Source organism: Zosterops lateralis (genome assembly GCF_965231275.1).
Source record: "Zosterops lateralis genome assembly, chromosome: 1".
In the NCBI taxonomy this organism is placed as follows: Eukaryota; Metazoa; Chordata; class Aves; order Passeriformes; family Zosteropidae; genus Zosterops; species Zosterops lateralis.
The window spans coordinates 147,075,655-147,147,743 of record NC_139762.1 but is presented as its reverse complement, the minus strand read 5'-3'; the positions used below and the strand labels follow the sequence as shown (position 1 = coordinate 147,147,743).

The following is a 72,089-nucleotide window of genomic DNA, read 5'->3' as shown; positions in this document are numbered from 1 at the left end:
TAACTGGAAGATGTGTCATCTCTATATTACTACTTCAAGTAAGTGAAAATACAAGTACCCTGTTCTAATAGCTACTTACCATTGTTTTCTAACCTGCTGGATCTTCTGAAATGCATATTTAGTAAAGTATCCTCAATACATTTACCTGTTTAAATAAACAATTATATTTGAAGAATTTATAACTTTCTATCAATTATAGGCCCAAATGCCATCCAGTTCTATATCCTTTTTCCCAAAAGCTGATTTATCTCATTATGTACTATAGTTAGAGAGGAGCTTTCTTCCTGTAGTGTAACACTTACCAGTGAGGTTTTCCAGCCTACAGCCCACAGCAATGCTTGGTCTGCTTCCATTAGGTAATAGTTCCAAGGCCCACTGATTAAACTTGCTGCAGAATATAGTGTTCTTGAACTCACAAGTCTCAGACTCCAAAGCTATTTAAGTTAGAGCCTTGTCTTATCTCTGTCTTTCATTTAGAGAGGTGGCTGAGATATTGTTCTTATCAACATAGGGTTGATAATATAGATGTTTTTGTTATTGCTGAGCAGGGCTTACACAGAGCCTTTTCTGCCTTTCATGTGGCTACAGTGGCAAGGAAATCTGGGATGCCTTGCTTTCCTAGTGACCTTGGTTGCTCTCACATGATGCTCCATTTTGTCTCCCTTGAAAAAAAAGGGAATCTCAAACCGGGACAGAGGTAAGATATTTGCAAATATCTTTATCTGAGGTTCAAACCTCAACATTTTGCCTAAATAACCTTCTAGATGACACTGACAATTTGCGTGATAAAGGGAAGCGTCATCCCCCATTATGCAGGGGGAGACAATTTAGTTTGCAGATCAACCAGTGCAGTGGTTACAGAGAGAGCTAAGATGATCCTGTGAGTCAGTCTACATCCAGCAAAGCTGAGAAGTTTTGGCACAATGCCACAGTACTGCTTATGCAGTTGTTCCCAAGAACAGCTCAGAAGTTGTGTCTGTATTTTTCCTTTGGCTTTCTCTCATAACTCCAGAGTGGAAAGTTGATTCTATTAGATTCCCACAAAGCATTTGACTTAGTCCTGTATGTGGGGGAAACAAATTTCAGAATAAGAAAGCCAGGTAGCTTTTTAGACACACCTTGTTATACCTGATAGGCGTGTGACAAGGTTTGGGAAGGATACATGATGCAAATGGAAAAGACATGAGAGCAACAGAGAATATCCCTATTTTTCTTTTTTTTTTTTTTTTTTTGTGGAAGGAAGAAACAGGGTAAAGAGAAAAAATAAAGGGAACCTACGGAACTGGAATGAGATTCTTCAGCATGTCTTTCAGTACAAATGAATTAAAAACTCCCATTAACTTCCCTGAGTTTCGTACCAAATCCTTTGTGAATATAGAATGGAAAAAGGAGTGTTTAGATATGAAGACCCCACTCCACCTCTTCATCATCAAGTTCATTTCAATAGAATGATGTAAATTCACAATGGGAACAGGTATATGTAGAAGAACATAAGAATGGACATATCAAAGGTCCTTCCATTAAAAAAGACTGTTTTTCACTTACTTTGGAAAGTAGAAAAATTGCAGGGTGGAATCACATGGCAAATGATATAATCAAGATAATGAGGCTTATGCAGAAAGGTGTCTCTGAAGACAATTTTGCACTTTTGCCCAGCAGTACAATGTTTTGTCCATAACAGCTTTTGTTTTAGCATGGCTTAGCAGTCTTGTTTTCTTAAAAAGTTTCAGATGTTTCCAGCAAGGAGAAATCACAAAGAAGAGTTGTTACATTTAGTGCAGATGAACAGCGTATCTATTGTCATCATCCCCATGAGGAAGCAAGGTATAGTTTATTTCGCCTCTACTGGAGCACGGCAACATATTGGCATATTGGATTATGCAGTGAATCATGCTGGAGGGCAGTAAAATGGGCCAACATTCTCAGTATTTAGTCAAGTTCACTGAATTTTTCTAATTTGACTTGATTTTTTTCTTTTTTTTTTCTTTTTTTTTTTTAATAAAATCCAATAAAAAATAAAACAGTCTAAATGTCAGATCTCAACTACAGAATATTTCTGAATGTCAGAAGACAGAAATTTGGTACTGTTTCTTCAATTAAAAGGTTTATTTGTTCTTTTTTATAGTCATAGATGTATTTGCTGACCATCAGGGCTTTTCAGCTCTGATGGAAAATTCCTGACTACCTAACTAAAATTATTACAGTTGATATCTGCCAGAGAATGTGACAAATGCTACCTATAATTCAAAGAATCACCTAAAATCAATTGTTGATATGACCTTATGGATACAAATTTGACAAATTAATAGCTTCTAAGCAGTTTCCATTTGCTTCCTGAGAAACTCTGCTATCATCTGCATCAGAGACTGAAACTGCATGCTCTTGGTAGTCACTTGGGAATTATTAGCATAACCTCTGTTTTTCTGTCCTTTTTTTTGTAATGCTCACTGACTGGAAAAAGGAATAAACATGTAACTGAAAACGGCCCTTTGGAAAATCCAGAACTTTCACAGAAGTGTCATGTGGACAATCACTTGTTCCCCATGTCTCAGCTTTGTGGTGGTCTGGGAGGCAAAAAAGATTTTCTTCTGGCAACCCCCAAAGATAAATAAGTTAGAAAAATAGTTGTACTTGTGTGTTTTGTTTCCTGACATCAAAGCATTTTGAGAGAGACATGAGCTGTTATGTGACGTTATTCTTTCTTTCTTCCTGTAATAGTCGTGGCAGATACTCAGTGTTTATTTCGCTAATATTAAAATTCAGATTCAGTCAGGAAGACCAGACAAGAAACCTGCTGAGGAGTCCTCTCACCCTGTTGACAGTGATAGCACTTTTATTGGGATAATCTGGACCAGTAACTCATACCCATCTCTGGGAACGGTGATACATGGGAATTGTTTCTCCATCCTGTGGCAGGCTGCAGCTTACAATTACTTTAATCACCAGGATGGCAGTTGTTCTATCTGCACACCTGGGAGCCCTGACCTATTTCCGCATAAAATGTTCTTGTTACTTCATCCTGAGAAGTTTTAACATCTTTGGCAACTCCAGCAGGGCTTTGAAATGTGGTTGAGGAGTGTGCACATATGTATGTAGCAGGACAAAAAGGATGAGCTCTTATTGCAAAAAGAAACATATAACTTTTGTCTTGCAAAATTGTTTTTCCAGAGATGTTTCTGCCTCTCCCTATCTGAGCTCAGGGAAGCTATGGCAGGTTGCCAGCACCACAAGATAATACTGGTGTAGCTTCACTGCAGCCTGCACAGCAGAAGAGGTTACAGAGATGCTGGAGCTGCTCTCTGGGGAGTGGGGCTGGGCTCATTTGCCACAGTTTAGGAGCCTTCTCCACCCCATTTTCCACCAGTTCTCTCCATTGGAAATACCAGTTTGTGGCTGGTAGCTAAGCATATAATGACTGCTCAGAGAGCTGGCTTATGTGCACCTATCACAAGCGTCAGTGTCCCACTGGTGATGGGGATGTGATTTCATGTGAACAGAGTGGACTTTCTTAAACAAAATAAATTAGCAACAATGTGAAACTCACACTTTTTTTTAGGTGTAAAATCAAGTTCTCTGAAGCTGAGAATTGCCAGATATTTGCCTATCTGGCCAATCCCAATTCAGCCAGGTAGTTTTGTGCCCTCCTATAATATTCTGTTGCCTTTTTCATGGGCTCTTTCTTCCCTTGGTTCCTTATTCACACGAAGTTAGATCTGGTTACAAAATCAACACTTTGAAATAAGGAAGTACCAAACTTGGGGTTTCCCAGTAATCCTTCATTCTGCAATGTTTCATGCCTGCCATTCCCCATTTAGTCATGCCCAGACTGAACGCAAACTGTCATAGTGTAGAAAAACTCCCATTGTATCCAATAACCTGAAAGGATCAATGATGTGCATGGACTATGATTATCAATACAGCATTCCTGCACTTAATGGATCCATTCATATGTACCAGTCATTTTTTGAGACCCTAAACCAAAGGCAAGTATAAGCTCCAAGGCATGGGAAGGAGAAAAACAAATAAGAGGTAGGCTGTAAGCAGAAATTGAGCCTTTGTACTGAGCAATAGAGCAGAAATATAGGAAAACAGGCAGATACTTTAAAATCAATAGGAAGATAACTCATTCAGACTCCAAATCAAATTATGAAGAAGCTTTTAAAAACAGCTTTAGCCATAAAGAAGACTAAGTATTATAGGCAATTCTTTATTTTGAGTCTTGGACGAGGCTTCTAAGCTGAGGCTTAGCAAACCTACTCCTTGATTTTGGATTTCATAGGAAGTCGAGTTTAGAAGTGACCTTGAAGATCATCCAGTCCAACTGTGAACCCAGCCCTGTGAACTCTGTAACCCCTAAACCCTAAATCACACCACCTAGTGCCAGATTCAGACACCTCCAGGATGTCATTTGTCACTGGCTTGCAGCCTAACAAAAGCAGAGGCAGACATTTAGTGTTTTGCTTAATTAATCCAAGTAGGTATTTTTGGCAAATTGTCCCTTTCCTATGACTTCATGTGGATATCTACCTCTAAGGCAAATTTAATAATAATAGTAATAATAATAATAATAACAATAATAGTACATTTTTTATTTTTCAGCCCTGATTAATTTTCCTTTTTTACAAAGAATGATTTTTTGATGTTTTGCATATTGTAGTGCCAGTGGAGGTGAACAGATGCAGTTGAACTGTTAAGGCAAATATCCTTCCACGAAATTTGGTTGAACTGTAAAGAGAGAGCCCTTCCCAGATGGGTTTTCTTCATTGTAAAATACTGACTAAACATGACAAAATATCAGCAGTGCTTTGCTGGGTGTGAATGTGTCGACCCTTTCTCAGTAAAAGCTTTTTGATGCAAGTGCCCAAAGGCATGTGAGTTACAGTTGTTTGTAACTTTAAACTAATGGTTAAAAGTGACTTGATTTTTCAAAATATTTTACTGTAAAACATTTTCTAGTCTCAAGCAGCATGGCACTTGACAAAGCTTTCAGGCCAAAGAACCATTTTGATACATTTGAATTTTAAAGAAACAGCTTAGTACCTCCATGGGGAAAATTGTTAGGAGGGTTGGTTTGGTTTTCTGGCTGTTGGCTTGGTTTTCTTGTTTTTGCTCACCCAATTATCCTCACCTGCTTTACTCATTTCAGCAAAATAAGTGCACCACTCTGTTGTTTTGGGAGTACATCTACCCCTGGGACTTTGTGCAGAATATGTGAAAAAGATGTGACTTTACCCAGATTCTTCCCTTATCCTTCAAAGCAGCCCTTACAAATTGTGTCTTTAATCCCTTCAGCAGGCATGTGTGGTACAAGATGAAAGAATAGAGAAGGAATGCTGGATTAGAGTTCTAGCCTTAGAAGAAGAATCAGTTATCTATAGAAATACCACTTACTTTCTCTTCATCACACAGTAGTCTTCCATCAATAACTGTAACATATACTAATTTTTCTTATTGTATCTATGCAAGATAAATATTATGAGCAGGTAGAAGGAAGATAAAACTCTGCATTATCGAACCTTCAAAATGTAGGAGACAAACCTCTTTTAACAGCTTGAGTTTCTTACAGTTAAATTAAACAAGAGCAGAGGCAAAAAGCACACCTGAGATTCATTATGTGTTTTGATATGTCACTATTTTCAGTATTAAGATGGCAAACTTTGTCCTTTCCTCTATGTGCTTTCTTCTATGTCCTTTCTTCTAGACAAATGTGGCTTTCCTTTGAATGAATGCAAGGCATATTTAAGGTGTCTATTTATTTAATTTGTTTATTACTTGTTTTTAACAACTATTAATTACTCAGATCCCTGTGCTTGCTTATTAACAATGTAAACAAAGCTCTGGAACTCAACAGAATTCCTCAGCTGCTTAAACCGAAGTATTTTGCATTCATTTCAGAATCAAGTTCTTTGTAATTTTCCTTGTATTATCCAATTTTTGACACTTGACACTTGAATTCAACTTCTTTCACCAGAGAATTTGTGTGAGCATATATGTACCATGAGCATGTTTTTATTGCAATGGTAAATCCCCGAAAGAGGAGTTTGTAATACAAACACTGACTAATCTTTAAATTACTACAGAACCAGAAGGCTGGGCAGCACTAAAAAAACACAAGGGCATATTTTAAAATTAGACCTACCATTCTTACCTTTATAAGGCCTAGGGGAAATTAAAAGAAACCTTCAATCTGGAGGCAAAGGCAGCAACACTGACTGTATTGCAGTGGGCACAAACTCAGTCCAAGACCTTAGATATCCTCAGTTTTCCTAAAATCTTACTGTCTACCTAGTATCAGACAGCCAGGGGAATCCTGGAAACAAAACAAAGTGCCACAGGAAGTGGCATCATGATTCAGAAGATGACATTCTTCACCCTGAGTCACTTGTGCCCTACTGGGGTGCTCTCCTGCAGGTGAATCCCAGCACTAAGGCTCTGAGTCCTGACCACTTCAGGCTGTAAAATATTGGATGACACTTGTCACGAGAATAGCAGCCTTTATCCTGGCTTTGGGCTCTATTACAGACTGGGTAATTACCTTAAAATTCTGGTTACTTTAATTGCCTATGGTTCTTTCTTCTGTACTTCCTTCCCCTTTGGTCTGTGCCAAGTTGTTGGCACTGCCATAATAGTTGCTGTGTTTCTAGTGGTGTCTGGCTTTGCTTAATGCTCAAGGGGACCTGGCTGGATTTCATTAATTGCTGAGTTGCTGCTTCAGTCATGCCTGTTTAGCTTGTGACACTGTTGAAACAAAAGCTGAGCTGCCTTTCCTGTTTGGAAAGTGCCCAGTCTACTGCAGTCCATATGCAAGGAAGAATACTGCTAGCCTGAGGAAGACTGGAAATGTGTGCTATGCCAGTAAATAATCTTGGCACAGCATCACAGACACTGAAAAGCACAAAGTACAATAGGCAGAAGATGCCATTCCCACACAGAAGACAATGGACTTAAGTCAGTTCTTATATTTTATTTCTAGTGCATACCTTAACACTAAGATAAAATTGTAAATCACATGTATCTACATCAGGAACACTCAGCACAAAGTCATAAAGAATGAGCAATCTCTCTACTCTTGCAGGTTATTTTTAAAATAAGAAAGCTCTTTCTTACAGTTATGGAATAGTAAGCATTGCAATTAATGTAAAAGACCAAAGGTAACAGAAGTACGAGTAAATTTCATTCTCCTAAATCTCAGCTGAATTGTTATCTAGAATGACAGTTATTATTTCTGATTTGATTTCATTCAGTGGAAACTACTTGATCAAATGCAAACATTAGAATGAATCTGAGACTCAGAAAGCACAAAATATCTGGGTTTAGTAAGTTTTTATGGTGGCTTATAATAGAAATGCTGATAGAACTTTAGCCACTGCCTTGCTATCAAACTCTTCTGTAATTCCAAATTAACATGCTTCATGTTATCTGCCACCTCAGCTGCTTGCTTTGTATTTATTATGACATGAGAAATGCTGGCTCCCTGGTAATTTTAGTAATTTTGACGTCTGAAAGTGGATGCTTTGCTGTTTGTTCTTCTATTCAAAGAATATAGCAGAAAACACTGCTTTACTGATCTGTAAGAAACCTGATCTCAGTAAGTCCTGGGTGTTTCTTGACTTGGTTCTGTCAATTTCCAAGAGCTGAGAGTACACAATGACTCACAAGACACGTCAGCACCTCGCGAAATCATGTCCTAATATATCTGTGTGGTGCTTGGTGGTTTCAGCTGGCAGACTCATGCAGATATTGCCTTTCATTGTGTTACAGATTCCCACCTTAGTGGTTTTGAGAGACTTGAAGTTCCCTTTGAGCACCAGACTCAAGTGTTTCTGAAGCAATGTAGAAGTCCTTCAAGGTACCACATTTCTTGACTTTCATAATGAAAACATGCTAACTGTAAATTTCGTGAAGTTGTGGTGAAGGAAAATAATCAGTGTCATTAAGATTGCATCTCAGAGCAGGTTCAAAAGCTCTGTAAGTCTTAATGGACTTTTTAATACACTTGTTGAGAGTTAGGGTTCTATTTCTAAGCCCTAAACACAATGCATTTAAAGCAGAAACTAAAAGAAACACAGCAGATACTGCCATAATCATCAATTATTTCATTCAGTCATTTAGGAAGCAGCCAGCCTGCCTTTAGCTTTTGCCAAAATTTCCACTAAAGTCAACTGACTGTTTAAATACTCAGCATATCCTTTTTCTTTATTTCCTTGGTTATTTTTGAATATATACAGTCTTCTACTGCATGTATCTGTGCACCTCTATATGTCCTTCTAACACCTTAATCTGAACTGGTTTTATAGTGTCCTTTAGCAACTATAGAACTGTCAAGTTTCTTGTTTTGTGCAGTTACAAAGGAAGCAGATGAAAGCTTTTAAGACAAGAACTTAAGAAAAGTCTTAAGAATGTCTTAAAAAATGCCAAATTTGAAATTTAAACCTGAGTTTCAGTATATTTCAGGTATATCTTTTCTGGAGATGGGGTTTGCCATCATTGCTGAGCTGATTTCAGTTATCCTTTTATAGTTGACTTTAAACCCAAATCTATATATCTCTACATTATGCATGATGGCTCTTTTAACTTGAGATACTGATCTGCCAGAGAGGTTTATCTAAACCTCAACTAAAACAACTTTTCAGTTATTAACAGGATACAAACCACCTCCTCTTCTTTGCTGGAAGTCTGGTACTGTCTGTCCAAAACTTGTCTCTTGCACCAAAAAGGCCACTCAAATCCATACAGGAGTATTTCACACCCACAAAAATCAAGAGCAAGTGCTGTCCAAAGGAGTGCAACATGTCCAGAGAAGGGCAATGGAACTGGTGAAGGGTCTGGAGCAGAAATCTGAGGAGGAACAGCTGAGGGGGCTGGAGGTGTTTAGCCTGGAGAAAAGGAAGCTCAGGGGAGACCTTATTGTTATAACTCACTGAAAGGAGGCTCTAGCCAGGTGGGGATCAATCCCTTCTCCAAAGCAATAAGTGTCAGGACAAGAGAAAATGGCCTCAGGTGGCACTCAGAGAGGTTTAGGTTGGATATTAGGAAAAATTTCATCACTGAAAGGGTGGTCAGGCATTTGAATGGACTGCCTCAGGAAGTGGTGAAATCACAATCCCTGGAAGTGTTCAAAAGGTGCGTGGATGTTGCACTTGGGTATAGGGTTTAGCAATGGACACAGTGAGGTGGGGTCAACAGTTGGGCTCCAAGATTTTAGAGGGCATTTCCAGCCTTAAATATCCTGTGGTTCTGTTGCAGCCCCAAAGGACCTCACAACACACACAAGTGACTTCAGTCCAACCTAAGTAGTTTAGGTGCACTTCACAGTGTGGCCACCTCTATCAGCATGAGGCTAAGTTGAGCTCAGATAATAGAACACTGAAGTAAGTTGTGGTCTCGTATTCTTCAAAGCACCACAGAATGTCAGTCAGACTTACATCCTTTCACACTTTTTAGCAGACCTCAGCTCATTTTCTGTATTCATTTGTGCTGGGTAAAAATTCAGTGTTTTTCAAAAGCAACATCCCAGTGAAGAAGGGGCATGGGAAGATATGTATTCCAGGGTTTCTTCTACAGGTTCCATATTAAACAGTTGCTAAATGAAAAGGTTGTTTGCTGTGCAATAAAATAAAGTCATCTTTCTGCAGACCTACAGCCCACCGGAACAAGGGGACAGGATGAAGTGTGCCTTTTCCAGTATTCCCCACCCACTGACCCAGAGCATGAAACCCACAGAGTTCTTGGAACTGCAAACAGTGTTTGAATTCAGACTAAAAGTGGAAAACAGAAACTGGCCCTTTTTTTTCTTCTTCTTCCTTTTTTTTTTTCTTTTTTTTTTGAGTCACATCAGTCAATGCTATTTACAAAATCGGTTTATGGAGACCACAGGTGGACACTCTGACTCATTACACATGAATACTAAATATATCCAAGACAATCTTGGAAAATCCCATAAAGAAAGAGGGAATAGCCGTCTGATTTTTATATTTATAACACTGGGGTTTGGATGCCAGTAATGGAAATGACATTGTTTTCACAAAAAGCAGGTGAGGGACTGTAAGGGACTGAATGATTGCCAGGATGATGTGGCTGGAAGGAGAAGGCAGCTCGAAGCTGGACACGGAGGTAGGTTCGTCACGCTGCCGTAGGTTGCTGTTTGCACTTGTGGCAGGCTGTGGTGAGGTTAGCAATGCATTCCACAACTGTTGGGAGCTAAGAAAATGTTATGTCCCTTAGCCAGGCTGAAAAGCACACCTGCCCAGGAAGCCAGCATAAAATTCAGTACTGTCTCAGCCCTACTTCATTGCTACATGGAGAATTTGAATAGTACTTACAGCCTCATATCCTGCCACACGTTTTAGTCTCTCTGATCTCGAAAACCAGGGAGGTCCAAGGTCTGTAATATATACAGGAAAGCAGAAAATGGATCCCCTCATGTTTGTCATCACCGAATTCTGTTTTGATGGATGTTTTAGTTCCAAGCCTTCCCTTGTTCTCACTGCTGAAGGAGAACTATTGCTGAACTCCCTGGAGTCTCTTGCTTAGCACTGAGAAATGTAATGGTGTCAAACTGAAATAAGCCATATCAGTTCTAGCATGAAAGCTTGTTTAATATGTAAACTGAGAAACAATGCACTCTGTTAAAGGGAGCTAAATGAGGAAGGAGTTAGTGATTTCAATCTTTACCCTTTCCTGAATGACCAGTAAAGTGAATAAACTTGATGCCAAAAAGCAAATTTTTTCTTGTAGGTCACCCAAACCTGTATGCTGTTTCTCATTGCCAAGATCCTAAGTCACATTCTATCTTGTTAGTGCAAAACAGTTCCTCACTACTCCCCACTTTGAGACATTTCCAAGAACTAGAATGAATTCTGCCACTGCTGTCTTGTTGTAAATAGCAATGTGGTACTGTGAATATAGGCACAATGAGAGTAGTTACAATTGCTCTGGTCAAAGCCGTATAGCAGAAGTGGTATCACATTTTTGTGAAGGATTTTGTATCAAGTGGTTCATTAGCTGAGCTGATATAATGGGAACTTACTTGACTAAAATCTGTTAATTTAGCTTGGCTTGCTGATAGTTTAGCAAAATAGATACACCTTCAAAAAAGTCATTCTTTTGGTAACTTGAATGACTGAAGTTCTGGAGCTGGACATGGAAATACCCAACCAGTCTATCTGCTTGGCTTGCTGCAGTCAGTCTCTAATGAGCTCTCCGTTTGTTCTGTGTGTCTCTCTAATGCTCCTTTTAGCCTACTGCTAGAGTGCTTCTAATGGCAATTTCTGGTTTTTCTCTGCTTTCAAAGGAGTTGATTCTTCAGCATATTACACCGGTTTCCATCCATTCACCTTTAATACTACCTACTTCAGTAGGCTTAAACCAAAATAAAATATTGCTTTAAATTTCAGGATGTTGTTGTTGTTGTCTGTTGAATTTAACTCATCACCAGTACAGAAGACACAAACAGCACAGCACAAACGGAAAAGTTTATTGCAAAAACAGAGGGATGGCAAAGGAGTATCCATTTTTTTTTTCCCCTGTGGAAGAATGAGTGTCTTTGTTTCAACCTTAGGTTTAGCAATTTCTACCAACTTACTGTCTGCAAATCTTGGTTCTGTGTTGGTCATCACAGTCATATGAAATTATTTAAAAGATATTTTGTTGCAAAGGTCACATGAAATCATTTAATAAAAAGTTAAAAGTGAATTTCCCAGCTCATCTCTCATTGAAACACACTTTTGGCTTAAAAGAACCTGCTGAGTTGTAAGAATGAGCAGTACTGGGCATTTTCCCAATAATAAGATGGCAATAACAGGAAGGAATGCTTGGCTATGTTATATGTTCAGGGAACAATGCTTCCATGAATTTTATGTGTTTATATTCATAGACACTTCATGGTGACTTAGTTCTGTGGGTTCTTTGAAATTACCCAGTGCCAGAAAATCACAGGGGTGGTGTACAGCCATCACTAAGACTTTTGTAAGTACCCCCAACAAAAAATAAAAGGAAATGTAAGTCCTTTTTGTGGCAATGAGATGGAAAGAAAACTTTTTCAGGGTAAAGAGTAGTTTTATGAGCCTAACTATGTTTCATTTAAAGCTTTGCAAGGGCTCTTCACTTCAATCCAGTTTCACTCAGTGTGCACTTTGGTCTCTCCTACAAAGAAGCAGCACTACTGAAGATTCTCTCTCTTTCATGAAGTAAAAGGTCAAAAGACAACAAAAGTTTGAGTGTGTTGATAGTGAATACCTGAAATCTAATCCTTGCCTCAGAAGCAGAGATCACACACTGCTGAGCTACCAACTCCAGGTCTGCTCATTGCTGTCTCTCTAAACTCATGGACCTCAAATTCAAGTTACAGAGTGTCCTGATTTCAGCCAGAAAGAATTGTGCACTCCTCATTCCCAACCTGATGGTGAGGCTCTGTCCTGTGAAGGAAAAGCCATGGACTTGGGGTCTGTCATCCTGGAAGCTCCATTTGCCAGCTCTCCTACTTGAGCAAGTACCACAACCTTGCAGTTACTCTGTACCTCTCCTCTTCCCACCATCTTTAAATGAAGGTGGCTGTGGCTCAGGCCTCAGTGCAGCCCACTTGTGTTGTGAGCACATTCAATTTATCAAGCAATTTGTGGCTACATTTCCCTTTTGTATGGATCCCAAACAGCCCTAGGAAGGAGAATGGCTCAGCTAGGACAAAGAGGCTTGTGATCAGAAGTAGTAACTGAATGTGCTGATCCAGTCACAGGTGCATATTTGGATTAGATGGAGTTTTCCTGCATAATTTTGAGTCAAAATCATCCATTAAATTGCATTTTAGGGGTCATTTTCATTGAAAAGGAAGTTTGTCAATGAATGAGTGAATTGTTGCATCATAGAATCATAGCATATGCCCGGTTTGAAGGGACCCATCAGGATCATCAGGTCCAACTCCTGTACAGGACACCCCAAGAGACACACCATGTGTCCGAGAGCATTGTCCAAACACCTCTTGAGCTCTGTCAGGTTGGTGCTGTGACCTCTTCCCTGGGCAGCTGTTCCAGTGCCCAACCACCCTTTGGGTGAGGAACCTTTCCCTGATACTCAACATAAACCTCCCCTAACTCAACTTCAGGCCATTTCCTCAGGTCCTGTCGCTGGTCATGAGGGTGGAGAGATCTCTACCTGCCCCTCCACTTCCCATCCTGAAATATCCATTCACCTTCTTTAGCTATTAAAACACAAAACTATTTACAGGACTCCTGAGGCCCAAAATTAATCTGAGTGAGTAAGAATGTTCTGTATTTCAATGAAAAAGTATGAGGCCTTTCAAGAAAAAAATCAAACCTGTTCTTGTCTTAAAGGAAATTACTCTTTGACTGCTCTGGCTGCTGTGCATCCTTCAAAGGAGGCCACACTGTGTCAGCTAAATGATTGAAAAAATAGATTTTTACCAGACTATGTGGAGTTGGACTCTCTAAATTGTTTTAAACAAAGTTGAGACACCACAAAACTTCAATTCAGTATGAGTTAGTCTTTGTGCTGCTTCCACTAAGGAAAAATGCATAAAGTATTTCCTGGGCTGAACACAAAAATTTTTCTAACTTTTGCTGCAAAGGATTTGTGTTTAGTTCAAAGGCTTTGCTTTTTAAACCATAAAAATTTCCTGCTAGACACTGTGTGTGTGTTTGCTGAGTTTGTACGAGGCGGCAGCTCCTGCTGAGACTGGAATGACATCCTCCTTTTTTTCTCCTCTCTACTTAGAATGCTGGTCTCAATCCACGGATCAAGGAAAGACATACAAAAGAGCAAGGAGAGCATGTACATAACCCATAAGCACTAAATTTGCCTCCATTCAAATCCTAGGTCCACTACTAATGATAAGAAATGAGTACAGCCTAAACTAGCACCTAAGGACCAGGAAATGAGGTGACCAGATCTCTTGTCCCCTGTTGACCTCCTTTGGGCAGCTATTAAATATTGTCAGGTGGAAAATCCCAGGGACAGGGCTTGATTCATTTTTCCCAGAGTATACTGGTATCTCATAAGTGGAATGTAATAGCATAATGCTGCTTGTTCTCACAGAATTTACTGAGCACCAGCTTCCTGAGTGTACTGTACACTGAGCTATTTACTCAGCTTTATCAATTACACTGGAAAAAAATGCAGCATCTTTTTTTTTTTAATCTAATGCAAACCAGTGTGTTTATATGTTTGCATGTGCTGTAGTCAGTAATGATTAACAGCTTACATGTCTCAGCAGTTCCTTTTCTTTTCCTTAAATTTTAAATAAAATGCAGTAGAAATTTAATACTCTGATTTATATTCTTCCTTTTACCCACATCATTTCTCAGAGCTGTCATATCTCATTCACAAGCCCCCTTTCTACTGTCACCAGAAAATTACATCAATATTCCACACCACCTGATGCATCGTCTTGACACTTTATCCAAAGATCAGAGAAAACATGGATAAAGTATGAACCAAAGTGTGAACAGTTATAAGTGTTGATCCTGGAAACAATGCATTTTGCAAAACATATTGTCTTTATTACAACTTACAAGAATTATCTCAAAGTGAAAAGCCTGGGTGTGTGCAGTGATCTCAAACACCAGGTATTGCCTCGAAGATATAAACACTGAAGGAGCTTTGGCAATGTGTTGTTTCCCCTGAGTACTGGAAAGAGCAGAAGAATAATAGTCTGAATCTAAGACCTTAGGGTTTTCCTTTAAGGGATGTGTTATGGAGAACACTGGGAAAGCTGAGAATGAGCATCTGAGCTAATATCTGCCCTGATTAAAAAAAAAAATAGAGAGAGAGAAAAGCAAACTTCTTAAAATAGAGTAGAATGCATTGTTTGTGTTTATTTTTTCTCTCCAGTTCCATAGTTCCATGGAATGCAGCTCAAAGTAGTTGATTCACAATTAAGAGAGTCTTCAACTGGAATGATTGAAGGTCCCTTGAGTTTCTTTACTGGAAAATTCTGTAAGCAGTCAAAAATTTGTCCAGGAAAGGAAAATGCTGTTGTGATTCAAGTGTGAATTCCGCTGTTAAATGAATTTAAATCCACACCAGTGACTAACAAAGTTTAACCTTAGGATATTTTCCTCAATACTTTTCTTGTAGATAATGAATGCCTGAAGAGAAACTTTTTGATATTATGCAGTGTCAATATCTTTAATACCAAATTCACTCTGGTGTGATATATCTGTGGTGAATATAGGAAACCAGAGAAAAGTGGTCCACTTCTTAGTCAAGGGCATTTGGCAAGATCTTGCAATGGCTACAGAGATAGTGCCAACCATTCTTGGAAGAAACACCACCACAGAGGGCAATTAATACAGTTTGTTTATTTTCTGGCAGCCTGCAATTCTTGTTGGGCCACTGAGGAAGAGCCAGAGGCTGCTTTAATCTTCAAGAATTAGCATTAACACACTGTGGCAGAATTTTAGAGATTGGACTAGATCCATGGTAGCTTTATTGCTCTCAATAAACATTGAGACCACATAGAGGGTCATATTTTCCAGTATAGCCATGAATGCCACTCAGATTCTGACACTGAACATTTATTTTATTTTTTTTATTATTTTTATTATTTTTATTTTGCTTCATTAAATTTCATTATTTTGTATTCTATTGTTTCTCTTCTGGAGCTACTCCCTCTTTGCTCAAGCCTGCCCCCTGAATTTCCTGTGACTGAAGAACACATTTCATTTTATCTTCTGCCTCTGACTGTAAGAAACAGCCTCAAAAGATCAAGAAACAGACCAATGGACTGTCCTTGGTGTTTCTCTCAGGAATGAAGGTTTGATTGCCAGCGGTTTTAGTTTCATTGGAAGAGGCAGCTACAGCCAAATGGGAAGATTAAATTATTTGGGGACAGTGAGTTCACCCAAGAGAGAAGGGGTGGAGAAGACAGTATCTTGGCAGACTGAGCTACTTTTGTGATGGGAGAGCAAGTGCCTGGACCAGGCTGTGCTGGAAGGTACAGACTAACCCCAGAAATGACTAAAACAAATGGTCCCTGAAACATTATTTGGAGCAGAGCCTACAGCACATCTGAAGCACACCAGATAAATCCTAGAAATCGTTGGAAAAGACATCAGACTGCAGCAAAGGTTGAGTCTTGCTTTAAAGTGCTTGGAAAAGGCTCACTAGAAAAATCAGCTGGGTATTATGAATGACTGACACTACATGACTTCTGGGAAACTTGGTACCTGATAGTGCCTGTGTGATGGGCAGAGGACATGCCTTGCTTAGATAAAAATACTGTGGTGTATTTAAAAACCTCAGCCATCTTTGAACTTGCTTTCTGATTCCCCAGGAGGGAATGGTGTAGCCAGTGGGAGACTGTACATCTGGGTTTCTCTCAAGGCCTCCCCTGATCAGAGGGTCTTATTAGAAGATTCTCCCCTGCCATTGCAAAGGTCCCAGTGGATTTAAGCACATCCATTTTATGGTGATAAGACTCCAAAAGTGTATTTCCTTGTGTTTCCTCAGCTGTTTGGTGTGCATACCTCCCCCACTTTCTTGAACAGAATAGATCCCAAGCTCTGCCCAGCACTTTAAGCTCCTTGAAAATTTGAGCTTTGCTACTTCCCCTGTACCTAATCAAACATTTCCGACCCATTCTGCACCTACTTGCTTCTTCTTAGACCTGGTAGTTAAGAACCATCAAGGAGGCAAGAAAGGTGGCTCTACTAGGAGATACATTTTTTTTTTCTCTCTTTCCTGAAAAACAACCTCTTGCCAGTATTAGGAAAAAGTCTTTTTCTATCTGTAAGCCTTCTTGTTATTTTTCCTGGCAAAAACAATGGACAGGTTTGGATAGGTCCTGGGCAGATCTTCTTTTTAAACCAACATCCCCAGCTAAAGCTCTCTTGCAAACTGTGTGGCCACCTGATGTGCCCCAAATACACAACACTTGTCACAAGGTCCAAATATAATTTATAGGAGATTTCCAGGACTGCAATCAGAGGAAAAGGCACACAGGTTTATTGGTAGAAAATAGCAATACCTTATGAACAATAAATACAACATTCTTGCCTCATAGCTCTGCCAAGAGTTTGTCAATTTGGTTTCTTGTCTACTCGTGCTAACACCCAACAGAAAATGTCCTCTAAGCATGCAGCTTCATCCCTTCACCTCTGCTAACACTGTCTCTCCATGGTGACAGTGGGTGTGAAATGGGCCTAAAGTCTTCAGGAGTACTTGGAAAGCCTCTCCCTAAACCTTTCAGAAATGTAGCCTGGCTCTTCCCCGAGGTTTCGTAACTTGCAGCTCTTGTTATTTCAGTGTCAGTAAAAGGGGAGCAGAAGCTGAAGAGTTTACTCAGGACTGTGGCTGTTCCTGAGAAGCCAGTGATGACCTTCTGTGGTCTCCAGATAAAATCATTTGTAACTGACAAAGGTTTTTATAACCTCTGTTTATACAATCCTAGTGACACTGAAGCCATGGCTTTTTCACACAGCCTCTCCCATTATTCAAGTCTTCCAACCAGAAGGTATTTCCAGGGTGCAGACTACAGCTCTCTTGCTTGTCTTTTAACTTAATTTCTTTCTCTTCTGTGCTCAATATGGGTAGAAAATGGCTATTTTTTGCTTTTTTAGAAGGCCCCTTTCTTCAGACTAAGTTATCCCAGTTCTTTCAGTTCTTTCTTTGCATAACATTTAATTCCCCTTTCTTTCATTTGTCCATTTGCTTTTGTTTTGGGTAGATAAATATCTACAAAAATGCTCAAAATGGCCCTTGGGGGATTCTGAATAAAACCCTTGCAATCTCTGTCGTCATCAGCTCTTTTATCCATATTAACAAGACAGGATGAAGTATGGGTAAAAAAAAAAAAAAACAACCCCAAGGCATGGCTAATGCAAAACACATATAAAGCAGAAGGTAAGCCTCTGTTTTGTAGGTCTGGAGCAGCTTTTGCTGTACAGCTATTTCAATAAGCAGATTTCCACAGAGACAGGGCAATTCTGCAATACAGTGAGAGCACTTCAATCAGGAAAATTTCTTTGCAGAAAGGGTTCTTAAACATTGGAATGGACTGCCCAGGGAGGTGGTAGAGTCACTATCCCTGGAGGTGTTCAAGAAATGATTGGATGTGGCACTTAATGCCATGGTCTAGTTAACAAGGTGGTGATCAGTCAAAGGTTGAACTCAATAATCTTGGAGGTCATTTCCAACCTAAATGATTCTGTGATTCTGTAATTCTCCCTGGCACTTGACCATGCTCAGCTGTGAGGGAAAATTTGGGCTCAGTGGACCCAAAGACAACTATGAGTAAATGCCATTTCCCATTCTTCATGCCTTTTGTCTCAGATCTTTCATTCATGTCCAGTGGTAGATGGCTCTGCAGCATGTACTCTTCGGTCCCTTCAGGTGGAGCTCTGATTCCTGTGCAGCAACAGACCCAAAACTTTATTGGTCTGTGACAATACAGACTGAAAATACCTTCTGGAGCAAGATCATTTATTCTCCTTATCAGCTTGGGTTATGGTAATGGCTCTCATGCCTGGCTACACCTAATCCTGAAAGCTGGAGAGTCTGTAGTGTTGTCCATAAGCCACTTCTCTAAAGCTTCAGGCTACAGAACTTGCTTATCATTTGCTTGGATTCCACAGCCTTCTGAAGCTGTTTTCTGTAACATTACGTTTAGCCACTGGCTCAATATATGTATTTGGCAAGGTATATTTCGAGTTAAGATTCTGAAGATGTATGATGTAATGAATTAAATGCTTTCCAATCCTGAATATTTTAAATATGCCATGCTGTATTTAGCATAGCTGCAGAGAGGAAGAAAGAACATTTACCAGCAGACTGGGTGAATCAAAAGGCCAGGGTAGTTTTTGACAAACTTTATTTAACTTGCATCATTGCTTATATGGATTTTCAATGGAGTATGATAAATGCAAAGTGGTCATATTTCAATGTAGCCCTCTATTAGGGAAACATTTATGATTTCAGCCCAGAGTGCAAGGGTAACAGGATAGCCTTGTTAGCAAGATGTGTATCTGAATAAGACACAAGCCTCTCACACCATCATACGAATTGGAGAAGACACAAATCTCTGAGTATTTCACTTTGGATCTGTGGATTTGCTACAGGTGCATCTCTGTTTGCCAGCATCAGATCTCTTAGTGGAATGGAAATTTGAGGTTTGTGATAGTCCCCAAAGTGGACCTTATGAGATAAATCTGCCGGACACTTATTCCCCTTGAGTCTTTTCAGAGGAATTGAAAAGGTATGTTTGCTTAGCTGTCTGAATTGTCCTCTTGTGTAAGCATTTACCAAGCAGATATTTACCCTTTTATTTGGTCCATATGGCAATATTAATTGTCATAAGCTTTTATTCTCCTATTTTTTTTTCTGATGCAATTACTTTGGAAAGAGACAGAGGGATATGGTCAAGTGATTTTTAAATACTATCCCATTTGTAAGCTGATTCTTGAAGCTCAGAAATCTGCTACAGAGAAATAAAAACTAATTACAGTATATTTTTATCTTGCCTTTATTCTGACATTTTAAAATTGCTTAGCATGACATGTAACACTAGGACCATGAAGAAACAGAGATGAGTAACTGGGGAAGCCTGCACTGTGACTTTCTCTAGACACTCAAGAGAAGTAAAATCCAGTCTGTGCTCAGAGGGATGTCTGTTTGACTGTGATAGATATGACAGGTTTTCCTCCCTGAGACCAACTGGAAACTGGAATTACTCTCCTGCCATTTACCCTATTACAGCATTACAACCTGACCCAAAACAAAATAATTTGAAATGTGTTGAATATTCACATTTTTATCCAAGTAAGTTTTATAGCCATAGTATGGCCAGACCAAAACCTCCCCAGTCCAATTTTGAAAAAATGAGTAAGCCATTAGTCCCAGGGTGAATTCCCCCTTTCAGTGCAGTAACTTCTGGGTTTACAATACCATGTGAGAACAAAAGTTTATTTTACATCATATTTTCATGACTACACCCAAAATTATTAAAAATACCACTGTGGAGACAAAGCAATTTTTTTTTAAAGTCTCCTTTAAAAAAGGCCTTAGGATAACAACTGTTTGGAAGATCCATCTATTAAATTAAGACGTACTTTGTCAATGAGGGTATAAAATGATGACTGAAAGACAGACAGATATCTTTCAGTGAGAATTGAAGGAGAAATACTCAAACTCCTAAGAATGACAGAGATTTAACCTTCACAAACTGACAAAGGAAGAAAATTATCTTTCTTGACATTTTCACACCAGTGCTTTCCTGGACTATTTCGTTACTGTCAAACATAATGTATTGGCAGTAATTAGGGGAAATTCTTGTTATGCAGGAGACAAGGCTACATGACTTAAAGGTCTGTTCTGGCCTATGATTTGTCTAAATACAACTAGTTATTTTATGCCTTTTTTTTTTTTTTTTTCCAATTCAACATGGTTTAGCAGTTAGTCAAGATGGAATTTGGTAATTCCTAGTATGGAAGTATAAATGTGGGTAATGTTTATTTGAAGATTTCAGTGGTCTGCACATCTTGATGTTTCTTTCATGGCTTTGCACATGAAGGATTCTACAGAATGTGAGATGTGGTTGAGCTCATGGTCTGAGGTTAGACAGTATCATATCCAGTTCTCACAAAAAAATACAAAGCTGCTTTGAACAGCCTGCAGGAGCTCTTTTCTAGGGAAAACACCACATAGGGTCTTTTCATTTAACACCATGTTTTTCATTGTGAATTTTCAACTAGTCATGAAGACAATAAAGGTCATTATCAACTGGGCAGAGAATGTACAGAGGGCACAGAGGACCAACACCAGCTCTGATCCTGCAGTTTGTTCAGCAGCTGCCTGGGTCCTGCACACACTGGGTATGTTGGATGTGCTGGATGTGCTCCATAGAGTTCAATAACTACCAAGGATGTGTAGGAAACCTGATTTGCTCTTGGCCATTTTGTACCTGTTTCTATTCCTTTATGCATGCACGGGCAATTACTCATTTGGAGAGGAAAAAGATCCCAGTAATTTGGAACTGACTTGCTCTTAAACTAGAAAAATACTTTCTGTACCTCCTGCTCAGTGGCACCCAGGACTTCTCCAGCAAGGAAAGCACAGTGTGTGGAACAGTTCATCTGTGGAATGGATGAGCTTAACAAACTAATTGAAAGAAAGTGATACTAAACTTGCATCTTACATCACCCTTTCTCCTTGGACTTCTTTACTTCTATCTACAATTAATGGGCTGTGTTTTCAGTGCTTTTATAGCATTTTTTGGGGTAGGAATGATACCTGTTGCAAGTGTGTCTCTGTTGGTGCAATACATAAAAGGGAACAGATCAGCATGTAGTGACCCAAAGTATTATTTTTGTATCTTTTATATATTATAAGATCATATTTATCCATAAAACCATGAGAGGGCAGCATTCTCTCTATCATCCATATTCTCTTTCTGCAAGAAAATTAAGAGAGACCTTCTTTAACATTCATCTCATAAACCACAGAGAAGTGTTATATATAATTCAGAGCTTGGTTCAATATTCTTTGTAATCAATAGGAATGTTTCCCTTGATTTAAATAGGTGTTGGACTGAGGCTTCAGTTGTTCAAAATGACATCAGGAAGAACAGTCTACATAATTTAAATCAGATGATACGAAAAATAAGCAGCAGAGAAATTATTTTGGTGGTGGTTAACCATGAGGAAAAAATAACAAGAATATTGGTATATTCCCCACTTCTTTGTGCCTTTGAATAAAGACAAAGATGTCTCTCTGGAAAAAGTGGACAAAAGCTGCTGGACTCAACACTGAGGTAGCAGAGTGATGTTCTGTGAATTGTACGGCACAGAAGATAAGCTGATGCTCTGTGTACACAGACAAGATAAACCATACTCTTTTTTTGGTGCTGTTTGTAATTAATGGGTAGATCAGCAATTTAGAGTTTCAGGGAGTGCTCTTACAATCAAAACAGGAGGTATTCAAAATGGACAAGGACCTACAGCCATAAACTAAAGCATAGGAAGTTCCACCTCAGTATGGGGAAGAACTTGTTTACACTGAGGGTGGCAGAGCACTCGAACAGGCTGCCCAGGGAGCTCACGGAGTTTTCCTCTCTGGAGACCTCTTGAAAGAGGTCTTGAGATCTTTTTCCTCTTGAAAACCCACTTGGAAGAGTTCCTATGTCACCTGCTCTAAGTGACCCTGCTTAGGCAGGCTGGACTGAATGATCTCCAATGTTCCCTTCCAACCTTAAGTATTCTCTGATTTCCACATGTGTGGGTAGAACTACATGACCTTTAAAGATCCCTTCTAACACAAACTATTTTGTGATTGTGTGATCTTCTGTAAGTGAGCACAAAGCATTTGCGCCATCTATGCTGTACAAGCCATCAGGTTTGCTAAGCAAAATGATCTCTCCAGCTCTGGAGTGCATTAATGTGGCCAATACCATTAATCTAGCCAATACTTTCAATGCAAAATGTTACAGCTGTCACATGATCCTTTGAGTAACATCAATAGAGTATTGCAACAATAAGTGATTGGAGGTGTTGGAAGCATCAATTGTGCATTTTTTGCAATATTTATTTTGTGAAAAAGAGAACACCTTAAGATGGAGGGAGAGGTTTTGAAAAAGGAAAGGAGAATTTTTTTTTATTTCTAAATAAGTGCTCCAGAAATAAGTTAGGTCACAAGAAGCTACAGTTTTTTAGTCAGATGAGTAATTAGACATCTCACAATGTTGGTCCAATGGAGAGTAGCAAACACTAATTAGCATTCTTGCTAGCAGTTTTAGCAGAGAGGAATACTATTTAATGAACATGGAAACCAAGCTATTCTTTCTATACGGCTTGACATGGTGACCCAACCCCAGCCCCAATGGGTTTATGATGAAATTGAATTTTCTTACTTGTTTACTCCATCTCCTGCTGGTAAGGGAAATTCTTGTATGTCTCTTACCCACAGCATTTCAGTAATTTCAACACCCCTAAAATGATGCACAAAGTTTTCACTGTAAATACCCTTAGGAGGTACTACAAACTGTGGTTTTGCAGAAAATGGAGACAAATGCAATGGTGGGCAAATGTACACAATTCCCAAAGTTTGCCCTGAGCAACTATTCAACATGTGAGAAAGCAAAGGATTTCCACAGGGGTTGGCATTAAAATAAAAATGTTATTTGACCTAGAACTATTTTAATATTGGTGGTATTTGATATCTATCTACTTGCATTTTCTTTCACTGATATGAGTTACATAAAAAGGTAGGCAATTTTTTCAGAGGGAAAGAAGTTGTGCCTATCCATGATTTTTAAATAGGACCATCATAAAGAAAAAAGTTAATTTTTCAGTTATGCTTTGAAGACTACTAAAGGTTGTTAGCATTTGTTAACTTTGAGTATTTTCACATAGTTTCCACCAAAAAGAAAAATATGAGGTATTATTAAATTTCCAATAATTTGTCATATAAAAATGAATTCAATAACAAGTAAGCTCTGCCAATATGGCTGTATATTTTTTTAGAGAAATAACGTAGCTGTTCAGACTAGCCTACATTTTGCATGGGGATTAAATTAGCACTTTTTCAATGGATCTCAAAAGCATTTTCCTCTGCTATTCAACTCCATACTGAAGCTCCAGTTCAGGAAGGTACTTCATAGTGTGAGTAATCCTGTTCAAAGCAGTGGGCCACTGACACATTTAGAGCTGCACATGTACTTACACATCCCAGGAATGAGGCCTTGGCATACAATGAAACCAGCTGGAGTATGGGAGACCCTTTCATGATTTGAGTCTCACCTTGTCTCAGATGGAGTTGTGTGCTTCACTCACAAGGCAGAAGCATTTTGTTAGTATAAGTGAGTTACCACAGCTCAATGGTAAATGTGACAGTGGCTTAATGGCATATATGCTGCATCGGGGACAGTGCCTGGCAAAACTGTCAAGAGACCCCCTCTTGAGTCATGAGGTTCAGAAGGGATCCTCTTGCATTCTAAACTCCTTCCTAGCAGGGATTCTCAGGAGTGGCTGGATTCAGGCTTAGTTCCAGACTTGGTCAATGATTTATGTCTGTATATGGTCATAGATACACAATAAAGCCTTTATATGGCTTAGCTAAGATTTCAAAGTTTCAGTACTCCTATTCCCAATTCACCTACTGGGTATCTGATGTGATAAGGATTCTCTCAGCCCTGAGAGGCATCCCTACTCAAGAGGACATCCTGGCACACACCTCTGCAGCTGTGCAGGAGAGTTAAGTCCTGGGTTGTCCACTAGTTATGGGATAACCTGATTGCCTTATAAGGATATCTGCATACCAAACATATTTTGGCTGTCATATGCTCAACTAGCCCTTGGCTGCTGAGCAAGATTCATAGCCCTTAGCTGTTGTGTGGTTATCTGTCTCTCTAGAGTTCAACAACACAGATGCAGCCATTCTACTACTACTACTACTGATTCTTCTACTACTGCCGCCATTCTTCTACTACTACTACATTCTACTACGACTACTACTGATGACTATTGCTTAAGTAGAAAAAGGGTGAGGGAGTGGCACAGCATCATACACTGGAATTTTGATTTGACATTTGAAGTAGTGCCTGACACTCTACTCTTCATGGGTGGGTTGCCACTGCCTCATGCTTGACCTTACCTACACCTTACTTATTTAGAAAAATTTCAAGAGGTCACAGTTCCATTGTGATGAATGTAAAACAGGGAAGTATGCAATGCAAACATTCAAGACAGGCCCCGAAAGAGATGTCACAACTTGCAAGGAAAGTGAATATGGCAGTAGCAGCAAACACATCATAGCTTTATGCTTAGCTTTATGCGTCTTCCTCTTTGGATAGAAGGTGGAGAAGGTGGGGGAGGGAGGGGTGAAATAAGGGAAAGATGGCAAAGCTGCCTGAACATAAATGGAGATAAGGGGAGGGAAGAAACAGCTCTTTACTGTGGGACAATGATATTCTATTAAAGAGAGCATTAATTGGGTTCTGACCTCCCCCACTGTTGAATCAACTCCAACCATCAGGAGGCAGGGAGAAGGCAGATGGAGAGATAACCATCACTGTCTGGCATTTGCTGTTGCCAGAGTGTCTGGTGAATCTCCTTCACCCTTCTCATCAGCATGTCTGGATTTAATTTGGTTTTCTCTTTTCTGCACAGTGCTGCAGTGGAAGGCCATGGATTTTCACTCGTTTTAACAGTCAGCTGATATATTCAAAAGGGAGCTTATTTTGCTAAATAAGCTACAAAGCAAAACACCAAGAAGCATATTGCAGTGAAATAAAATACAGACTCTAATTGATGCAGTAGTTTTGAATAAATCTTTCCATTGTCACTGTCAGCATGCTAAATGCCAAGGCCTGTCAACACCACTTCTTTGTTACCTACCCAAGGTAATCATACAGCTCTTCTCATTGTAGAATCCAGCTGTTAGTTTATGGGGTTTTACCCGAAAAGAACTTTTAAAAAGGCAAAAAAAATAAATGACAGGCTCCATTTTGAAAGATTGTCAGATCCCATCTCTTCTTGCAGAGCCAAAATAACTTGGAGACCAGTGTGGATGTTTGGCTGGGAGTGCATGAGTGAGGCGACGCCCCAGCAGAGAACTGAAGTCAGCTCATTCAAAAGCCTTACATTGGGCCACCCGGCCCTTTTGTGGAGAAATGGCCTTGGGGAAGTAAACATCTGCAAAAGCCATGCCACACAAAGTTTATAAACAGTAAATTTGCTGTCTTTAGTTACAGAATTGTGATGCTTTTTGTCTGTTTGCAACTTCAAACTCTGCATATAAGCAGGAACAACAGCCACTTTGTCCTTGGAGTTCCTTCAGTCTACATGCAAGACAGGTATCCAATGCACATTTAAGACTGAATTTTCACATTTGTCCTTCTGAGTGGTTACCTAAGTATATTTACACTCTGAACATGTACAGTCATTCTACAGGCAGAATGAGAGGAAAAATGAACGCCCAGTTTATGAGAAATGGGAGGCAGAGGGAACAGAAAAGGGAATGTCACTGATTGTGGTTTTCTGCTATTGCAGGCCAGACATCACATGGCCCCTTTCACAGAATTAATGGCTTAGGGAAAAAAAAAAAATTCTGATACCAGTCTGGCCTCAAACTCTGTGCTGTGCACTTCACTGACTTCAGCGGGCATCTCTGAGTGATATGTCAGATTGTAATTAGGCCTCCGAAATTAGAAGACAAAGAAAGGCCTTTTGTAGCATTTTGTGCTAAAAGGTTTAAATAATTTAAGTATTTAGCCTTCCAGAATTGATAATATATTTTTCCAGAGAAAAGGTGATTTGTTTTATTCTTTCAATTTTCTTCTGTTTTTCACAGGTGGCCCTTTCTCGTTCTCTTACACTGAAGAGTCAAAATTTGTCCTGGTAAATTTACCTGTAAAATCAATTTAGTTCAAGATTCCACTGTTGTGAAAAAAATCACATTTTACTTATCAAGGGGTATTCAAGCAGGTCCTATATAAAAGTATTATTGGCCTGGAAAATCTTCCCTAAAAACATTTTAAAATTCATTCATGATAGTCTGTAGAGGGTGGTTTTCTTCCAAGCTACTATATGGAAAGGATGAAATTTTGCATTAAATTCTAACAGCTCAAAAATTGTAAGAAAAGATAATAATTTAGTATTAAATACTAAAGGACTTTCCTGGATGAGGATATAAGCAAGCTCCACAGGAACTAGTAGTTCTGCCGCAGAAGGATTTTTCAGGCTTAGAGAGCTTGGGGGAGGGTGTTTGAGTGCATTAGTATTCATTCCACATTCTTGCCTGCTGTTCCACATGCACTATTTTGTGCCTCCATAAACTGCTCTGGATGCAGATCAAAATTATTTAAAAGAATTCAGAGGGAAAAAAAAAAAAGACCAGAGCAGCAGTTTCTATGTATTTCCACATTGCCTTCATTTTCATTGACATTTACTGCTAGCCTTTTTATAGCAATATGAAAAAAGATGGCAGAAGCAGAGAAAGGAAAGGCTTTGTCTGATAAGCAAGGCTTTTACATTTTAGGGAGAAGTTCTTGCAACAAATCAGAATGCTGTTAGCTTTCCTTGTACAGTCAGCATCAACAATTTAAAGCAGCAGCACTGAATTCTTCAACTGAAAGGCCACTTTAAAGTTGTTGCTGTTATTATTATTACTATCCTTTCTTGTTTGCAAAATCTGTTTTCACATAGGAAAAAGTATATTGATCTCTTCTGCGTTAATTTTTTTTAATACAGTGAACACTCATTTCCTCTCATTTTGTTTTCCGCTTCTCAAGCCTCCTGAGTCATCAGCCAGTCCAAGAGCAGACTGCCAAGGAGCCATGATTCCATCCCCAAGAGCAGAACTTGCAGCTGCAGGAAAACTTACTGGGAAATTTCACTAAAGATCAATACATGGACCTGCAATACATGGATTTATCAAGCAAGTTCTTCTTTACTCTTGTGAAAAAATAAGCTTCTTACTAAAAGCTTGGGAGGAACCTTTAATTTGTTGTTCACTGAAAGAAGCCTGATTATGGCCCATCACCACTGAATGAATCTAGGCTCCTTAAATATTTATCCTAGTAGTGATATTCTTGGATCATGATTGAAAAGGAGCATGGTAGTGTGCAAACTTGTCTTACAGTATGTAAAGTTCTACTGCCTACTCTCAGAGCAGGCCAGAAGAATCCTTGTAGCTCTAGAAATATGGAAGTGTATGGACATCTCCATGAAAAAAAAAAAAAAAAAGAAAAAGGCAGAGGCTAGAAAGTTAAGGATATGCTTCAAAAGCAAAATCTCACTGGGAGAGGACAAGCTTAGAAGAAAGCTCAGAGGGAAGTTTATACATTTTTGGAGGTATGAATAAAGGTGGATTCAGGGAAGAAGTGCATCTTACACACACATATACACACAGAGAAGTTAAATGTCCAATGTTTAAAACTCACATTGCATGACAAACAGCGAACTCCCAGTGCTAACTGAGGCACAGTATGGTAGATGCAAAACCTTTAAACCAGTATGTTCCCTTGTGGACAATAATCACTGTCTCTGGACAATCTCTTTAAAAGCCCTGGTCCCTGCTGGGTGAAGCACTGGAATCTGTGCTGTTGCTCTCAGGGTGCCACCCTGCTGCATTTATAGAGAAGAAGAATAAATATGCATGAAGTTGACAGTTAGTTTGGCTTCCATCAAAGCTTAATTTAGCTCACTTCTCAGTGCTGAATAAAAGAAAATAAAACAAATAATTAATAGTTCTTTTAACACACTGAATAAAAAGCAGCATATGATAAAAATGCTAAATCTGGGGAAATTTCAGAGCTGGAGGATATAGACTGTGCAATGCATTCCACATTGTCGAGGAGGTACCACATACTTTACAGGGCACTGGTGGACTAAACAAAAGAAAATGTCTGGTCAGAGGAAACAAAGGAATGCACTGCAGCATCCAGGAAGGATGTAGCACAGTCCACACCAGCTGGAATGCCTCTCCTGAGGAGTCTGAAATTCCTTCCATCTCCTGCCCACTCCTGTTTTTGGTTTTCAACCTTCTTTGCCAAGAAAAGGACAAAAGCTTTATTATGCTTGAAGTCTGGCCACAAACAAAATTACCTAAAAGGTGCTTCAGAGCATTTAGTACATGAGCATGTGCTATTTCTGCAAGGACATGGCAAGCTTTCCCAGTGACTTTTGCCATCATCCACAAATTGCATATTACTTCTGTGTTACTTCACAAAGGTCCCTCCTTTATTTTCTTGGCTTGCACCACTGCACTCACTTCCTTTGAAGCCAGAAGCTGCAGAGTTGACATTGTACAAGGAATTTCAAATAAAATAGCCATTTTGGGGAGGAAATATTGGGTGTTCATTAGTGACTTTGTTACTTTATTGTGATTTTTTCTACATATAGTTGTAAATGGGCATTTTTTGTGGTGCTGCACAACCTGCCTGAGGAAGGCAGCATAAGTAAGAAATTGTAGAATGTTTTTAAAAGTACAGCAAGTAGAAGGCAGGGAAGTTTTTGTAATATCTATATACAGGTATATTACACATATATTGCATACACTTATGCCTGCCCATCAAACACTCATTGCTCCCAGCCAGAGAGGGTGGATAGAGTAGTAAGTAAACAGACTTCAATATTCACTGAAGAAGGGGGATCTATGAATGATGAAGACATAAAGGTGGCTGAGGGAAAATGGGCAAGCTGAGGCTGGCCTTAGTGGCATGGAAAATGAAACAGAAGCCACATGAAAAGAGATATAAAGATAAATAGTAAGGGAAAGGACCATGTCACCCTTAAAGGTGTGGACAAAATGCTTTAACTCAGTTCAGTGGGAAAATGAAAGGCTGTTGGAGAAATTCAAAATAGCATGGCATTTATATGACAGAGAGCAAAGCCAGGAACTTCCTATAAATTAGGAGAAAAACAGTGCTCTGTATGTGAAATCACTGTATTTGTAATATCATCTACATATCTATGCAACTCATAGAATTGTCATGCAGATTGCTTGAAATTTGCAGCTGAAAAATATTGCTTTTATACCAAATATTCTTATTTTGTTTGATTCCTTTAAAAGACTGTACTCTCTCACAGTGGCTTTTCTGTCTAATCTCAAAAAAGTCTACACTTGAGGTTCCAGTCTCTAACCTCACCTGAATTTTAGATTGTTCAGCATTGAAAGCTCCTGCTGTACTGTAAGTATTTACTGTTGCAAGAAGCAGCCAAGGTCCTGTGTCCAGGAGCTGCCAGCTTCTTCTCACAGATGACAACTGCCTTTAACTACTTTCCTGGTAGAAAGGGGAGAGGCGAGCAATCCACAGGTGGTGAAAGTGTTTGGATGTAAATTTACAGGCTGTCCATCAAGCTGCACAAGCCAATAGCTGGTTCACAGCTGAATGAACCCAGTGTGTAAGGGATTTGAATTCAGAACATGTAGCAAAACCTCTCAGATCTCCATGCGAAATTCATTGAAGGCTGAAAGTGGCATCATTTCTGGCCTGACAATCCTGTGTATGTGGAAAACCAGAAGGAGGGAAAGTCGGTGCCATGTTAATACTGCCCAAATATACACAGTGAAGTCAGACTAAAAGCAATGAAATTGCAGATGCTCCTCATGAGCTAACACGACCATTTTCCTTAACCAGTGACCTTCAATTACAGAGTAGCAAGCAAATTAGTAGAGACAAAAAAGAAAAACCTGTTAGCCAGAAAATCTTACTGGCTAAAGCTTGTCTTGTTTCAGTTCCAGTTTCCATAGCTTTCGGTAAAATATGTGCTGTCTCTCTTTTGGAGTCCTAGTGTTAACTGGAAATGTCGATTCTGGGAACAATGAATTCTTCTTATCAAAGGGGGTTTTTCAGAAAACTTAAAGGTTTCTGAGTACTTGAAGGATCTGAATTATTGCTTCAAGCTTCCTGATGCCACAAAGATCAAGATAGGAAGATTCAAGGCTAAAAATTGTAAGGGCAGGAATGGCTAAATAAAACTGTCATTTCTCAGTTCACAGCTCTTCAGCATTCCTTAGGCTCATGCTGGTTTGTCTGTAGGCTGGAGTGACTGTGAAGCAGGCTGGGATGTAAATTTACAGTGCAGCAGTTTGGTGGTCCCTAAAGAAACAGGGGGCCTACCCTGAACTACAGTCATCTGAAAGGTAGGAACCTGATCTTACCCAGTTCAAATTTTTCATGCAACATGAAACATTCACAAATCCAGCTGAATTACACGGCACCAATCCACTTTGGAAGGGAACTAGAGAAAATGGCATTGTCTACTAGCAAAGGGCATCCACACAGGGAACAAACACACTTCAAATTCACAAGCTAACTTAATTCCCTAGGTAGACAAGCCCAAACAGCAAAGAATACATTACTTTCTTCACTTTGAGGTTGGGGAAGATGTTTCTATTTAATTTTTTTTCCTTTTTTTTTTTTTTTTTTTTATGGCTGATAATGCTATACATTTTTTGTAACCTAATTTTCCAGTTCCTCCATTACAACCTTCGAATCCTACAATCCAAATCAAGTTCTGTTTTGATAGGAAAAGCTCCATATTTCCTTCTCTGGACACAGTTTGACAAGTGGGATTTCCTTTTTTGTATATTAGCCCCAGGTATATGCCTCAGATTTACAAAACAAGCCAAAGACTTAATTAAAAAAAAAAAAAATGAGGCAAATCCACTTACAAGACAAAACAAGATAAAACAAAGATAATCATGTAGGTAGAAGCTTTCTCTAGACAACATTATTAGCTAAATACTTTTTCTCTTTCTTCAGTATATGTAAGCATGAAATCTTTTCCCTGAGGTTTCTGAGTTATATCAGAAAAAAAGGATGGGGCAATAGCTGCAGAAGGTTTTCTCCTACTTTGGTGAAATCTGAGACACACTTTGCTGCTACCTGCACCACCACACTGCCAGCAGATTAAGTTCTCTTTAAGCCTCCATTTTCAAAGTGTTCTCAGGATAGTTCAGATCATCAGCTCTTAAAATTTAAAGAGAGAGATTCATTTCTAAGGGACAGCTGTAAAAGCATGGTAGAATTCCAGATTTTTGCTTTCTTGCAGCTACTAATATGTTTGTTTTCAGAGCCAATCGATCTTTTTGAGATTCCTTCTCCCCTTAGTTTGACAGAAATCTCTTAATGATGAGTCTCTGAGTGTTCTCTAAATGCAACATGTGGTGAACTCTAAGTCCCAAGCCTGAAGCCACAGTCTTCCCACAGTTTGTTGCTTGGGCTCAATAAACATCACACTGATATATTGAGATGACTCAGTGAGACAGTGTTCACCTGCCAGCACCAACTCACTGGTCGAGACTTGTGAATTTTTCCAGATATCAGACAGGCTGGAAGAGCAAAGCCATTTATAGACCTGGTGATTATAATGATGCATGGGAACAAAAATAGATTTACAACAATAATAATACCCAGGACAGCAATACAAATAGTGAGGATAAAAACCAGGGAAAGACAAATACCTGTCTGGAAATATGACTACTAGTGAATCAATAAGTTGATGTCCTAGCAAAAGCACATCACTGCAGATTGAAAGCAACCTAGTGTTGGTAACCTTCAATCTGCCCAATGCAAGTTGTCCTTTTTCTCCAGTCCTATGTACTGTTACAAGTTGCAGTGAACCATTTCTGTTAACTAGAGGGCTGTTTCTGCATCACTTTTAATTAATGACTGTTAATATAACCTAGTTGTATTCCTGTAACATGGAATGGAGTATTTAATGTCTGTAATACTCAACATTTCAGGTTTGTTAGTGAAAGAAGAAAACCTGATTTTTTAGTTTCTTTTCCTATGATGGTTTGTAAACTATACTATGAATAATTAATACTTTAGGGCACTTAACTTTTAAAAAATAATTTCAGGCTGTGTCCCTTCTCTGTTATGGCATGTAGTCACAAATGTGGTTCTTCTAAACACTGCTGAGAGCAACTATTTTGTAGCATGGACAAGTGTTTATTACAGGGTTTACTGCCTTGTGCTATGATTCTATGCTCTGCAAAAGCACATCTTAACTAATTCCCAAAGGCAAAGTGGCAACATGGTAAAACACCAGTGAAAACATTCAAACTGCAGTTTAAACCTTGTTAAAGCACAGTTCTTCTTTGGAAAGTGACACTGAAAATGGCAGTGTGGGATCCTGTATTTATTGTGTATGCATGATTTCAGGATCAAACATGCTAAGTACAAGCATACAGCTCTCTCCTAACATCCACAGCCAGCTCTACAGACTCCAATGAGATTAGATAGTTGAAACTTTCATTTTCATGTGTGGTTAAGATGATGGTCTCCTTAGCAGCTGTTCCAACACGCTATCGTCATTGAAACAGATACACCTTGCCCTCCTTCCATTTAGCTGAATGAGCTTGAGGAGGATCTGTTTTCTCCTCATTAACCTCGGTCAGTTTTTTCACTGCTTATGGATGAAAAGCATCTTTTCAGAGAAGGCAGCATATCTAACTCTGAGCAAAAACAGACACAAAATAGTAGTGTTGAAAAAGATCCCACTTCTTAACAACAGCAACATTTTCAGCTGAAGAATTTTAATGGCTTTCTAATTTGTTTTCTGGTCTGGTTAATTACATAAAATATTTCCATCTCTAGAAAATTCTGACGTGAACACTGTTGTCCATACACATTAGGATGTTTAAATAGGCTTATGAGCTATAGTTTTATTTCTCTACAGAGCCAGCTGTTTGTCATTTATGGCTAGTACCAGCAATGAGAAGACATAGCGCCATCCAAAGCCCATTGACATTCACTTAACAGTGTCAATTAACTGCAGGGAGCTTGTAAGCATTTGTTGCTTTTCTTTCTGATGCACCTGAGATGAAAGCAATCGGTCTCACCTACTTCCCAGGATCCCCTGACTTGACACTGGAGTTGCTTCCAATCACAAGAGACACATTGCCATGTCCAGCTCTTGGCATTTGAGAGGATAAAAGTAGTTTAGCTTAAACTTTTCCTTATGAACTTAATATAAGTTATATGGAGAACACCACACTGACACACAGCTATCCTGACATGCCCAAATATGTCCAGGAACAATCCTTCCCACTGCTCCACAATGAAAATGCAGGATTGTACAGGTAAAGTTCATCTGTTGGCACTCCTGTGCTTTTATCTGGGCAGTACATTCATAAATATATTTAAGAATAAATGCTAAAGTACTAAAAGGTTCTGAAAATATTAGAGGAACATCTGCATCATCCATCCCAGGTACAATACCAACCAAGTGGTGACTGCTACCCATCGAATACCAGCAATGTTCCTCAGGTGGTAAGTGTTCTGTGCCAGTTTTCACATCATTTCTTTACAGAGAACTTACTACTAATTCAAGTGTCTTGAATTTTTATCATCCTGACAAGTGTAACCAGCATCTGTCTCAATCTTAGGCTATGCTTGACGCATGTTCAAATGTCTATGGATTTATAAGGAGGCATTTATAAGGCGAGGTTGCTCTTTAAGACGTTGGTTTCCAGACAGTGCAGCTGAATTTTTATGAAATAACATACAGGCTTTTTTCCACCTAACTCTTGCCAACCCTGCTCAGCCTTGTGCCTCAAAGGGGCAAAGCTGCACATCCCACTGCCAACAGGGGCCCGGTCCCGAATGCTCCAGGGCCGGTATGGCCAGAGCTGAGGGCTGGGTCTGGACCGTGAAAAGGGAGAGAAAACCATCTGTGAGACCTGGAGGCACATCAGGTTTGGGATCCCACAGGGTCCCACAGTCCTTTATAGCGATCTGCGGGCTGGGGATTGAAATCCTTCCTGAGCCCCTTTCCCCGCTCCACACCGGGCACACCCCGGGGCCTCCACTGAACAACCCCGGGAACCACCACCAGCAGGGTTTCACCCTTATGGCTTAAAAAAATGCCCTTTTCTAACTTAAACCGGGGGGAAGGAAGAACAACCCCCTGAGTGGGGTTTCTCCTGCGGCCAGGAGCTTGCTGAAGGCAGGACTGTGGATGGATATTCACTGCAGGGGCCTCTCCCCGGGCCCAGCCCCTCAGGCCGGGGCAGGCCGAGAGCGGCGCCCGCAGCCCCAGCGAGCCCTGGCATTCCTGCCCCAGCGGGGAAGGGGAGAGAACCTTCCTCCTCCTCCTCCTCTTCCTCCTCCTCCTCCTCCTCCAGCCCCGCTGTGGGAGCCCCCGGGGAGCCGAGCCCAGGGGGCGCGGGGCCAGACGGCCAGACAGACAGACAGACACGGCAATTAAACCCACCCCTGGCCAGCCCCCGACACTCCCTCCTGCCTTTTCCACTCTGTGGTCACGGCGCTCAAAGGGTTCCATTAAGTCACCGAGTTTTACAGGTTCCTTTAAAAAAAAAAAAAAAAAAGGCGAAAGAGGAAAAAAAGGGGAGGGTGGGGGGAGGTGAGGGGGAGTGCGCGAGAGAGAAAAGTTTGGTCATGGCAGGGAATGTGTGATCAAAGCCGAGCCCCGAGCTTCCTGTTACACCGGGACTATATATATATCGTGTCTTTAATGTTGGGAATGTGAGCAGCTGCTGCTGGAGCCCGGCGCTGGCTCTGCCCGACTCCCAGCGCGCTGAGGTTTCTTCCACCGACCACAATGAACAAGTTCCTGTGCTGCACGCTTGTGGTGAGTCCCTTCACAGGCTCTGCATGCACTGCAGCTCGGGCATCAGCCTGGAGAGACACACGGCTTGCCTTCTGGGGGTTTTGGGGTTTTTTTGGGGGGGGCTGTTTGTTTGTGGGTTGCTTTGTCTTCTCCCCGTTTTTCTTGGTAAAACCCTTTTTTTTGTTTCGTCCTTCCAAACTTGGGTGAGTTTGGAATGTGATAGGCACGTCCAGCTCCAGGGAGACAGCAGGGATTTTTTTCATCCCGTTCTCAAGGTAGTGGCATGATTTGCTTTTATTTTGCCTTTTTTTTTTTTTTTTTTTTTTTTTTTTTTTTTCCTGACTTCCTACCTTCTTTTGTAAGGCCTCCTCATACTGGTCTGAAGCAAAACCCTGTGTCGAGTAATGAATTTAGAAACTGTAGGCTGGTATGTTTGTTTCTGATTTACAAAAGCTCCATCCCTGCCTGCCTCTAATCTCTGCTGCAGTGGCTCTCTTGGTATCTCAGATACTGAGCTGGCTTTCTTACCCAGGAAAGCCACTGTGAACTCCACAAAGAAACCCTCACAAATGTGTGGTTCTTGTCTTGGCATAGAAAATTCAGTTTCATATGCAAGAAAGTCATGAATTAGTAGCTGTTACAGTAGCTATTACAGAAGAAGTTGGGTTATTAAATCCCTGCTTTAATAAGTTTTTGTTTACTTGGTAATTTAGTATGATATTTCCAGATGGAAATTTAGAGATGTTAGCAGTGCAGTAAATCTTTCAAAATGTTATTTAATCCATTTAGTCATACGAGTTCAATTTAATTAAAACCTGCCTACAGACAGATCCTGTGTATTTGGAGGCTCTTCATCTTTTGCATAAGGAAATTTTCAAAGAAAAACATTAAAAAATAATATTTAGAGCAGGCTCTTGCTTATGCCAGCACAGTAACTTTCTTCTGGGTTGTCTTGGTGAGTACAACGGCATGAATGTTGTGGCAGAGCATTAGAACTGAGATCCATTTATTCTGAAAGCTTTTTATAAATGCAACGAGATTTCCAGGATCTGATGAGTAATGCGTGTTTATTACTCTCTGTTCAACTTTCTGAAAGAGCTTTTTGAGAAACAAACCCAAAGTAATTAATGGTGCAAGGGAAGCAGAATTTGTCAGGCTTGTGGTTGGCAGATTAAAATGCAGGATAACTTTTTCATCCCATGTCTGATGTTGTGCCTGCTTTGTCAATATGAAATCACAGGAAGTCAATTTGGAAATTTCAGCAATATCTGGTTATCAACCTGGCTTCTTATCTGTGGCTGTCATAAAATAATCACATCAGGATTTTGATTTTTGAATAAATGTAATGTGCCTGTTCATGTTCTCCCACAAAGCATTTTGTGAAGTTCAGCATAATCCTCTGGCAGATGAGTCTTGGAGCTGAAATACACTGGTGGCAGTACATACCCAAGAGATCATAATTCAACTGCATTATTATTATTATTCCATTTATTTTAAATTACCATGAAATTTAAGTAAAATTAGTGAAGCTTAAGTACTGTCAGATGTGCTAGAGCTCAGAAAAGTAACTTTAGTATCTCTTTTATAACAATCCTTTAAGGAAGCACAGCTACAGTTCAAAGTTCTGTGTGTTTGGCTCACATGCCTCGGAATCTCTTTTGGAGACATTGTATCTAAAAAGACTTTTGGAGCATGATGTACTTTCGGCCTTGGCCTCTTTGCTAAGGTTTCAGAAAAGTTATACCTGCTGTGGTGGTGCATTCATGTCTGTGTTGTTTGCTTGGAACAGTAAAACTGCTTACAAACATGATGAAATTGGACTCAATGGAAAGAAATTCCCCAGAGCTGAATTTCAATACATGTCACGTAACTATCTTGACCCTTATACTTGACCTTTCTCTATTTTGGATCTTTGGGCACATGTGACATTCTTTTTCTGGCCTGCCTGTTGGGTTTGCTGTGTGTAGGCAGCAGTGGCTTTGCAGCCTGTGAGGGTAGGAGTTATCTTTCTGTCTGACTTTCTTTCTGTCTGTCTGCATGTGTCTTGGTTAAAAATAAAACACTAAGGTTGCCAGAAGAATTTTTAAAAGATATTGTGACAATTGAAGCAACGCCTATTGTTCAAATCTCATGGAAAACTTAATTTTATTCCTTCTGCCAAAACACCTGTTTGCACATAGTATTGGACATTCACCCTCTAGCTAGCAGTCAGCTGTTATTAATTCTGTCAGTGCAAAGGCAGACTGTTGTTACACTGGGAAACATCCCAGGTTTGGGTTAACTCTAAATCTTGCTGTCACTCTGGTGAATAACGTTCCAAAATGTAAGACATGTATTTTGGAGAGTATCTACAAGTATACCTGCTTTCTCCCTCTACAAGTCTCAAGGCAAATGTAACTCCTGTAGATGAAGACTTTCAATTTAGCACATCTTAGAAAAGATGTAAAACTGCTCTTCAGCTGAATTTCATTTTCCTACCACTGAAAATGAAACAGTAGTTTAGACCCCTAAATTGCTTTGTGAATGACAACTAATGGTGCCTCAAAAATGTCTGCAAGTCTTGACTTTTTGGCATATTGCTTTACTGACAGAGAAGTGAAGACAGTGTTTCATAGCCTCAGTTTTGAATACAGCTCCCTCAGGAGCATCACCAGTTGAACTCCTTACGTGAAAGAGTGGCCTCCACTTAATAAAGTGTCTTACAAACAAAAGTAGGTTCTGTTATGTCCAAAGTGAGTGGATTACAGTGAAGCAGTTGGTAGAATGGTGGAAGAGCTTTACAAGCTGAACTCAAACCAGTGAAGATGACTGACTACATGTTAGATTTCTTTGTGCACCTGGCACTTGGCCATGGTCTGCAGAAAGGTCCTTTGTCTGGGCAGTGCTCTTGTGAGCTTCCAGCAACAAATGGGTCAGCAGTGCTGCAGAGCTGCTGCCACAAAGAGATTAAATTTGAGGACTGCATAGGCCTCCTGAAGAGCAAGATGGGAAGGATGAGAGCTAGATGGGAGTAATTTCTCCCAGGATGACAAGTGTTTTACAGCGGTCATCCTCAGTAGGTGGATATGGATCTGATCCAGCATGGCATTGTCACATGCTGGATCTGAGATGCAAGCTGTTGATGAGGAGGACCTTGATAATATCATCCAGTGCTATATTTTGCCAGTGGGATTTTTCTGGGCCTGTGCATGATTTCAGTGAGGAATTCAGCCTGAGGGTTGAGAATATGTGAAGACCTCCTGCCTTTGCTTTGTCCAAATACTTTGTGTAGAAGGCGAAGTAGGAGAGTTGTGAGGTTTTACTTTGAACCCAATGCAAACACTGGGAGCAATCTGACAGATGTCTTGAACGATTATTTATCACACAAGAAAATATGCTTTGGAATACTTGTGGAATGCAAAACAGAAACAGATTTATCTTTCTCAGCAAATTAAACATTCTCCTTTGGTCTACAACCCAAAACCACAAAGCCAAGCTATATAATAATATTTTCATATGCTGAAAAGCCATTCGCTTTTCTGCCACAAAGCAGTGATTTAAAGGGATGATGCTTGAAGGATTTTTACTTCATGTGCTTTGTCTTCTAGTTCATTTCAATTCAACAAGAGAAATCAAGCAGTTCTTTGCCTTACATTTAAAGATGAAAGAAAAGGGCATGTATTTTTTTTATGCCCAAGATCTGAAATTAAATTTTACAATCACATTATTTCTCTTTCAAAAGCATCTTCTAAGGAATCAAACAAATGGACTGCACAGGCCTTTTATGTTAGCATTGTGTATGCTGACATAAGGATAGTATGGAGAAATATAGCTTCAGGCCTAATGTGCTGAGTGACACAATGAAGAACTGCTGTCTAACCTTGGGTAATTCATCTTGAATAAGTTCTCAGTATTTACTTGCATCACACTGGCTTACACTAGACTTATATTTCAATATTTACAGTTCATCCCAGTTCCTCACACTGAGACAGCCATCCTGAGATGTGCCCAGGATTTTCCCCAGGGAGAAGGAGGAAGATGGAGTTCTTAAGTCATTTTAGAAGTGACCCCAAGACATTATAACTCAATTTCACCCAATGGGTTGTTAGATGCAGTTAATGACATTAGGTTTTGCTATGGTTTTCTTTTGCTGTAACAATTTTGTTATTGGTAACATTTCATACTCATACAACAAAAAACTCCCTAAGCTTTGGGAATTTCTTTAAGTTGAGCCTTGCATTTCACTAACTCTAGGAAAAACTGCTTACAAATGAATTAAAATAACAGTTAATTTGTCAAGATGAAAAAGATACTGAGCATTATTTTCTTCCCTTAGTGCTGGCATATGAAGAATTGGCTGAGGGTTTAAAACTGAAAGAAGCTGCCTGGATCTCTTTCAGTCCATTTGCCATCTCTTCCAGAAAACCAAACGTCATATGTGCTTCCAGAAAGGCATTGAGAGCTATATTTAAGACACATAGGGTTGTTACACCTGCTTCTCAGTGAAAGGCTGTTCCCAACCTTCCTCTGACGAGAATCCCCTTTTCATTTGCCAGCATTATCCTTTAATGGATTAAGTTCTCTCTGAGTTCACTGTCTGTACTGAATCCATAGCTTCTCTTGTGACTTGCCAAGCTATTGAAAAAGTCCAGATCCTCTCCAAGAAGATGCTCTCCATTTCCTGCTAAACTTTCTCTGTACCACTTCCTAGTGAATTAACCTTTCCTAAACAAGCATGAACAGAGCTTTACACAATCATCTAAATGACAAATCAACTAATTTGCTTGTGTGCAACACTGATGGATGCCAGCTTTGTTTTTTTAAGTTATAGGATGAACATACTCATTGCCTCTAATTCTGATTCTAGTAGACTGAAGCTGGACTTGTGATTTCTTCCTTCTTTCAAATTAGCATGACACCTTCTCCAGCAAGAGCAAAACAGGCCACTGCTAGCATGATTATGGAAGAAATCTTGCTTTCTATGAAGCTTTTGGGGAGACCACTGCTCAGAACTAGTAAGTTCTGATCATGGCTCTTTCCTGTGCTCAAATAGTGCAGTTTCTTGCAGAAGACGTTCAAGTGCTTAGTATGTAGACCACCTTTAAATATGGACATTCAGATCAATCAGAGGTTTTGTGTAGCACAGAAACTGCTACCACGTTGGTCATAGCATAGTTTAGGAGAGGAAATGTCAAAAATTACATAAAATGCATTTAAATACCATTTTAATTTGTCTTAGGAATATGCTTTGGAAGGGCCTCTGCTGATCATCCTTATTTACTGTATTTTAGTTTCCACATCAGAGCAGCCCTGGAGTGCACAAAGTGGATTTACCAAAGTAAACTGAACTGATGAAAGCAAATCTAGAGATGGACCCTAGAGACACACCAGATGCACTGTAACCACTAATGTATGCTTGTCCATGAGAGCAGATTGAAGTTAGTCCAAAATATCCCCTCAGAATAATACATAATGTGGATGTCAGGTGCTCGGCACCATCTGTTTTGCTCTGCCAATCTGCTGTAACAGGTGATGCAAATTCCTAATGTAAGCACAAACTCAGTGTGTGTTAGGCCAGGAAAAAGGACAATTTGGTGATGTTCCCCTCCAGCTTATTCTGTGAACTGGGGGACAAAAGAGGCTTTTCATTCCGTTTGTGCCAAGCTGCTGCAGTAAAACTGGAGAAAATTATATTTCATTGTCTTCCACCATTACTACTGAATTCTTGCAAAACATCTGAAAAATAGGTTGACTTTACTTTGGCAATTGATGTAGGTTTAAAGGTAACTTCTGATTTGCAGGTTGCATGTCAACATTCAGGATACTCAGGTGTGCTATGTGTTTTCAACCTGCATAGAGGACAATTTTGCAGATCTTTTTTCTTAAGTATTATCAAGTAACCCATAGTACTCTTACGAATTGTGGTATTGGGGATTGACCTCTAGAAATGTACTTAGCAACATAGTAATGGCTATATTTAATCTAAAAAGTCCAGAAAAAAGAATGCCCTAGAAAGACCCATAAGCTGTCTATGGCAGTGGTTGATGTCTGATGCATAGAAGAGATGGAAGAAAAGGACAAGAAAATATCACTTTTTGTGAATTCAATTTTTGATTTGGGATTTCTTGATCAAAAGGAGATGTTTATGTTTAATAGTCCTTTATTATTTTCATCCATTACTTTGTCAGGGAACATCTTGAACTCAACTGTTTGCAATGTCCTGTGGCAGTGAGTTGCACAGCTTGCTGTGCTAATAGGCTCACAGTACTCAAACAGTAGTAATGTTAATCTGGCTCTGTGTTGAAAACTATGTATAAAATGCTCTGGTGAAATTCTGAACTAATTAATTGCATTTATATCTTTAGTTCGACTGAAGAATCTTTTAAATATTATATTAATATAATTAAAATATTAATAATATTTTACTAAATAAAATAGCTAGATCCTGCATACATGTGGCTCTCCCACTGATCAGTGGATTACTGCAGCTAGGTAATATATTTCTGGGAAAAAAAAAAAGGAAAAACAAATGTGATGTGCTTTTCTTTTAAAAGCACAAAGAAAAAAATCAAATGGGAAGACTGATTGTTCTTTTAGTGATGCTGATTTATTAATCCTATTATTATGGGGTTTGGTTATGCTCATTTAGATTAATAATATTCTAGTTGCCATTATTAGTTCATAGGTATTTGCTCTTCCAAGGACAAAACTTTGTGTGTCTCACACACATATGATTCAAGTATTGTTTTCCTCAATTTTTAAAATCAATTCCCCTCAAATTGTGTTGAAATGTTTTCAAATTTTATTGGCTTGTTTCCCACAGCTGTAGGTTCTTCAGGAAGCAAGTGCCTCCATTTTTTCCCTACAAACCCCTATTCTTTCATACTCTGATTATTGAATTCTAATTAATTTTAATGCTGAATCATCCCCTGCAGCAGAACTCTTTACTTGCCTCATACACGGTTTCCAATGTAAATAGTTGAGTAAGGAAAATAGATAAAATCTTGTTATTCTTGCTCCTACATGTTGCAGAGCAGAGTTAACAGTTATGAAATGATTCATCTACATCTTCATTATGTGAATATGTGTCACCAGGGGCAGAGGCACCACCCAGAGGAGCAGATTCTACTGCACTGACAGCTCTGGATTTGTGAGGAGCTGTGCACAACAGAGCAGGAATACTGGTGTTTCTGCAGGAGGAGGACATGCTGCCCATATGACTGGTTGCTGTCCCTAATAATTTTCACAGTGTCAGATTTTCACCTCTGTTGGGAATTGTCTTGGGTTTCCACAGACATCTGCGTGAAGTCTGGGTTGATGCTTGTCTTTGTAGAGCCTGTGCCACATGTTGTAGTCACGTATATTCTGTGAAGGGAATCCTTGTGTCCATGCAAGTCTTGGACTCTGGGATGCTGCATTACCTATTACTGAATTAAAACCATAGAAGAAAACTTTACCGTTCACATCAACAATTAATGAGATTACCAGGACTTCCTTATTACTAGAGTCATAGCTGTAGATTTACTAAGGGTGGGGGCATTTTTCCTCAGTGTAAATCCACTCACTGTTAAAAAATGTGCTGTGCCCTCTTTGTTAAATAGATCATATGAAACAGATCCAGTCATTTAAGGAAAATGCAGTTGCTCATCAAACTTCAAAGACTAATAAGGAATTTCTCACAATGAAAGGTATTGTGCATTGAGACCACAAGAAAAGTGAGATCTCCACCTCTAGAAATCAGATAAGTTATCAGACTTAATCAAGGGTAGCTACAAGTGGCTGTAGGGAATATCTATACTATCTGCATTTCACTCCTCATTCCTCATTCATATAGCTGTATGAAAAGTGGATTCATAGACATGCAACAGGATAATGTATTTAAGAGTATTTGCCTAAGCAATAAGAGTTCCTAAGTTAAGCATCTCATATCACTTCTTGTTTACTGTGAATTGTGTTAATGCAGATGAAGTTTTAAATTGTCCTTTCCAAACTTCATAAGACTATGGCTTTAGAAGCCTGATGTGGCAGAAGTGAGGCCCGTAAAGGAAGCATTTCAAGAAAACACAGACTTAAAAAAAAAAAAAAAATTCCACTTATACTTTGGGACCTTTGGAAAAGAGGAAATACATTTTTTGAAATTGAATTGGCAACTCTGTTTTAGCTGAGGGTGGTTAAAATAGCAACAAAGACAAGTCAGTTCGATCTATAATTTTATTGGATACACAGAAAAATATCTTAAGTCAGAACTTGTTTACTTCATCTTTATAAAATGTACAAGTTTTGGAAGAGAAGTGGCACATGCAGTGCTGGGACAGAGCTGGGTTATCAGTGAGGAGAGTGAGCTCTTGGCAGACCTGTGGGGATGAGGGTGCAACTCAAGAGTTATTTTTGTAGTAGACTGGTGGAGTCACAGAACCAAATTTTCAATTTTAAACCAAGCCAAAGTGATATGGGGGTTGTCTCTGCAGCAGGGCAGGGTGTCCCCAATCACACCAGCAAAGCAGACTGTTGTAGGAAGCAGGAGGACTGTAGCTGCCATGGCATATGCCAGTACTGAACCAGCTTTTCATGACATCTGTGAGCCTGTGGCTTTAGGTAGGAAATGAAAGCATTGGCCTGGTCACTTCCAGCTCATCCAGTTATGTCCTTAATGTGCCCTTCATAACCTGCATCATTCTTTACCTCTGTCTCAAGCTGTGTCTTCACCTTTGATGTAGCTGCCACGTTACATCCCAAGAGCTTCTGCATATCAGTGCAAAATTAAATGGAAGGCATTAGAAAGTGACCTCTATTGTTCTAGCCATTAATTTCTGGTACAAAATAGTGTAAGAGAAATAGTGTAAGGAATCACTTTTAAAAGTATCTGTGGTGATGGTGCAGTACACTGGTCAGATTCATATGGTCAGGCCCAATTTTGCATCTGAAGTACTCAATACTTAAGAACACAGAGGTGCTTTGTGTTCTCGCCTTTGCTGTGCATTGAACAAATTCTCTGGTGCCAGGAACTAAAAGGTCATTGCCCAGTGGTATTGAACGGGTGCAAATTGGAGAAGAATAGGATCTACATCTATGGGAGGAATCACTTAGGTTTGCTAGGTAAGATCCTAAAACTTTCCCATTCTAAGACAGACATGGGAGAGTCTGGAGGCTGGCCAGTATCTGATTCCTATAAATATAAATTATAAAATTATAAAATATAAAATACTTGTTTGAAGACAGTGGCACGAGTAGACTCTTAAACTCATTAAACTGCAGGTTTCCTTGTGACCCTGGTGCTCCCCGAAACTAAAAGGAGGTGATGTTTTCTTTTCCTGTCGCTAGCTCTTGGACATTTCTGTCAAGTGGACCATCCAGGACGACTCTGCCCCCAAGTATCTCCATTACGACCCGGAGACATCCCGGCAGCTGCAGTGTGAGCAGTGTCCCCCCGGGAGCTACGTGGAGCGGCACTGCAGCGCGGGCAGCCCCACGCGGTGCGCCCCGTGTCCGCCTCAGTACTACTCCGACGAGTGGAACAGCAACGAGGAGTGCCACTACTGCAGCGCCGTCTGCAAGGAGCTGCAGTTCGTCAAGCAGGAGTGCTCCAGCACGCAGAAACGAGTCTGCGAGTGCGTCCCGGGCAGGTACCTGGAGCTGGAGTTCTGCTTGAGGCACACGGAGTGTCCGCCCGGCTTCGGGGTTGCCCAGGCAGGTGGGTCCCGCTCCTCCCTGTGCACAGGCGTGGTCAGAGCTCTGCCGCACGTCCCCGGCTCGTGGCATTGCAAGATTAGGAAAGCGGCTTGTCCAGGTGGAATCGCAGGACAGTAAATTGTAAAGCCAATTGAGCCTGGTCTGCATCATTTGGAGCGTAGCCAAAGGAAGTTTCTCAGAGGAATACCCTGCTCCTGCTGTAATGTGTAACTTAATGGCAGCAGCAAATGTAGCAAATTGCACTCTAATGAGAAACATGATGGATTGCCTCTTTTAAAGGAACATTATCTGGAATGTAGTATTTGTGTGTGTGATAAATAATAGTGTTTTTCATTTTGAAATCTGCTGTTTCAAGCGACTGTATATCTTGACAAACACCAGGAGCACTACGTTTGACACCAAGTATATAATTATAACAACATTAATATAGCTCAAGCGTCAGTACAATATGTGGTAATAATTAATTATCAGCATCCTAAGTGGAATTCTTAAGGAAACTGTTACTATTATCAAGCAAACAACTATTTGTTCGTCGAGTAGGCTGGCATAATGCTGAAAGTCTGGTGGGGATATAGACCAAAGCAGTACTTTTCAGTGGAGTGTATTCTTCACTTAAGACAGCATAAATTGTTAAACCAATAATTTGTTTTTCCCTCAAAACAAAATACATCATTTGTTGTTTGAAAAATGCTATGGCACAGTTTTAGCTCCAGTATTTAACACAACCTGAAAGAATTGTAAACTGTCATTGTACCAGAGCTTGATAACTGCCTGGAGAAGAGCACTGGGGAAGGAAATGCAGAAAATCAAAGTGCCTCAGACACCTGCAGGCAGCCAGACTACAGAATGATTTCCCTAGGAATGACATGCCTGCATTGAGGAACACTAGGGCTGGCCTGTGCGTTTTAGAGCTGAGCTGAATGACAGACTGGGAGTCCTTTTCTGGTTTATGAACCTCTCACTGGAGAGCAGCTTTGACGTCAGGAGAAACGTCGCTGCTGTAGCTGCTCACTAGTCCTTGAGTAATTGGCTGGTGAAGCTTTACCCTGATGCCCTTCCACTGCTAAGCATTTCCACTGGCAGCTACCACATTTTCATATTGTAAACCTTCATTAACCTAAACTATTATACCCAGGGGCTTGGGTTAATGAGGTTCCATTGTATCTCAGCAGCAAGTCAAAAGGGGCCAGAAACAAGGTCCTCAGAAATACTTTGGGAGTTGAACAAAGTATAAATTGTCTGAGCAACCAATCTGATGCATCCCTATGAGCATGGTGAAATGTGGCAGACATATTTCAGTCCCTCAGTTCAGAATGAAGCAAACTTTTAAAGAAGATAAAATGTTGAATTTTGCAATATCTTGAAAAGGTGGTTTCCAAAAGACCATTGGGTTGAAGCAGCTAAACCCAAGCAGACCTTAAAAAAATGAATGAAAACATTGTAAAAATAATTGCATCCTCCTGTGTCCATAGTTAGTTTTTGAGGTGAGGCAACAACTAAGAGTTTAAAAAGCATGCACTGCACTGTGTTACTGGGGGTTTTTTGCCATATGATAGCCTAGAACTTTGTAATGATGCAAATTCAGGTGAAATAAAACCTAAGAGTAGAAAAATATGATTCCACACCCACACAGGGAGATGGTGTGATCCAGTGCCTCATTTAAGGCTTAAAGCATTAGAAATCTATTTCCCCGGCTGCCTGTTGTTCATGATTACACTGGGATATCACCTCGCTTTTGTAGTCCCTCTTTGTCAGTGCAGATTAAGGCTTTGTTCCTTTCTGCCACGGCCGGCCCTGCACTGGGAAAGCAGCACTGCTGTGAGGCAGCTCTGTCTCCCCGCTGGCGGCTGCCGTTTCCCTGGGAAGAATGGGGGATTCCAGGAGAGTTGGAGGGAGTGGCAGAAGGGCAGACAGACAGCGGTAATTCATGCCCTGAACAAGAGCAGCGAAATAAACAGTGAAGAAACTGGCAGAGCTGGAGGATGACTTTATGCTCAGTCCTGAGAACACTGGGGGATTAGGCGGTATATTCCTCCCTTGTGCTGCAAAGATTATGCAGCAAGCTCTGAGCAGAACAATGCACCATTTGCAGGAACACTCCTTTCTTCCACTCCCTTGCTGCCAGAACACAGCAGCAGCCTGTCTATAGCAGGGAAAGTTGCTAAAATTCAGCTGTGTCAGGACAGCTGTTGCTGCCCTGGCAGTGCAGGTGCTGGCTGGAACTTTGTCCAGCCCCGAGCTGCAGGCAGTGCACATTGCACAAGGGCAACGCTGTGGCTGCAGAAAGCACAGGACTGGGGAAGGGGTTGGTACATTCAGGATCTCTGGCGACTATAAACTCCTTCATTGTCTGATGAAGTGCTAGGTCAGGTTGTATGCAAGCACTATTCTTGATTTCACAGCTGATTGAGAACTTGAGATTTTGATACTCTTTTTCTCTAAGGATTTCCCAAATAAATAAAAGATTACTAAAAAGCTAACATTAAAATAAACATCCACATGAAAATACTTTAAAAATACACTAGATGGAGGTGTTTTCTTATTCAAATATAGTTTCCAAATTTTTCAAATATGTTTTAAGCATGTGTTTATATTCATGTTCAATAATGCAGTATTAGGTACCAGACTTCGGGCACTTGTTAAGTGTTGGATGAATAAAAGTGAATATACAGCAGTTATTGGTGCTGTTACTTTCCTGCCACTTGTGGTTAAACTGCAGAGTTTCAGATTTCATAGATTCATTTTCTTACTCTTTGTAAATGTGCTAGAACCACATGTTGTCATTCTGTTTTTTATCATATATTTAGTTCTGAAGTAAAACAACTATGCAGTATAAATCATCAAACAAAACATGTATGTCCATTTTTTTTCTTTGGACACTCCTTTCTTTGCTTTTATTAACACTTTAATTGAGTACCAAAAAGAATTTCAAAATTCTTGTCTTTAGTTGATATTTAGTTGGACTGTGCTTTTATCTAGAACTGAAGTTACCCATTCAAGTAAGGTTCTGGGCAGTTATTGCAGAATGAAATTCAGAACACATTTTTTTGCCACTTAATTACTTTACATAATATATGTGTAGTTGAAGGATGAAGATCAGACATAGTGTAATGCCTGAATAAACTCAAGTAATTGAGGCTTTAAACATATTACTTTACTAAATTACTGATTTAATCAATAAGCACTGGTTTTAAACTTGGTAACAAGCATATTTAAAAGTACTATTTACTGTTTTACATCTTCTCCTGATGCATCTTCTTTTTTTTCCTAAGTGATTCCTTAATAGATCACAAACATGAAAAGCAGAAGCATGAAAGTTTAGAGAAGAATGTTGTTCTTGCTTTTTTGTATTTCTGTATCTTTTTTTTCCCCACCATTGAGGTTATATGTAATTGGATGCATTGTTTTCCTGTTTCCACAGGTACACCTGAGAGTGACACTGTATGTGAGAGATGTCCAGAGGGATTTTTCTCAAATAAAACCTCCTCCAAAGCAGCCTGCCTTAAGCACACAAACTGTAGTGCCCTGGGTTTCAAAATAGCTGTGAAAGGAAATGACGTTCGTGACAACATCTGTCAGGAAAATACAGACACGACACCTCAAAAATGTGGAATAGGTGTGTATCATATTAAGGAAGAGTGCTCTGAAAACATACCTTAAGTTATGGTTTAAATTAATTTACCAAAATCTGGGATAAGAATACCTAGCTTGTTAGCTCTTTGCCTGCTATGGTGATGGCCATAATAGAATTTTAAGTATTGTAGCTCAGACCAAAGAGAACTGAAGCACAAAGAGAAGCAGCACTATAAAGACAACTTCTTAGTATGTTTTTTAAACACTTTTTCTGATCATTCTTGCTGCTTGGTTGTTTTTTGTTTTGTTTTGTTTTTCTGAGACAGGCAAGGTAAGAGATCAGAACAATTGACATCTTCTCTTTCTCATTTCAGATGTCACCCTGTGTGAAGAGGCTATGTTCAGGTTTGCTGTTCCTACTCATCTCCCACCTAACTGGCTGAACATACTAGCAGACAGCTTGCCTGGGACAAAGGTTACCACAGAAAATATTGAAAGGATTAAACAAAGGCACAGCCCTCAAGAGCAGACCTTCCAGCTTTTGAAACTATGGAAGCAGCAAAACAAAGAACAGGATATGGTTAAGAAGATTATCCAAGGTATTTTATTGTGATAGCATGTACATTATAAACAACCTTCTGAATGGCATTTTAAAAATTGCTTGGATCAAATACCCCCTGGGGATGTGTTGTGCTTGGAGAAGGCCCTGCAGGCCTTCACTGAGATACATCCATGCAGTAAGCACAGAGAAGTCAAGGGGAAGCAGGAACAGAATTCCACTTCTCCAGATCAGTCAAGGACTGAATTCTTCCCAGACTTGTAGCTCACTTTGGAGCATGTGTTGTGCCATGACCAAGGTCCCCTTTTGAGACTGCACAACATACAAATAATTGTGATCCAGTGAGGAAAGTGTTTCCCACTGTAGTATCTGAGCAACCAAGGTTACAGGGAGCTGGGTCCCTGCAGCTAAGAGTGCAATTTGTCTTCTATAAAGTAGAGGTTGATATTTTGAACTGGGACATTTATCCACAGGGTGGGGGCACATGGGAGTGAGGAATACATAGACAGGCTTTCCATTCTTTTTCCGTTCTGGTACCTCTTTGTCCTGTTGATTCATTGCTTTGTTTGTGCTGAATCTACCAAGACACAATTCAAAGATGAAATAGTGCTGCAGTATTGATATCAAGGTTTTTTACAACAGTCAGGCCAACTCTTTTCATGTAAGCCACCGTCAACAACCACCACATTCGAATGACATTTTGTCTACTCAAAATAGATTTGAAAAATGCTGCAGAAATGTTTTTTTTTTTCATCCCTCTGCTATTTAATATGTATGCATATGTCAGTCTGTGAAGTGCCTAGAGTACTTCAAAATTCAAAATCACTACTTTAACAAAGCTTGCCTAGGCATTTCTGAAGAGAATGAGCTAAATTTTCATTCACTGTAACCAAATACTAGGAGTCCTATCACATGCACACAACATTTTACAGGATAGATGGGCCCAAAAAAGGCAAAGATGAGAGAATTTTTTTGAAGTAAAGAGATTTGGAAAGCAAATTCACCTTGGAATTTTGGAAGGTTTTATGCAGGCTACAGTAAAGTTGTAATGTGCTGTACTTACTTCACTTTTTGCTTTCTATAGATATCGACCTTTGCGAAAACAGTGTCTTAAAGCACGTTGGCCACGTGAACCTCACCTTTGAACATCTCAACACACTGATGGCAAGCTTACCAGGCAAGAAAGTGGGAAAAGAAGATGTTGAGCGCACAATGAAACTATGTCAACCCACAGAGCAAGTTCTGAAGCTTCTCAATCTGTGGAGAATAAAGAATGGCGACCAAGACACCATTAAAGGTTTAATGTATGGACTGAAGCACTTGAAAATGTACCACTTTCCAAAACGAACCATCCAAAGCCTAAAGAAGGTGATTAGGTTTCTTCACAGATTTACAATGTATAGATTATACCAGAAACTCTTTCTAGAAATGGTAGGGAACCAACTTAAATCTGTGAAAGTAAGATGTGTCTAACTCAAGATATGTTTCTTTCTCCACTGACTATTTTTCCCTAATTGCTGCCTGCAGTAATTAAACTGGAACGTTATTTCACCACATTTTGATTTACTATTTATAGAAATGCCTGACTGGAATAGTTCTAAGTCTCCTGCAGTGGTTTTGAAGGTGTTTTTTTATGTGGTTTTTGTTGTTGTTGTTTATTTTTTTTTCTTTAATAAAAATCACTTTTGTAAAAGCTATTAACCTGATGGTAACACTAAGAGCCTGATCCTGCATTTTTGCACATTCAGTTTAGGAGTTTAAACGTCCCACTGTAGTCACTAGATGAGAAAGGAATGCCAGACCAGGCTCAACTCCAGTATTTGCTATTTATATTCTTCAAGGAATAAACTTTTTTGTTGTACATATTTATTACATTAAATGGAAATTGTATGAGACTGAATTTTAGGAAGATATTGGAAAGCACACTGTATATTTTCTAGTTAAACAAAAATGATTCCATATATTTTTCTGGCAAAGTTTTGTAGCATGCTCTTAGAGTTATTAATTTCTTTACATTTTGTATTTAAAAAAAATGTATTATTGCTTAGTATTATTTGTATAAGTTGTGGTATCTTTTGGTAAGGATGTTTTAATTTATCCAATGATTTTAACTCAAATACAGTGAAAATATAGCTCAAGTGACCTGAATATTTAAATATTCTGTGAGGAAGTGAATGTACCATATTTAAGAAGCTGGATTTTTATATAGAATTTCATAATCTTATTTTATAAAGCAATTAAATTTTTCGGTTTACTTTTTGACTGGTGTTTTACTCTTGACTCTAAAGTAGGAACTAATTACCAAGACAGACTATGTGGATTTTCCAGTTTATCTTGGGCTTGGGTCTCTGCTACTCCCTGTCTGGTCTAGTAGTTAATATGTGAACCAAGTAAATATTGATCAGCACTAGATTTTCATGGTCAGTGCAAAAGTGTAGAAGAAGCTAAAAAAGTCTTAATGGTTCCAATCTAAAGGGCCCAGGTGGTTGTGATCTGACCAATTGCAGCTCCATAGATGCATTTGGCCCAGCACCACTCTTGGCCCAGTGACATTCTTGGAGAGCTCACAACCTTTGCCCTAACCACAGCTTGTAATTTCATGGAGGAAAGATGATGCATGGGCCTGACAGGCTTGGAAAGCCTCACATATAGCCACTGTGTTTAAAGGAAGGGAGTACAGCGAGGTCACATAAAAAAATAGTCATTTACCATTTCCCTCAACTACAGAATGAGGCACATACAAAGCCCTGAGCCCCATAAAAACAAGCAGAGAGTGGATGAGTGTCATTATCAAAAGCTCAATTTTAAGGACCAGCGGTCATTCACAATGCAAGCCAAAGGATTTGGTAGCCCCAGAGAAAGACTGTACTCTTGGGGTTTTTTCTTGAAACCATATGAACAGAGCTTGAATATTCAACATATTCTTTTCCATTGTGTAAGGAAAGGAAATCTATAAGCATTTAGCCTTGTATGACAAATATTCTTCTATTACAGATGAGAGGATCTTAATCAAAGAATGAGAAAGAGATTCCTGGTTTGATACAATAGGTGCTCATCAGAATTGCTCTCCATATAGTGAATACAAATGGGACATACTGATTTAAAATACTTGGGGTTCATTTTTCACTGAATTCTCGTATCACTTTCTTATCAAAAGGAATAAACTCCCTTTTTAATTTCACGTGCTATTAGCATCTCATTTATTGGTGTAGCTGAGAAATGGTGCTGAACATGAAAAAAATTCCTAGTTTTGTGTTGATTCATTTGGGATAATTTGCATACTTCTACAACAGAAAGTGATTTTACATGTAATTAAAAGATTATAACAACAGACTCTCAAATTTGCAAAATAGATACCAGATGTTTCCATGACTCTGACAGATGTGGAGGTTTGGGGTGTTCTAGGTGTTGAAGTGAGAATTATGATCTTAACTGGCAACAAAATGAAGATCACACACACCTTGTAAACAATATTATCTTAGTCCTTTCTACATATACAAAAATTTTATAATTGATACTTTAGTTATAGTATCAAGTAGCACTATAATTAAAAAAATTATCGCAGAGATAGACTCCTCTAAAGAAAAGCACAGTTGCTTCTTAGCAACATTTTAATTTATACATTTATACTTCTGTTTTTTAAGTAGTGATATGTAACTCTCATTGTAAACAATGCAGTGTATGTGGTTCTTCAGGAGTGACAATAGTGAAGAAGGTGCCTGGAGCCAGAGCCTACAGTTTAAGCTATAACTACCATGTGAACATGCTGTGCTTCACTACAGTAGAGTATGGACTGGATTTCCTGGGAAAATTTAGCACTGAGCTATAACCTGTGCCTTTCAAAATAGGATTTCCCCCCTAAACTCCAAGTTACCTGTGCTTAATTAATTATACCTCTTAAAGCTGACTCTGTTAATAAGTTGCCCATGCTCAGGTAGACACTTCTCAGCCAGTTTGTGCCTCATTTATCAATTCAGCTTCACTCAGTTGGAATGACTTGAACACATCCTGACCAGGCAACATTTAAACTGTATTCCCTTCCCCAAAGAGCCTCCAGCCCAAAATAGCCAAGACAAACAAAAGCAAGACTCAGGATAATGAGGGAGAGGATGAGGCAAACAGAAAGTGGGAGGAATGCTTGGAAAAAATGTGGGTTTGGGGGTGGTAGCTTGTTTTATAAGGAAGGCTGCAGGAGGAAGAAGATGTACAATGGGCAGGAGGTAGGAAAGAGTCCCTGTGTCCCTGGCTTGGAGGAAATGCTGCTGTGGGGAGAAAAATGTGAGGTGTGAGGGCTGGGGGCAAACAATCAGTGATGGGCCTTGGGGGTGACTTGAAGACGGATTTTGTGCTCAGAGTGCCCTGACCTGCCAGGGTAACAGTGCCTGCTTTCCTCCCAGCCTGGCTGCTGACCAGACTCAGGAAGCAAATGTTTTGCCATCCTCTGGGCAGGAGTGAGGCAGGCCTTGCCTTAGGGTGGAAAGGAGTGGAGAAACAGGAAGCAAGAGGAGTGTGCTGCCTCTGCTGCCCCAGCCAGGGACAGGGATTGTCCTGTCCTGTCAGCCTTCCCTTCACTGAGAGAAAGGAAACGCAGTTTTGGGAATATTTGAGGGATACAGTGAGATGGGCTTTAAGGCAGGCTCTTTAGCTGTCATCTGTCCAGCTCTGCTCTCGAAGCATGGAAACAAGTCTGAGCTATCAAAAAAATACCATGGGTTTAAAGCACAACCTTATGATTCAAAAATCTTTTACAATCCTGCTTTTTAGATGTTTCTTTATATGCACATTGAGGCAGTCTCTCGAGTCCCAGAAAATGCTTTGGAGTATATGGGGAAATTAATAAAGAAACTAAACCCTAAGATCTGTAATAATATTTTTTTATGCTGTCACATCACCAAGCACAGTAGACCCTGACCTGGTCCCTGACCATGGCCCAGGAATGCTCTCAGAGTAGAAATCAGTAGTATAGTCTGCTATAGACTTAATATTTAAAAAATAAAACCAGATATTAGCTTTTAAAAAGTGTAGAGAACAGAATAATGACGTTTCAAAGCAATGGTTGGGAACATGCACAAAACCAAAACCTAACACCCGCACACTCGCATACACTCCTGCTCACACGCACACCTTACACCAGGAACACAACTTATTCTAGGGATTCCACAGGCTGTGGTGGGGATTGCAACTCAACCAAGCTCTTTAGCACCCTCAGACACCCACCCTGCCTGTCCTGATATGGGTCAGCATTGCTACATGCAAGGCAGAATAGTCTCATTTGCTCGTGAATCACCTTCAAAGTGCCCAAATTTTCAGCCTTAGAGTAACTCAAAACCATGGCTCAGAAATAAGCAAATATTTATAGAAAAAACTACCAGTAATTTCTGCAAACTGTCAGAAACTATTCAGATATCAAATATGGGAAAGGCCCACCCTTCAAAATACTTATTTGATGAAATAACTTGGAGAAATTGGACAAAAATTAATGAAAAAAAAGTTTTGCATTTTTCTTTCTTTACCTTAGTTAGATGAAGAAGCAATATTGGCAATAAGCTCAGTAGAGAAGAGACAAAAAAATAGACAAAGCTAAGGTTGTGGTCATTGTGTGACAATTCCCAGTGGAGTTCAAGGACAAACCTATGGGAAAGGACTATAAGAATTAATGCAGAGTTGCAATTAATTGAATAATTCTATTTTTATTTTAGACTTTCGAACTGAGAAAAACTTGAGATGAAGTAAGGCAGATGAACACAATGTGAACGTAGTTTATTCCACTCATCATCATCTTCATCCCTTGTATTTATGGCAAGTTTGCGTAGGATTCCTCTGTTTGTCTTTTTGCTTTTAAAAAAAGTTCTTTCATACTACCAGGCTATTTTTTTTAAATCATCCTGACCTTTAGTACCTAGGAGGTTATTTAAAAGGAACCACATGATGAAAGACTGTGGCTTTGGCAATATTTCTTATATGAAGAAGACAGGGTGTGGTTCAATAATGGTGAAGACAGAACTTTCTGGAGAATATTTTTCTCTTTTATTTCTTTATCTAAGAAGGAAAGTCTTCATTCTCTTTTAAATAAATAAATAGAATTTCTGGCAAGTAGGATATATATCATTCTGGATATCCAGAACTTTGTCAGCAGACATAATAAAATTTCTCTCTATTGAACAGTATCAGTGGTTTCATATTTGAGCTGTGCTACAGCTCTGCCTATGGCACTTTAGATGGGTGAAATGACACATCCTAAAGGATGATTAACCCATTTAATACAATGAAAATTCAGTGTCAGTAAGAGATAGAGCAGGTCTTTACTTTCTTTGAAGGGACAAGACTGAGACATCAAAGACTAAGGTGCTTAAACACCAGCGGTTTTGCAGAAGCCTCTTTCTTCTGGCCGCAGTTAGGGAAGACTAACATAGGCTCACATTTTTGGGAAGGGTGTCCACACTTGGGAGATGTGTCAATGCTCAAAGTAGGGTGTGTTTTTTGGATTGCAGCAAAACAAACTGAGAGTAGCTGGCAGGCTGGTGGAGCCATTGGGAAACTGGGCTATTCCCGTCTCTGGAGCTAAAGAGAAGCAGCTTGGTTTGACACCGCATCGGTTGGGACCCAACACAGGGATTCACGGAATGGGTAGTTACTGCTGTTGAGAAGTGTTTTCGGAAGTCTGAGAAGACTGACACATTGAAACCTCAAGAAGACAGAGGAATGATGCAGAAAAATTTTGCACCTGGTGCCACAAAACTAGACTGTCTCTTGAAACAGTCACAAAAGTCAAGTACTCAGAAAAGAAGGGATTTCTTTGGCAATTGCTGACAAAGACCCCATAGCAGTATTTGGGTGATGCTCACAGACAAGCAATGGCAGCATCAAAGCCATTCAATGCCTGGCTGTCGAAGTGATGACCCACCGATGCTCCCAGGCTCTCTCTGTACCCTCCATGGACTTGACAATTTAAACACAGCACAAGGGAGTTCAGTCCCACCAAGGAAGTTACTGCAAAGGTCTGTGTGCTGAAATTGTGTCCCGCCCTTCCCACCCCATCACTGTCTGAATGAAACATGGTCTTACAGCCCAGCTCTGCCTTGGAGTGCAATCCATCCTAGTGATAACTTTGGGTGGAGATAATTGCTTCATTTTCCTGCCTTACTTGGAGCTGCTAGTGTCTACCTCTCCTTGTCCAACAGCACACAGAGAAGGGAGGTGGCAACAGGAGTGAACTTCCTCCCCAGCCTCAGGGGATCCTACCCATCACTGCTGGGAAGGGGACCTGACAGCCTGAAGGCAGGGCAGGACACACCAGCCTCCATCCTGGAATAGGGCTACACCAGTGGCTGAGTGCATATTAAACAGTCATAGAAAAATGAGCAGGCAAGCACTGCATTTGCATTAAACAGGAATAGAAAAAAATGTGCATGCTTAGACAAAATGGGATGTCCAGGAACCACAACCAGGGAGGTATCAGAACCCTTTTGTATGGCTCCATCAATTCAAACTCTGAGTTAATTATTGTTAATTTAGTGTTTTCTTCAGTTAAACTAATTGTAGAGTATTTCTACATGCACAAGGAAATTAATTTCTAAAGGAACAGGATTGGGCTGAAACACACATGACTGTCCATGTCCCATCTTCCTCACTCTCTTAAAAGATTCTAATCACACAATACCCCTATTACAGCTCTTTGTGCTTTCATGCTGCTCACAGTTTGTTGATGCAATTCCTTCCCCTGCTCTGGCAGAGAGAAAGGCTCTGTTCTTACATTGCATTTTACCCCTCTGCCATTCAGCCATGCTGTCATCCTCACATCACCATGCAGAAAATCTGCAAGGTACATACTAAGGCTGCAAGGAGCAGCAATTAACCACAGACCACTGCACTCTAAATAACCAACCCTACAAAAATGATTTGTTAGTGCAAAGCTCCATCAGCAGTGATCAGGATGGCAGAGCACTGTGCTATTGCTCTGTGCTACACTGTATTTACAAGCTGCTTTGGAAGTGCAGAAATTGCACCTATTCCCACAGAAATGTGCTCTCTCACATGATAAGATGATTATTGCAACATCCCACAGTGTAATCCTGAAGAGTATAGGACAAACTCAAACACCCACAGAATTCAGAGTAAAAGAACTCTGACAAACAAAAAGCTTGGATTATATGTAGGGTAATGACTAGGAAAACCCTTATGCTAGGAAAATACAGCCCTGTGAAGAATCATCATTGCTCCCACTGTGCAGGTATTATAAGACACATGCTCCAGTTTTGCTGAAGCTACAATAAATCCTGTGACACACACAAAAAAAGCATCAGTCCTGTTGCTCAGTTAGCCTTGCTTAAGGTTAAAATACCTACAGGCCCATCCACTACAGTTAGTATTTAATCAGCAGTTTCCTGGGTTTGCTCTCATGCCCCAGAGATGCCATTCCCACAGGAAGTTTACCTGTAGAAATAAATGTATATTTCCAGAGCTGGCTATTTATACATTAAATCAAAATAATTCCAATAATAAGAATAAAAACTCTAGAGTTCTTTAATAGCCATTTCTGTTCTTTTTCTGAAGGAGAAGGCTGAGTTTCAAATTCAGCCTTGGAGATATTTTTCACTCTCTCTAGAGTAAGTTAATGTTCAATCCTGAGATGTCTGAAGGGAACCACTTGCTAACACTGGGGGGAGGCTTGGAGTAATTTCCCCACCTCCTAGGCAGTTTACTACTTTCTTGGTAAGGTATTCTTTGGAAAGATAATGGGTCCCTGGCCCTCATCTACATAATGCTCAACGGTTGTTTTTAATGTTCCAAGTGTAAGGTGTTTTCCAAAAAAATTCCCATTGAGACATAACAAGCTGGCAGTGTTTCCCTGAAAAATCCCAGGTACTGAATCTTGTGGGAAAGGATGCTGACTCACTGGTATGGATGGCTCAATACTGAGCTCTGATATGAAGAGTTAGGACAATTGCATTATTCAGGCAGGAAGAAGAAAGCAGTACAAATGAGAAAGCAAGAATGAAGAAAAGACGGTTTTATGTTTCCTTATGAATGAAGTCATACTGTAAGAAGAGTGTCTTTTGTCATTTGTCATACATGGATTTAGCTGATCTGCATGACTTTGTTCTATTCAGGTTCACTGTGTTGTGCCTAGGGAATACAAATTCCACGTTGAATTTTTAATTGTAGGATATCTAACTCTGTTTTTATTCCAAGCCATGAAAAAAGTCTTCCTCTCCTTTCTCTCCACCAGACTCTGAACACCCTGTAGCATCCCATTGTCTGAGTAAAACCTGAAATAGATGAGAAAATACTTCTTTAAATGAACATTTTAGAATTGCCCTTTGTGGGAGGGCATCTGAATTATGGTATGGTTTTATTTATGTGTGATTTATCATGGCTTTGGGTGAACAGCTTATTCTCAAAAGTAAAAGGCAATCATCAGGCCTATGTCAGGCATGAAAAGATATGTCTTACTTTTTATATTTCTTTTTTAATTATGATTTAAGTTTTATGCCTGGAATTTTTCACATGTCCAAGGCTTACTTGCTTCTGTGGGATTTGTAAATGTTTTAAAGGAAAGAGCTACTGAAAAACTGAAAAATAAATTGCCACAGGCAAGTAAAATAGAGCCAGTCTGCACCACTGCCAGTGCAGTTACTGCCAGCACAGATAGTCATTGCTGCAAAAGGAAATATTTTCAGCTACAGTGCTCAGACAAAGAATTATAAGGAAAAAATACTATTTGGGTGTTTATCCAGAGTAAGAAAATCTCTTTAGCTTCTGGAAAGATGGGCTGAGAAGAAATGGATACAGTTTAGTTTTAGCTCAGCTATAGCATGTGGGATTACCCGGGCGATAACCGCAGGCACTGGGAGCCAGCCCAGCAGCCGACATCCTGCCTCCAGCCTCCTCATCCCCCGAAGGCAACGCTCAGCACCGACCAGAGAAATTCTTGTGGAAGCTCAGATTTCAGATCCACTGGCTTTTCACTTCTACCTCCCAAGCAAACATCTGCTGGTTGTGCCAGAGGGGAATTTTGAGTCCACGGAGACAGACACCTGATTATCCAAAAGCTTTCTGGGTTATGCTAACGTGTCTGGTTTCAGTCTGGCCTCTGCAAATTTTCTGTAAACCCTGTTTCAGTTCCTCTTTTCTTGTGGATTTCTCTGTGAACAGAAATTTCAGTGGATGCCTGATTCTGGTCTTGCTCAGACTGACATTGCACAGCTGCATATCTTGATTTATGGCTGTTTTCATTTACTGACAGCATGAGTGAATGACCAGGCTCTGCAGCCTACCCCAGATCAGCCTTGTCTTCTTGCTGCTAGAGCTCCACCAGTAGAAAGGGGCCCCCGGATAATATGAAAGAATAATTAATGAACTGTCTAATTCCTGGAGATGCATTTCCAGCTAGAGGACAAATCAGGAGTTACCACTAAGGAGCAGCCTCTGGGAACTCCTGTTACCTTAGCTTACTTGTTTCTAGAAGCAGCAGGAAGCTCAAGGAAAGGTTTAATGCCTGCTTGCTGCTTGTTGATGGCAAGAACAGAGAAAAAAAAGTAAGCTTAAGTCCATGGGTCACTTCACCAGCTCACCCTGAGTCAACGGTCTGATTTCCTTTTAAATGCTGATTAAGTATCAATATGCTACAAGTGGAGAAGCAAAGTATTTCATATTGTCTCTGTCAATTGCAGTGAACACATTTCACTGCTCAGTCCAATGGCTTTATGCTCAGAAAGATTTGGCACCAGGGTTTGTTTGAACATGGCCAGAGAGGGAGTTTTGGCTTGGATGGTCACTAAGTGCATCTGTCTGGCACTCTGCTCTCTTCCTCCCCACGGCCACAGAGCCACCTGACTCACAGAGCCTGCAGCAACCGTGGGTGAACAGACACCAGAGGGATTCAAGGATTTAATCTGATGTGAAATTTCCCCTTCCTCTGCTACCAGGGGCTGAGGCAACCCCAGCTGCTAAAGTCAGAGAGTTTAGATCACTCATACAGGAAAATTTGAAAGCATTCTTGAAATCAAAGCAGGGAGTTAAACAAAGCTTTTCCTTCTGAAAAGACTTGTTTATTTGAAGTTAAACAGGTAATTCTGTGTCCCCCCTCACACACACCAAGTTAAACAAAAGCAAATGTTGTATGTTTAACTTAAAGCACTTTAAATTAAAACAAAAGAGGAAAAAAAATCAATTCTTCTCATAATCTTGTTTTTATTTTCTAAGGATAAAAGAGATGAACTGGCGTAACACTGATGTCAACTCCACTTGACTGCAGTAAGTGGAATGGTTTCTGTTCACACAAAAGCTGTATATACCAGTAAAATTAAGGGGGAATATTATTTAAACCTTCAGAAATTATTAAATTGTGTGTAAATTGTGTATGTTTATGGTTATACAACAATGTTTGCTTAGAAGGCAGGGGGACCAAAAAAAAGTGTTATTTTACACAGTGTAAATATATTGTCAATCTATTTTCTTAGCTTAAATGGATGCAGAACAGGTTTCCTTTAGCAGGCACTGTCACAGAACTTGTGGGACATAGACAGAACTACTTAGTTGCTCTGTGCAAAAAGTATTAAATGTTGTGAGGATTTTTATCTTCTTTTCTTCTGTTAGAGCCAGGATTAAATGCTCAGGAGACGCAGTTTTTCGTGTTTGGACCTTGATGTTTATTAATTCTTATTTATAGTACAGTCTTACAAGTTGTGAGTTCTAGCTAACAAGGTGAAAAATGTCTCTGTCTCTAACTCTTTCCAAGAACTTTTAGGTACTAATTGTCCAATAACAAGATGACACCTATATTATTTTTACTTTTAACCCAATAACCAAATACCCATGGTCTGCAATGCGGATTTTTTCACCCAATTCCAATAGACCACCTAAACCCTTGAAAAAGAAGGTAGAAGAGGAAGAAGGTAAAAGAAGAAGAATTTAGCCAACACCCTAAATCCTCCGTCTTGCTTTATATATATTTACTATATACTAAAACCTTAAAATCTGTTTTCCACCTTGTGATATAACCAACTTGTATTCAAACTACTCACCCATAATCCCAGTGTTACCACTCAATTTTGGAAGCCTGTTCCACGGCCTCAGGTCAAATGTAGTGCTTGCTTGAGGGTCAGTGCCTGTTAGCACAGAAAGCCTAAAATTCTCAGCTTACAGGGCTCCAACAAAAAGTACTGGCCTAAAACTGCCTACAATGAAGACTAGAGAAAATGGGGACTTAAGGTATCCCTAGGTTTCTGATTGTAGCAAGTCTCTTCTGTCAGTTGCCTACATCTTCTGCCTGAGAAGACTATGAGGAATAAAATGAACTCATTTACCCTTGGCCTAGATCGTATTTTTCTTTTAAAGTCCCTAAATTTATTTTAATTTTGTAACGTTATTGTATGTTCAGTCTGTAAAGGTCCCCTGTTCCTAGTGCATCTCTGTTTTTTCTCTGCCTTGCAGGTTGTCCTTTGTGGGATGCCTTGTACAGGCCCTTAATAAGGTCAGATTAGTGAATCAAACCCACTAACCATCATGTCCAAAACAAATAGGGCCCGAAGTTGCAAAGTAAGAAGGATTTTGCCTGCACTCCTGCATGTCTTCAGAAGAGAAGCCAAACTTTTAAGAGAGTTGGCAGAAGGTATTAAAGGAGCTTTTCTTACCAAGTGAGAGCAAAAATTGGGTGTTGATTACTTTCAAAACAACTCAAATACAGACATTCTTATATGTTTGGGGTTTTTTTACCTGGGTTGCCCATTACTTTTTATTTCAGACAAAATTCATGTTCAAGAACAGTGAAAGCTTTTATTTGCCATTGTGTAAGACTGTTTCTTTCTCAGAAGTGTAGCTGTTTTCTATTACATAAATGAATAATTCTGGAAAGACCGTGCATGAAGGAAATCAGTTATTTAGCCCTTTCTGGAAGAAAGGCCCTTCGTTTTTTTCATCACTGCTGGTGTTTCTGCTTTAGTAGCCTATGTGCATTCACACTGCCCTGAATCAAAAAAGGCCTTTGCACTTGTGGAGTGTAGCTTGTCCTTCTTTCTGTGGCTCTGGAGCAGATGGTGAGGAATCCTGTAGTGATCAACAATTTCAGAAGAGCTGACACATTGAAGATATTTGAACCCAGACTTATATCCTGGATCTGAGCCACCTTTCAATTCTGGCACAACTGTGACTAGGGTCCAGGCTTTCAGCTCTGCCTTGGTGTCTGTGAGCAGGTACACCAAACCTTGTCCCATCTTTTTTTCTCCCAGCCATGCACTCCTCAGTGAGGCAGAAAGAAAAAACCCTGTGTTTCCAGTCTGAATCCTTACTGGCCTCATGGACATGGAGAAGCAGTCTGAAATGTGTCTTCTGCAGGCAATCCATCCAATTGTCCTTGCTGAACAGCAGTTCCATGTCTACATAAGCTTCTGTTACAAAATGGCTGAGAAGAAAAAGAGGTCTGATGGAAGTGCAGGAGACTAGGACTGCAAAAAGAGTAGATAATAGTGAAGGAGCAAGGATAAAATAGGAGTCAGTATAATTCAAGGGGCAGTTTGGAATAGGATGCTGTGCCATAGCCATCACAAGGAAAATCTCATGTGTGTTAGATACTGTCTTGGCCATAAAAGAGCTGTTCCAGAGGGGGCTGCTGGTGACCTGCGTACCTAAGAGGTGAGGACCACAACTGCACCCTGAGAAAGAAAGAAGGAAAGTAGAAGAGAAACACATTGACAAACTGAACCAGAATCCAAGCAGAAGGAAGAAAGCAGCAAATTTCACCTTCTTTCACCAAAAATATGCAGGCTGAATATGCATTGACTTTACACATACTCAATTATTATATGACTCTTGGTTTTCTGAAGGTTTAGTATCCAGTCAGGAAATTGAAAAAGCTGTTTATTGACCTAGAGTGTGTCAAAAATCAGGAATCAAATTCCCTTAATTGCTGAGGTTACTGCAAGATTTCACAATAGCAAAATATCAGACAGACTGTCCCAATAGGCAATGGGCACAAACTGAAAACTAGGAGATCCCTTATGAACATCATGGGTTTTATCCATGCTCCACCATGAGCATGAAAAAAAATCAACAAAACAACTTTTTTTTACGGTGAGGGTGAGTGAACTCTGGAAGAGGTTACCCAGGGAGGTTGTGGAGTCTCCATCCTTGGAAATATTTGAAACATTTCTGGATGCAGTCCAGGATGACTGGCTCTAGGTGGCCCTGTTGGAACAGGGGGGTTATACCAGTTGACTTCCAGAGGTTCTTTTGTCCACAACCAGCCGTGATTCTGGGATTCTGTGAATGTCACAGTGTCTCTTTGTGCTATGTTGGACCTTGGCCAGAAGCAGCAGAGGCCATACATGGTGTATGTCACCAAGGTCCAGGTCACCTGGCACCATCTCCAGAGGGGTTGTGGCACATGTTTCACAGTCACTGTCCTGCTGGGGAAGCAACAAGGTGTCAAACACATCAGATTCCATTTTCCTCTGCCTCTCTGGGACTGTTTTTCCCTCCCCAAGAAAGCTACTTGCACCTGCTTTTAAGGTCTGTACTTGAGGAAAAATTCATTTGTTTATTCTAACAAAGAGGACCTGAAAATACATGGTGTGCATGCATGCTTAGGTCAGAAGTGCACCTGCCTCAGATGATAATTATTCTGTATTTTTAGCATCAGGGTGGGCAAATCTTTCTATTTTCTCCTTTGAAAAAAAATAAAAATCCTTCCTGTTACACACCCAGTATTCACAAGGATTGTTATTCTGAAGGCACTGTCCACTTAGCTAACACATGCACAAAAGTTTCTTTAAGGTAGATGGATAAATACAGCCTGGCTTTATTTTAAGCTTTTCATTTCTTTACTAATGTGACATTTCAGCTTGGTTGGAGTGATTGCTAAATTTTGCAGTCCCTAATTCTTCAGTTCAAAAGCTGAAATTCTAATGTTGATTTAATATGTTCAGCTCAACATTCAGAAATAGACACTATGTATATTGCAGTATAGTTTATCTTGATTTTGCTATTAAATAATACTCAAACTCTCAGTTTTAGTGAACACAATTTACAAGAAAATCCCTCATTTACTGATATAAAACAAGCTTAAGTAAATGTCTTTAAATTCTTTTATGTTTTCTTTTTGTGATTAAGTATAGATAAAAATTAATTAAGAATGAAATTATTTCTAACAAAAGCCTTTTTTTCCAGACAGTAGAAGCTTCCACAGATTTAAGATGAAAGGATTCTACCTCATTAGACAGCTAAGTCTTGCCAGTCTGTTTACATGGAGAACAAATGAAATGCAAGAATTAAGATGGTTTAAGAATTCGAGTAAAACAGCTCTGCAAGATGCTACAGAAAGCAATGCAGAGGGGCTTCCATTGAAATTTCTATTTAGTAAGATATGATAAATCCATTTGCCTGATCCTGAATCTCAGGCTCTCCAGAGGATTTGTTCCACTTAACCAGCTGTAGCAAGTGTGACTTTGACTGGACTGAGGGAGTGCTGAACGCCCACAGTGCTCATGCCAGCTTTTTGCTTGGCACAGGCAGACCAGGAGTCTGGAAGTCTCTACTGTTCTGTCTACAGGTTTAGATAATGGAAGAGATTTGTATCATTTCCCTCTTTCCCTCTGTGTACTGACCTGTCCTCCGTTTCTCATCAGCTCTCTTTATGAGTTGTGTTCAGTAACACTCCCAGATGGTTTTTAAAAACATGCTGGTTTAACATTTCTTTTAAAAAAACAACAGATTCCCATCAGACATAATTTTACAGTCTTATTACTTATACAAATGTTGAATTCCCCTCATTATTCCTATTGACCTTGGCTTTACTTAAATCCTGTGGTTGTGCATTAGTGCTTCTGCATAATATAAGATCATTTCCCTTTGGTAAAATTTACACTGCAGTGCCTAAAAAATGACTAAGTATCTCCTTGTTCTTGCAAGAAAGCAAATAAGGTGTCCTTTACCTGAATGTCTATTCTTGTTTGCTTCCAATTTAAACAGTCTTGTGATTATTTGCTCTTTGGTGTAGTGCTTTGCCTAGCCCATGAAAAAATTTTGCAGATTAGAGCAGTGGAGTCAGGCAAGAGAGGAGGAAAATGGACAGGAGAAAGCCAAGTATGGAGGAGCTGAGTATAGAAGAGCTGTGAATGTCCATTGAAACTCTTTCTCAGCATGTTCTTCTGACAAAAAATTTGCTTCTGGGTGTCAATGCATGAATGTCCCCCAATGTGAGTGGCAGGTAGCTTTTGGTGAGTGGGACAGGGAAGCAGAACAAAGAAAACTGGAGACAACTCAGGCAATTTTGAAAACAAAAAGAGAGGTGAGAAAGATCTGTTGGCCTGTCTGATGCAGCAGGATCTAAGGATCTGATTATCAGCCCTTTCTGCTGAGCAGTGGCTATGGAAGCACTGGACTCTTTGTGGAAAAGCTCATCTCTGCAAATCTGCAGGCCAAAATTCAAATGTTGCCCCTACCTACAGTTGTGAAAGCTCTGTCTTATTTCCTGTGGTCTACAAGGGACTGAACAATTCCTATTTGGGTCAAAATTTAATCCCAGTGTTGCAACAATGGACCATAATGACCTGAGAGTGCTATGGACTTGTTTTTTGCTGTAGCAAGATGGACAGAGAATAATGATTTTTCCTGGGGGTTCTCAAAGAAAAAAAATCAGATTTTGTTAAAGAAACCATAGAGAATGATTACTTCTTTCTCATTTTATTGCTCCACTCTGCAATGACAAAATGCATGAAACCCAATCACATATCTATTTATACAAAGGCAATCAAAAGCACATTACAAATAATATATGATTCACCACAGTGCAATATCATTTATAATAGAATTTTAATAATCCCAGAAACAATGGAATTCTGCAGCCTATGAGATCTTCCTGACTTTCGTGTAACAACCATTGGATTAGTTTTCATCCAGCCTTGTTTCCATGAGGCTGACACAAAACAATATTAAGTCAATTCTGGGAATAAGCAGGACATAAGACCATGTGTAAACTGAGTACAATAAACTAAAGAAAAGTAAATTTAGAATAAAAATAATATTAAGAGAATAAGGAGGCCTGACTGTAAATCAGAGAGTTAGTAATTTGTGTAAATTCAAATGTCTGCCATAGCTCAGGAAAATGAAAATCAAAAAGTGGTGGAAAGTGTTCATTTTTTTGCCATCTGGCAAGTCCGGGGTCCAAAGACAATCCTAGACTTTATTAAAGTCAACGGTCTGGCTAGATCATCATCCAGGTACAACAGAGGAGCCTGGGCAAAAAACACCAGAAATGAATCAAACTAGTTACTGATCCACAAATAAATACAAATCCATGAGTTATTGGAGAAATGCTTTAGAAATTAAAATCTCTAAAATGTTTCATGTTTTCTTTGAACCAAGCAGTAAATTGAGACACTCTTTTCTTGACAAGTCTATGTTGCTCATTTCCCATGCTGGAAAAAAAATCATGAATAGACACAATTTCATGGCTGTGGGCCCATGACTGCATTTCAGCAATGTCATCTACGACCTGCTGGTTGCAAAGCCTGTACGAATTGGCTTTAAAAGTTAGGAAAGGCATGGAAGAGAACGGTGGTTCCATGAGATGGACAGACAGCACAAGCATGTTTGAATGGATTTAAGACCCAGTTCTACGCACTGTCAGCCCAGCTGTGTGCACCATTAGAAATTTTGCTGATGATAGTAAAATGGGAGGTGTTACTGAATCACTACAGAGACAAGATGCCTTGCAGGGGGATCTAGATACACTGGAGATTTGAGCTATGGTTAATGGGATAAAATTTAAGTATTGAACTCCACACTTAGGATGAAGTAATGCCAAGCTCAAGAATAAATTGGGAGAGGACTGCCTTCCTCAGGAAAGGAAGTGAAGAGGGATCTTTTCTCCCCAGTATCTAGTGATAGAACATGTGGAAATAGTTCAAAGCTGCACCAGAGAGGTTTAGACTTGACATTAGAAAGTACTTCTTTAGCAAGAGGTGTTTAAACACTGAAATAGGCTTCCTAGAAAGATGGTCAATGCCCCAAGCCTCTGAGCGTTTAAAAGGCATTTTGACAATGTCCTTAATAACAGGCTTTAACTTGGTCAGTGCTGAATTGTTCAGGCAGTTGGACTAAATGGTTGTTGTAGCTCCCTTCCAACTGCACTATGGTATTGAATTTTTTTCTATTATCCTATCCTATCCTATTCTATTCTATCCTATACTACTCTTTTCTATTACATTCTGTTCTACAAAATCTGGTGAACTGATGGGATGGATGAACCAGCAGTGTGTAATTCCTCAGCTGGGAAATTTTCTGGATGCATTGATTAAGTATTTAAACATGAAGGTGTTGCAAATTTTTTTCACTCTCTCCTTGCCAACCCAGCTTCTGCCACCTAGCCCTCCTGTCATGGTACAAAGACCTTGGGGGACAGCTGCTGGTGCAAACTATGAGACAGGCTGTCATGGCAATCAGCTGAAAGCCAGGTCCTCAGTGTAAAGGGGAAAACCTGAAAGACAGATGCTTAAAATTGGAGAGACATGGGAAAAATAACAGCAAAAGGCAAGATCTCCATGGAAAAATGAAATATAGCTGACCATTGTTGAAGATGGATAATCTCTAAAAACATCTCAACGTGTTTCTTCAGGCTACAGCTGGATCCAGCGGAGCTGTCAGCGTCTGCATGAGTGATGCAGCTGGAGCAAGGCCCATGTGCAGGGGCAGGTGGGTGCCAAGCTGGGACAAACAAGCAGGGGTAGCTGGGGTGACATTTCTGGCTGTCTGGCATGAAGGCACCATTTCATTCCTCGCGCCAGGGCCCACGCCAACCATGCTGCAAGGCTACCAGGAAAATTATGTTTTGAAGCAGGAACAGAGCCTGCTTAATCCTCGTTAACGCGAAGCCTCTGTTAAAAATTATGTGCACATTTTTAAGGGTTTGTTTCAAGCTGGCTAAATCATGAAAAGGGGACATTCTTTATTACCACTTCTCTTTAAGCGGATTAATTTCCATTCCCCCTGAAGTGAACCTTAGGGAGTAAGGAAGAATCACTCCCTAAGAGCTAATGGGGAAGGCGTCACCTATATAACACCACCAAAAATATTCAGTTACTCTTTCCCCACAAAGCCACTGAGTAATTTTAAAAAAAATAAAACATCAGAACACAGGGCAGTTTGCTTCTCTGTAATTTAGAGGCATAAAAGGGAACTGATGCTGTAATTACAGGCTGAAAACCCAAAACCCTCATTTTTTAAAGTTATTTCAGTGGATTTTTTTTTTTTTTAAACTGGTATTAGCTCCTCCAAGGCAGGGACAAAACCTCCAGTCAAGGGCTTTGTTAAAATTTGAATTGACCCAGGAAAGGTGCTGGAGGGGGCCCTGGCAGACCAGAGGAGCTTAGTGTGCTCCAGGCAGAGCTCCAAGCCAAGGCTAGGATTTGCTGCTGAAAGAATGAAGTGAAGAAGAGATTTGCCATGTTGATGGTATTTTCCATCATACCAGATAAATATTCTCACTTCACAGGTCAGATTCTTGAGGCACAGAAATGATAAGGTTGATTTGAAAAAAATGCTGCTGAAGAGACAAAAAAAAGCTATGCTAACACATCTTCTGTGTTTTTATTAAACCTAATAATCATCTGGATTCTGATGTAATTTGTGTATATATAGTGTAGTTAGCTATATATATGTAGTATAGTTATATATGTGTGCATACATAGTACAGTTAGTTATTCTCAAAATTAGCCAATTTAAGCTCAGATGCTGCAGGACCATCACAGCCTTTTGAGAGATCTGTTGCTATGTCTTCAAACAAATGAAACAAAACCTAGAGGGGAAGACAGATTTGCAGTGAATCTTTTCAGGGAAGAAAAGTTGGACAACATGAGTTCAAGATTATTGTGGCTTTTCCAATGAAGTTCCTTGTTCTGAGGTGAGAGAAACCCACCTCCTATATCTCTGTGCCCTTTCTCAGTAATTCAAGCTCAGTAATTCAAGTCTTGGTCATTGTCTGTTGGAAGGTCAAAAGAGTTGGTCTCCTCCCTTGCCTCAGGAACACACTGTCTCTTGCTTATGCCAGAACACTTTTTTAGGAAAGGCTTCTGACTTTCTCATTTCCTTTCCTGTTTTGTTTTGCAGGGATTTTAAGCTCTTGGCTTCCGAGCTCTCTTTTGCCTTTGTTTATTGCCATTTAGATTTCAGCTGTTTTTGTTAAGATGCTTCAGGCATGGATGCCCATAAATTAAAATGCATTATTATTATAATAAAGCTGCGTCACTGCTGAAAGCCAGTCTGGCCAACATAGACCTCTAAATAGAGGGCTAAGTGAGAAGTTGGATGGTATTGACCTCTACCACATGCAAGACAGCAGAAAGTATCTAATCTGAGAGGTGGAAAATGTGGAGAGGAAATGTCCAAAGGGGTGTTCATATAAGCTTCTGGTGACCTATAAAGTTAAACTTTGAAAACTGGGATGACCATGAAAACCCTTAAAACTTTCATAGGAAACTGAGATGGATTATATGCTTATAAAACTGTGGTTGTTCTAAACTGTTGGGATTAAATGCTAAAACAGGCAGCATACTTTGACTCCCAACTCAAATGAGCCAACCAGTTTGAGAGAGCAGTGACTGTGCACTACCACAATTACAGGGAGAGGTTCCTTATTGCAGCAGCCATCTATGAAATGAAGAATTCAATGATCAAATAAAAGAGCCTGCTCTATTTTTCAAGCTTCTCTTCGAATATTCAAATTCAAAGTTTTCTCTTCAATGTTTTGGGAAAAAAAAATACCCGAGGTGGCAGTCCTTGTCTGCTGTTTAATCCAACTCATGGACAAACATTCAAAGACTTAGCAGTTTTCTTTGTAAGTGTGAAAACATTAGGTAGGATCCATCCTGAACAAGCAGGAGCCCTGGAAATTGTGTTATAATTTTATAACCTAAAAAAGTAATTCTTAAGTGCCTAAGTTGTCCATGAAGCAAAGGAAATGCCTCAGAAGACTTTCAGAACAAAATTCTTCTTTCTAATGCAGATGAAAGGAAGATCTCCATCCAAGGAGACTTCAATAACTTGCTTCTCTCCATTTATTGTACAGGGAATGTTGTTCCCTAAAATGTATTAGATTCCAAAGTTTAGCCACTAGTTAGTTGCCTCAGGTGACCTGGATTCAACTTATGAATCTTTTTCATGTACACTTTTATTCTGGGGTGTCTCCCGTATGGAGACCTAAAGGTGTTTCTATACATAAAGATGCACTACAATCCTATGCAGAAAGCAAGTATTTCCATTTCTCCATAAGAAAATTGACCCCCAGAAAAGGGACAAAATAATACTAAGGTTAGATATGCAATGCATACTTACAAACTCAAATACAATCTTGTCCTTTATTTTCAGGACTGCAAAGGAATAAAGTCCAGACCTATAGTTAAATGCTGTCTGCAAAAGACTTAAACCACAACAAATAAATCCCCCAAGCTCACAGCAACTTTAGTGAGAAAATACCTCCTAGAGCCTAAGTTCTAGAACACACACTCTCTCATGTTAATGTGCCTTTTTAATTTGTAGTTTATAAGTCTTGTTCATGTTCCTCTACTTTAAGTAAAAATCCATGAACCAGCAGTAATTTAGGCTGTCTGGTTGCCCTTAGGTCTGAAATGTTTTCTTACCATTTCTTGGCTGGTTTCATTTTTTAGCCTTTTCCAATTGAAAAATTATAGGTGCTGGTTTTTGTTTGGTTTGGTTTTGTTTGTAAAATATCTGATGATCTAACAAACAGAAAACCTAAAAAATGTTCCTTGGAGAGAAAGTCTAAAAGTCATGTCTGATTTGCCATAGGTTTTCCTCTTGATATAAATAACATTTCTTTTAGCCAGTAGGAATCAATGCAGCAAATATTAGAAGCTGATCTAAAGACACTTGAATTCCTGCTGTCAGTACTTTAATGGAAAGTCCTACTTTAAGTTTTGTTAACCTGGAAACAGGCAGCACTACATAGTTCTTTAAATGCTGTAGTTGTTAAATTTCTGCATTAAGTCCCCTTTCTATTTTTCAGCTGTGAAAAGGTACTCTGGCCTTTATGCATACATACATGCCTTGCATTGCTATCCATAGAGTATGACAGTTAACATCCCTTTCTGCTGAGAAGGGAAAAGCTGAAACATCAGTTCTTCACTTCAGGTTTTAATTATAAAAGCAACTGTGTGGTATTATTAAAAAAGATATTAAAACCAACTGAAAAAAAGCAGTAGCTTCTTCAAGGGAAATGAGCATCATTGCCAATTTTACTGCTGCTCATTCTGTTAACTACAGCTCTCAGCTGTTCCCCTCTAGGTTTCTGTCAGAACCTGGCCCTAAGTCCAAGTCAAAGGGTCTGTCCTGGTTACTATAAACACTGATGCAAGACTGATCAGCTTGCTATCTCTCTGCCTCCCTCACTGCACAGGAATCTGAAATGTGCAGTAGATTTTGCACTTGAACAACTCCTCCCATCTGAACCACTGCTCTGAGTGGGTCCTATTAGAATCTGGAAGTCCTAGATCTCTCTGATCATGGCTCTGATCTGGTTAAACACACACAAAATTCATCAGAGTTCAACTTTTTATAAGTATTTTGGGGCCAGATAGTTTGGTCCACATTAACTGATTTATCTGTCATGGTATTTTCCCCTTCTACTGAACTACAATTCAGTTATTCATGCATGTTAATTAATAATTCTTCAAGAGCCAAAGCATTAGTACACCATTTATTCCTTGCTGCCAGGAAAATTATACAAGGGACTTTGTATTCATTGCTCTGTTGCCAGTAGAACTGCACTCAAAAAACAGAAAATCAGGGAAAGACAGACTGCCCATCCTGTAAAAACACTGAAGGCATACATCAGACTTTGCTTATCGTGTCCTTGAACAAAAACACACAGCCTTGATGGTCAAATGGGAGAATTCAACAAACAAAGCTCATAAAAACTGCCAATTCATTTGGGAAAAAAGAAGTCCTTCCCAGGGCACTTTTCTTTCTTATCTGATATTGGAGCTTTATAACTGCTGTGTTCCTTTAACCACAAGCCTCGTTAATGAGGACTACTCAGCAATGGCTACATCACAGCTTTGAGATAATGTCTCCAGCTGTGATTTAAGGAGGGTAAATTCATCCCTCCTGCAAAGATAAACAAAGTGAAGCTTTCCCAGCAGTTTCTGTTCCAGTCTGGTGGAGAGGACATAACTCTGTGCCTATGACACAGCTCCTCTGCTGCAACCACTTCTCTGATGCAGCAGCTGAGCTGAGCATGCAGCATCCAG

At 39.7% G+C, this 72,089-nt stretch overlaps 1 protein-coding gene across 1 annotated transcript; it reads left to right on the top strand.

The window, feature by feature from the left end:
- The first annotated feature begins 35,000 nt into the window (after nucleotides 1-35,000).
- On the top strand, nucleotides 35,001-51,130 carry TNFRSF11B (TNF receptor superfamily member 11b). The gene is made up of 5 exons (XM_083876175.1): nucleotides 35,001-35,048; nucleotides 44,328-44,697; nucleotides 48,118-48,312; nucleotides 48,644-48,868; nucleotides 49,913-51,130. Exons 1-5 carry the CDS (start codon nucleotides 35,019-35,021, stop codon nucleotides 50,299-50,301), a joined length of 1,209 nt encoding a protein of 402 aa, XP_083732301.1. The 5' UTR covers nucleotides 35,001-35,018; the 3' UTR covers nucleotides 50,302-51,130.
- The last annotated feature ends 20,959 nt before the right edge of the window (nucleotides 51,131-72,089 follow it).

Excerpts from the sequence above, each read along its gene's own strand:
- TNFRSF11B (XM_083876175.1), top strand. The coding sequence starts at position 35,019 with ATGAACAAGTTCCTGTGCTGCACGCTTGTG. Across the intron at positions 48,313-48,643 it reads ACCTCAAAAATGTGGAATAG|ATGTCACCCTGTGTGAAGAG; the intron begins GTGTGTATCATA and ends TTCTCATTTCAG. Across the intron at positions 48,869-49,912 it reads GGTTAAGAAGATTATCCAAG|ATATCGACCTTTGCGAAAAC; the intron begins GTATTTTATTGT and ends TGCTTTCTATAG.